This window comes from Rana temporaria, chromosome 5 (genome assembly GCF_905171775.1).
Source record: "Rana temporaria chromosome 5, aRanTem1.1, whole genome shotgun sequence".
NCBI lineage: Eukaryota > Metazoa > Chordata > Amphibia > Anura > Ranidae > Rana > Rana temporaria.
Genome location: NC_053493.1, coordinates 36,545,864 through 36,617,952, shown reverse-complemented (window position 1 = coordinate 36,617,952; position 72,089 = coordinate 36,545,864). Strand labels below are relative to the sequence as shown.

At 45.4% G+C, this 72,089-nt stretch overlaps 1 protein-coding gene across 1 annotated transcript; it reads left to right on the top strand.

Annotated features, from left to right (window-relative positions):
• The first annotated feature begins 41,826 nt into the window (after positions 1–41,826).
• On the top strand, positions 41,827–68,495 carry LOC120939939 (metalloreductase STEAP4-like). Its single transcript, XM_040352402.1, has 5 exons — positions 41,827–42,011; positions 51,352–51,813; positions 56,462–56,989; positions 61,395–61,559; positions 68,101–68,495. The coding sequence occupies exons 2-5, from the start codon at positions 51,355–51,357 to the stop codon at positions 68,329–68,331; spliced, it is 1,383 nt and encodes a 460-aa protein (XP_040208336.1). The 5' UTR covers positions 41,827–42,011; positions 51,352–51,354; the 3' UTR covers positions 68,332–68,495.
• Positions 68,496–72,089: the final 3,594 nt, after the last annotated feature.

Here is a 72,089-nt window from a genome sequence, read left to right as displayed (position 1 = left end):
TTTTTACAAAATGCAGAGGATTAAAGTGGATGTAAACCCAGATTTTTTTTTTTTTTTATGTCACAATGTAGAGTATAATATTTCCTATCATCTGTGCCCAGTCTTGCCACACAGAGTTAAAGCGGGAGTTCACCCATAAAACATTTTTTACCCTTAGATTGATGCTCATTTTGTCTAGGGGAATCGGCTAGTTGTTTTAAAATCGAAGCAGTACTTACCGTTGTAGAGAGCGATCTTCTCCGCCGCTTCCGGGTATGGGCTGCGGGACTGGGCGTTCCTATTTTGATTGACAGTCTTCCGACAGGCTTCCGACGGTCGCATCCATCGCATCACGAGTAGCCGAAAGAAGCCGAACATCGGTGCTGCTCTATACTGCGCCTGCGCACCGACGTTCGGCTACTTTCGGAAAATCGTGACGCGATGGATGCGACCGTCGGAAGCCTGTCAGAAGACTGTCAATCAAAATAGGAACGCCCAGTCCCGCAGCTCATACCCGGAAGCGGCGGAGAAGATCGCTCTCTACAACGGTAAGTACAGCTTCGATTTTAAAACAACTAGCCGATTTCCCTAGACAAAATGAGCATCAATCTAAGGTTAAAAAAATGTATTTCCGGGTGAACCTCCACTTTAATCCAGCTCTGAGCAATCCTATTTTATTGTTCAGTGAAAATTAACAGAATTCCAGATAAAACCCTGTCTAAATACAAAGTCCTTTCCTCTCTCCTTGCTTTGAGTGACAGGTTATTAACATATCTAGCTTGGACATGTTTATCATATGTTATGCTATGTTTATCATATGTTATGTTTATCATAATATGGAGGTGATCCACAGGTCATTGTATATTACCAGGATGTGTTATGTGGGGGAGGGGTGGATTTCTCACTTTTTATACTGTGGATCACCTCATATTATGATAAACATTACATAACATATGATAAACATAACATAAAAATGACTTTTTATTTAGACAGGTTTTTATCTGGAAGTCTGTTAATTTTCACTGAACAATAAAAGAGGATTGCTCAGAGCTGGATTAACTCTGTGTGGCAAAAAAGGGCAAATCCAGTTCACAATAGCACAATAGCACAATCCACAATGATCCAAGCTGGCAGGTGACACGAATATAAATACTGTAGATGACCGATAGTTGGTTCTAGAGCAGGGGTCTCCAAACTTTTCAAACAAAGGGCCAGTTTATTGTCCTTCAGACTTTAGGAGGGCCGGATTGTGGCCAGCGGGGGCAGAAAATGTCCCGGCCCCAGCACCAGTGAGAATAAATATGGCCTCAGGGTTGGTGGTCAGTAGGAGGAGGAGTAGGGCCCCTATCAGTAGGAGGAATAGTATCCCATCATTGATATCAGTAGAAAAAATAGTGCCACTTGTAGGTGTCAGTGGGAGGAATAGTGCCTCATATCAGTTGGAGGAATAGTGTCCCAAGGGCCGGATAAAGGATAGCAAAGGGCCACATCTGGCCCTCGGGCCGCAGTTTGGAGACCCCGGTTCTAGAGGTATCCAGAACTGGAACTTGTGATTTCTTGGACCTAATTTAGAGACAGTAGAGGAGTCATGGAGGTAGACGGGGTCAGCACCAAGTAGGCGACAAGGCACAGGATCAAAAGCTGATTTAGAGTTGAGGATGAAGCCAAGATTAGGAACTAGTAGGTAGTGGTACAGAGCAGGACACAGGTGAGAACACAGAGCACAAGCTGAAGATCAGTCAGCACTGATTCTGAGCATTCCCTAAATAGACCACCTTGTGCCAATACTGACTGTGGGCATCCACACACACTCTGTAAAGCATGCAAATGGGCACACGTATTTCTGCACGCAGGCACGTGCCTTGCCAAGTTGACTAAAACTATGCGCCTACGCAAACACATATTTCCGAGCCAGCAGGCTAACAGGAATTCCCTGATAGACAGCTTCATGGGGGTTTGGGCCAAGCTGGGCTTGTCCCCAACCTTAGATCATCACTAGTCAGGATAAGCCCAGACAGAACACATATGCAGTCCAAACAGCTCACAGGGAGATCCAGGCATTGTGCTCTACTCCGGGGGGGGACATTTTTATTTATTTTTTAATAAAGGAATTGTCAAAAACGGTGTGTGTGTTTTTATTTCTTTATGACACTTTTTTTGGTGAATGAGTAGAGGTACAATGTACCCCAAACTTCCTCACTTGGGAGGGCTGGGATCTAGGGGCCCCCTTCTGATTCTGATAAGCCCCCCGCCCACAGATCCCCACAACCACAGTCCAGAGTTGTGGGGAAGAGATCCTTGTCCCCATCAACATGGGGACAAGATGCTTTGGGGTGGGGGGGCAGAGCCTCCAACACCAAAGCACCCCTCCAAGTTGAGGGCATGTGGTCTGGTAAGGTTCAGGACAGGGCGGGGGGTGGTGGGCTTGGCTGTATGCTCAGATAAGGGCCTGGTATGGATTCTGGAGGGCACACAGTTTTTTTAGAAAATGTTGGCATGGGGTTCCCCTTAAAATCTATACCAGACCTGTAGGGCCTGTTATGCATTGGGGGGGGGGGGGCTCACGCTGATTTGTTTCATAATTTTTTATTTGCGGCATTTTTTTTTACATTCAACTGTCAGCAGGGAGCCCGCTGACAGCTGATGAGTCATATGTTGTTAAGGACGTGGCAGCCTGCTTCCCAGCCCTCTTCTGAGCAACCAGCTATTGGGGGGGGGGGGGGAACCCCATGCTGTTTCTGAAAAAAACTGCATGCTATACCACCAGAAAAATTCTGGTAAAAATATTGCATGTTTTTTTTACTCTCTGTTCCATTGGTGAATCGGACTTAAGAGCTTACTGCAGGGTATTTTGATGATATTTGCTGTGATTTTTTTCATTTCGCCGTAAACACTGCATAATCATTAATTTTTTTTTGGTGATTTTACTTTTATAACTGAATGCGATAATTTATGCAAATGAGTCATGTGACCGTGTTATCGCATGCGATATTAGTAAATTGACACCCTTCCATGCATTTTTTCTTGGTACACAACACAAGGTAACACGCTAAAAATGCATGGAAACATGCTGCACCCCCAGTAGTGTGAACCGAGCCTTACACTGTAGGTCAGCAACCCCCCTGTGGACCATTAGAGTAGCTTGGATAATTGATAGAGTAATGGATAGAGCAGAGTCAAGCTTGACATTTATAGCACTATAGCTGTCTAATTCTCTGGATTAGGGATGAGCGGAGTGATTCTGCCATATAGATTTTGCAGAAAACTTTCCAACATTGCCTTTGTGTAATTGACTTCCAAATTAGCGTAACATTTTCCCATGTGGACTGCTCAGGCTAAATTTGCTTAACCACTTAAGACCCGGACCTTTAGGCAGCTAAAAGACCCGGCCAGGTTTTGCGATTCGGCACTGCGCCGCTTTAACAGACAATTGCGTGGTCGTGCGACGTGGCTCCCAAACAAAATTGGCGTCTTTTTTTCCCACAAATAGAGCTTTCTTTTGGTGGTATTTGATCACCTCTGTGCTTTTTATTTTTTGCGCTATAAACAAAAATAGAGTGACAATTTTGAAGAAAATGCAATATTTTTTACTTTTTGCTATAATAAATATCCCCCAAAAATATATATAAAAAAAAAATTTTTCCTCAGTTTAGGCCGATACGTATTTTTCTACCTATTTTTGCAATAAGCGTTTATCGGTTGGTTTGCGCAAAATTTATAGCGTTTACAAAATAGGGGATAGTTTTATTGCATTTTTATCAATTTTTTTTTTTTTTTTACTACTAATGGCGGCGATCAGTGATTTTTTTCTCGTGACTGCGACATTATTACGGACACTTCGGACAATTTTGACACATTTTTGTGACCATTGTCATTTTCACAGCAAAAAATGCATTTAAAATGCATTGTGAAATGACAATTGCAGTTTGGGAGTTAACCACAAGGGGGCACTGAAGGGGTTATGTATGACCTAATATGTGTTTCTAACTTTAGGGGGGTGTGGCTGTAGGTGTGACGTCATCGATTGTGTATCCCTATAAAAGGGATCACACGATCGATGACGCCGCCACAGTGAAGAACGGGGAAGCTGTGTTTACATACAGCTATCCCCGTTCTTCAGCTCCGGGGAGCGATCGCGTGCCTCCAGCGGCGATCGGGTCCCACGGTCCCGGTCACGGAGCTGCGGACCGGGTTGCGCGCCCGCGACCCACGGCTGGGCACTAGCACAGGACGTACCTGTACGTGGATGTGCCCAGCCGTGCCATTCTGCCGACGTAAATGTGCAGGAGGTGGTCCTTAAGCGGTTAAAATAATTTGTTTCTATTTTCGAAGTGGACATAGAGATCAATGTATTTGATGATAAAGAAAGTCAGCTTTAATGCTAACACTATTCCTTTGCCAAAAAATGGCCCCTCATTGGCTAGGGACATGAGATTAGCCATGAGAACCAGAAGAATCTTAAGGCCTCTAATGCTGACCCTAATTCTTATTTTTTAGTGAGGCTGACGTGGCTTTGCTGATGAAGGGCTGGGGTGAGGATTCCTCTATTCCTGAAAATCTAATGTCATCTTTCCAGCTAATGAGGAGCCATTTTTTGGCAAGGATTGGAGTTGGAATTAGCATTAGGATCCATCTCTTCTTTAACCACTTGACCCCCCCCCCCCCTTCATGACCAGGCGACTTTTTGCAATACGGTGCTGCGTTTTTCCCAGAATTAGAACTTTCTTTGTGTGGTATCTGATCACCACTGCATTTTTGTTTTGTTTTTTTGTTTTGCACTATAAACAAAAAAAGACAGAATTTTGAAAAAAAACAAAACAATTTTTTACTTTCTGCTATAAAACATCCAAAAAAGATTTTAAAAATCAATTTTTTTTATAAATGAAGGCCAATATGTAATCTGCTACATGTTTTTGGTAAAAAAAAAATCCCAAAAAGCAAGGGGCAGATTCTCGTAGAATGGCGCAAAAATGGGCGGGCGTAACGTATCTCATTTACGTTACGCCGCTGCAAGTTTTTCAGGCAAGTGCTTTATTCACAAATAGTGTTGAGCAGAATACGCCATATTCGATTTCGCAATATATCTCGAATATATAGTCGAATATTCGAGATATATTCGCTAAATTCGAATATTCGTGATATTTTATCGAAATGAAATGATTGCGAATTTTCGCTATTGCGAATGCGAAAATAATTGCGAATTTTCGATAACTGCGGGAGGAGCGCTCTGATTGGCTCAGAATATTCGTGATATTTTATCGAAATTTCGCAAAATGCGAATGCGATATTGATGGCGAAATTTCGACAACAGCGCTAGGAGCACTCTGATTGGCTCAGAATATTCGTGATATTTTACAATACAAAATAATTGCGAATATTCGGCAAATGCGGAAGGAGCACTCTGATTGGCTCAGAATATTCGTGATATTTTACAATACAAAATAATTGCGAATATTCGGCAAATGCGGAAGGAGCACTCTGATTGGCTCAGAATATTCGTGATATTTTACAATAGAAAATAAAAAGTGTTTTGCATTGGTGGTGATTCTTTACTCTATCCATCTGTCACAGCCATTTGTCAATCAAACACCTTGAAGATTGAACACGTTCATGCTGTATGCTTTGGACTTTTTTTCACTTCACATATCAAAGACATTTTTATGAAAGATTATTTTTCTATTATTGGGACTATATTTCTTTATATATTTGTTTCACTGTGTATTTCACAAGTTATTTGCGCTTGCTTATTTTATAATTTGCCCACATGTCTTGTCACTAGACATATTTTTTATTCTTGTAGAGCGACTCCATTTTCTGTCTTGTATTAATTTATGTTGTATAACATTTTTGAGTTGCTGCTGTATTCTCCCCTTTTTTTAAGGTATGCGCAATTTTTTCCTTCTTACAAAAAATAATAATATCAAACATACAAATATTCATAACAGAAACATACACAAAGCCCTTTTGCATCAGAGACAATCAGAGTTCTCCTACCACAGTTATCGAAAATTCGCAATCATTTTCGCATTCGCATTAGCGAAAATTCGCAATTTTTATTTTTTATATTTGGCAACATAAAAGGATCGCCTCAGCTTAGCTACTCGGCCCAGGGTCTCTAATCATACCAGCAATGCTTTTAGACGTCGATAGGATGTGATATGTATTAAAAATAAAATAGAAAAAATGTGAATATTCGGAATTGCGAATATTCACCGCGAAATTTGAAATATATCGCGAATACTCGAATATGCCATATTCGAGCCGAATATTCGCAATACGAATATTCGTGAGCAACACTATTCACAAAGCACTTGCCTGTAAAGTTGCGGCGGCGTAGCGTAAAACACCCGGCGGAATTCAAATTCGTGTTTCATTTAAATGAAGCGCGTCCCCGCGCCGAACGAACTGCGCATGCGCCGTCCCTAAAATATCCCAGCGTGCATTGCGCTAAATGACGTCGCAAGGACATCATTGGTTTTGACGTGGACGTAAATTACGTCCAGCACCATTCACGGACGACTTACGCAAACTACGTAATTTTATACATTTTTGACGTGGGAACGACGGCCATACTTAACATTGGCTGCGCCTCATATAGCAGGGGCAACTATACGCCGGGAAAAGCCTAACATAAACGTCGTAACTTTACTGTGTCGGCGCGCGTACGTTCGGGAATTCGCGTATCTAGCTAATTTGCATACTCGACGCGGAAAACGACGGAAGCGCCACCTAGCGGGGAAATTTTTTTTTTCAGTTACGATCCGACGGTGTAAGAGCCTTACGCCTGTCGGATCGAATGGATATCTATGCGTAACTGATTCTAAGAATCAGTCGCATAGATACGACGGCCCAGATTAGGACTTACGGCGGCGTACATGGCGCTGCGCCGTCGTAAGCCCTTTGAGAATCTGGGCCCATATATTGATTGGTTTACGCGAATGTTATAGCATCTACAAACCATGGGATAGATTTATGGAACTTGTATTTATTTATTTTTATTACTATTTATTTATTACTAGTAACGGTGGTGATCAGCGACTTATAGCGGGTAATCTGACACTAATTGACACTTTTCACACTTTGTGGGAACCAGTGACGCTAATACAGTGATCAGTGCTAAAAAAAATGCACTGTCACTGTACTAATGACACTGACTGGGAAGGGGGCGATCAAAGGGTTAATTGTGTGCCTAACCAGTGTTTGTGTTTACTATGTGTGCTGCTAGGAATAAAAACATTGTTTTTTTCCTATTTTTGCAGAAGTCTACAGGTATGCAAGTCACACTGAAATCAGTTAAAAGTAGTGCAGGAACCTTTTTCACTGTGACATGAATGGCAGCAATATGAGTGGTTCCATTGCCAGCAACGGGGAGTGACTTGTCATGTTATTTGGAACTGTCAAATCACATGACAAGTCGCACCAGTGTGAACTGAGGCTTAAAGCTAAGCTCCAGGTAAATGGCTAAATGCACATTTGAGATAAGGGAGCTGTCCTACTTGTCAAAGGATTTATAATCATTTTTGTTCATCCAGCCATTCGATTTTTGTTCTGCATGTGTGTTTTTGGTGCATTTCCAGTGGATTTTTTTTTTATGGTTTTCAGTGCTTCCCCCCCCCCCCCCTCTTTTTACTTCACCCTAAATAGGGACATGTGCGGTTCTGGTGTGTTTTTGTGTATTTAGATGCGTTCCAGACAGTGCAGAAAAATTTTCTGAAGGCACTGGTGGGGGTATCGCCACCTACAGGCAATAGTGGGAAAATGCTATCAGGCACAGCCACTGTCAGAACAGAGGCCAATTTAAAATAAATCATACAGTCTGAGCCATATTATCGGCTCAGACACCCACTACATTTAGCATAGCGCCCAGCTATTTCCATTTGTTTCTGATGTAGAAAACAAAACGCACAGGACTGGCCATTACACAGCTCAGCTTAGGCTGGCAGGGGAGGAGACATGGTTTTTCTTTGGTGCTGTTAAAGCGGATGTCCGCTGGAAAAAAAAATATTAAAATCCAGCAGCTACAATTACTGCAGCTGCTGACTTTTAATATTAGGACACTTACCTGTCCTGGAATCCAGCGCCGTCCGCAGCAGAGGACGAGCGATCGCCCGTCACTCTGCTGCCCCCGCCATCCTCGGTGAGGGAACTAGGAAGTGAAGCGCTCTGGCTTCACTGCCCGGTTCCCTACGGCGCATGCGCGAGTCGCGCTACGCCTGCCGATTGGTTCCCGCTGTGTACTGGGAGCCGAGTGTTCACAGAACACAATGGGGGAGGGGCGGGAGGTGACGTCATGCCCGCAGTCTGCCCGAGACTGTGTGGCCCGAAGTGGGTGCAAATACCTGACTGATAGGTGACCAACGTCCAGTAGGGTGACCACGTGTCCCGGATTGCCCGGGACAGTCCCGCATTTTGCAGGTCTGTCCCGGGCACCTTCATTCCAGGACAATACAGTGTCCCGGAATGAAACTGACACAGCCACCCCCCAGGCCAATCTGATGCCCCCAAAAAAGGCCGACACATCACTGCTTTACTCACTGACAGTTGTCCTGGCCGGGAATGCCTGGAGCACAATCCCCACCCCCTGCTTGTGATTGGAGAAATCATAAATCCCACCTTTTGTGTCTAATCACTGTGCTGTGATTCGTTACAGCACTAGCTGATTTTTGGGGAGGGGGGGGCTGTCCCTGAATGGTAGTTTAAAAATGTGGTCACCCTAACGTCCAGCCTTTCAGTGTCCGGTTACCTCGATCCCCGGTGGATTGTCGAGACCCTATTGGATCGCCAGCCTCTCTTGGTTCTCCTCAGATGGACTCCCCACCGAACAGCTTCCTCAAGGGAACAATGCTTGGGATCTTCTTAATGATAGGGACCCAGTCGATCACTGGGGCCCAGCCATAGCTCAAACGTGGTCTCAGAACCAGGAATACCGCGTGGCACGTGCAACCCCGGCCCGGAAGGCCATTTTGCCGGGGGCGCCGTGATGCAGTCACCCTGTAGGTGGGTGCCGCACTCGAAGGAAGACCCAGACCAATGGCGTCTGTCTCATAAATACCCTTCCCCAGCATGCACAGCAAGGAAAAACCCTCCTGATTGGCTGCTGGGGAAAAGCACCCAAACCTCGACTCCACTGCTGCCACCCATCGTCCTGGGGTGGGAATAGCACCCCAGAAGCAATGGAATGAGCCCACAGCACAGCCAAGCTGAGACAGAGACCCAATTTGAACAGATTAACTGGATCAGAGCCAACTAACTCTCTGATCCCCCTCTAAATTTAAGCTTGCACCGACCAGTACCTTGAAGTAACCAGGCGCTACAGATGTATTATTGATTAGAGATCTCAATTATATTTTATATCTGCCCGAAGTTCAGCTCTAAACTGCCCAGGTTTGTGCTTCATTAAAACAAAAAAAAAATGATAATAACCTAAGTGTATAATTAATGTAAAATATAGAAGGATAATGTATTCTGGACATTCTGGACATGACTCATATAGATAAAGTATCAGAACATGTGATGCATCCATTTTTTATTCATTGCTCAGGTTGCAATGGTGGACCTCCACTTTGATTAAACATTTACAAGTGTGCATGTTTTATTTATCAATTGATTGCCAAACGGATTTCCTACTTTCCCAAACTGTGGATAATATTCAATGTAACAAAGTGATATAGAAGCCATGCGGCACCTAAGAGAAGGGACACAATTATCTTCTAAAACGATGAAGAGTTACGTGGATGATTGTAATTTCTGCGCAATGCTGTCATGTTGTGTCAAAGTAAAAGACGGCTCTCCTAAAAGCAATCAGGACAAATAAGAGCTCCACATACAGGAGAGTAATAATAACACAGAATATAATTGCAAAAATGTCATCATCCATACAGAGTTCATTTTATCGGTACACAATGCTAATGAAATGAGACGTTATGTCACAGTTTTAATTAATTGGATATCCATGAGTTTTTTAAATATATATATATATATATATATATATATATATATATATATATATATATATATATATATATATATATATATATATATATACATATACGTATATATGTTTATTTTTTACTTATTTTTTTTTACCTTTTGATCTGAGTATAAATCTACACTCACCGGCCACTTTATTAGGTACACCTGTTCAATTGCTTGATGACACAAATGTCTGGTGAAGTGGTGAAGACGACTTGCCGAAGTTCAAACTGAGCATCAGAATGGGGAAGAAAGAGCATTTAAGTTAGGGTGACCAGACATCCCCGGTTTCAGGGGACAGTCCCTGGATTGAGGATACTGTCCCCGGACCAAGTCTGTCCCCGGGTTTTGTCCCCGGATTGGATTTGAACGGGGGCTGGGGCAATTTCAAAGACATTTAGTGCAGAATAAAAAAAAAATCTGAATTACACACCTCCACTCCGCTGCTCCTCCTAGCTTAGGGGGGGTGTATTTTTTTCCATTATCTGTGCCCCTTTCTGATGATCACGTGCTGGTCGGAGCGGAGGGAATATTTCTTCAGTTTTGGGTGCATGCCCATTCAGCTCTGCTCGCATGTTCTTCTGCCTTGGCTCAAGTCACAGCCAGCCGCCTGCCTGCCTATCTCCTTGCCTTCCCTGGCGGAGTGATCTTCATCCGCACCCCACCCAGTAGTAGCCGGGGCCCGGAGAGTGAGACTTGAGAGGCTGTGAGGTGGGCGGCAATGGGCAGAGAGTCGCTGATTGCCGCCTATACTAGTAAAAAAAAAATGTCCTTGGATTTCATTTTAAAAATCTGGTCACCTTAATTTAAGTGACTTTCAGCCTAGATTCACACTGATGCGATAAGGGAACCAGCACGATTACAGCGCTGGTTCCCGCATCGCTCCTCACCTGCAGGTAGTTCACACTGCCTTCTGTTAATGACACCCCCAGATCGGTTCACAGATCGCAGTGCGAACTGTGAACTCGGGCAGGAATTGGATCACATAGGTGAGCATACCCATGCAATCTGATTCTAGTGTGGGGAAAAACAAGTCCCTGCACTATTTTCTGGGTGAATCTAAGGACCTGTACACACGATCGGACAAAACCGATAAAACGGACTGAAGGTCAGTTTCATCGGTCCAAACCGACCGTGTGTGGGCCCCATCGGTCCGTTATACTTCAGTCGAAAAATGTCGAACTTGCTTTAAAATTGAACCGATGGACGCCTAACCGATCGGTCAAAACCGACGGTTAGTACGCAAAAGCATCGGTTCAAAACCAGTGCATGCTCAGAATCAAGTCGACGCATGCTTGGAAGCATTGAACTTAATTTTTCTCAGCACGTCGTTGTGTTTTACGTCACCGCATTGAACTTGATCGTTTTTTTAACTGATGGTGTGTAGGCACATCAGACCATCAGTCAGCTTCATCGGTTAACCGTTCTAATCGGATGGACCGACCGTGTGTACGCGGCCTAATGCGAGTTCAGCCATACAGCTGTATGCAAATCACATGCGATCTCTGTGAACCTGGGCTGAACGTGGCATGGTTGTTGGTGCCAGACGGGCTGTTCTGAGTATTTCAAAAACTGCTGAGCTACTGGGATTTCCGCACACAACCATCTCTTGGTCATTGCGATTTTTATTTTATTTTTTACCAAAAATATGTAGAAGAATACATATTGGCCTTAACTGATAAAGACATTTTTTTTATTTTTTTTATTTGTTATAGCAAAAAGTAAAAATATTTTTTTTTTTTTTAAATTGTCACTATTTTTTTGGTTATAGCTCAAAAAATAAAAACTGCAGAGGAGATCAAATACCACCAAAAGAAAGCTCTATTTGTGGTAAAAATAAGGGACGTCAATTTTATTTGTGTACAGCATCACACAACGTAATTGTCAGTTAAAGCGACGCAGTGCGTATCGCAAAAAATGGCCTGGTCATAAGGGGGTAAATCCTTCCTGTCCTTAAAGTGGTTTTAAACCCTTACAACACACTTTTTGCTACAGGTAAGCCTATAATAAGGCAATCTAATCGGCACATGCGCACTAAAGCAATGGCACATAGGTGCTGTTGCTTTCAGTGAGTGTGCTGTTACCGGCGGCTCCCACTTTAAGTGGTTAAATCTCCCTCCCAGCAGCTCTGCCTGCAATGACCAATGCCTCTTTCTTTCCCACCACTAGATGTCCTCAGTCCTCTAGGTTGAATAACATTGAAAAACTAAGGACCTCTTGTAAGTGGAAGGCAGCATGCACCTGCCCCACTACGGTGGTCTGCACTCACACACAATAGTGCCACAGAGCAATGATGGCATCATCACGCCTGGAGGGGCACACTTGGAATTGGCCTTTAGGGACATATGACAATTTTATTTGCCACGGTATTGTAACAAATACCCAGTTCATATGTATTGTTATTAACTGACAAATGGACAAAAGGTGTTAAAATAAAATTTCCTATCTTTGAAACACTGTATTGTCTTTTTTTAAAGCCCAACTCCTTACACACAAAAAAACCTTGCAGTGGGGGGTCTGTGCTTGATTAGCTTCTCTGGTGAACAGGGGAGTTGGGGGTCCCTGAATTCTCCATTAAGCTGCCGAAAGCTATCACATAGGAGGCTTGTTAGTCCACGTTTGATAGCAAGAAAGCAATAATTCCTCATGCATCATTCACAATTAAAGGAGACATACAGCCAAAGCTTGTTTAGCTATACTTTTCCCATGGATCATGCCATTTGTTCTGTACTTCTGTGAACTGTTTTCAGCAGACAGTAGGCTGACAGCAAAGAGGTGGGCAAGATTGCGTCAAAAAAGTCGGAATCTGCCCACAACCCTGGACAGCCACCTGGCACAGCCTCTCAGCAAGCACCTGATTGCCTGAGCCAGCCCCTCTGAACCAACTGAGGAACACCGACCATAAAAGCCACAATGACATGCCAGCTGCGGTGTGTGGTGTGATGTGCCGCTGACCAGTGGCGGCTGGTGCTCAATTTTTTTGGGGGGGGGCGCAAACAAACTGAAAAAAAAAAACATCAATTGCAGCCACTGTGCCAATCAAACGCAGCTACTGTGCCATGAAACAGATCCACTATGCCCATCAAACGCATCCACTGTGCCCATCAAACGCATCCACTGTGCCCATCAAACGCATCCCCTGTGCCCATCAAACGCAGCTACTGTGCCCATAATTTGCCGCTACTGTGCCAATCAACTGCTGCCAGTGTGCCCATCAAATGCTGCCAGTGTGCTCATCAGCTGCTGTTACTGTGCCTATCATCTGCCACTACTGTGCCCATCAACTGCCGCCAGTGTGCCCATCAACTGCCTCCAGTGTGCCCATCAACTGCTGCCAGTGTGCCCATCAATTGCCGCTACTGTGCCCATCAAAAATAAAATCATCAATATAGTCAAATATGTATTCTGGTACCTACTTTTGGTAAAAAAAAAAATATATATATATATATATATATACCAATACAAGTCCCTGCACTATTTTCTGGGTGAATCTAAGGCCCTGTACACACGATCGGACAAAACCGATGAAAACGGACTGAAGTTCAGTTTCATCGGTCCAAACCGACCGTGTGTGGGCCCCATCGGTCCATTATCCTTCGGTCGAAAAATTTAGAACTTGCTTTAAAATTGAACCGATGGACGCCTAACCGATCGGTCAAAACCGAAGGTTAGTACGCAAAAGCATCGGTTCAAAACCCGCTCAGAATCAAGTCGAGGCATGCTTGGCAGCATTGAACTTCATTTTTCTCAGCACGTCGTTGTGTTTTACGTCACCGCGTTGGACAGGGAAGGGGCTAACACCAGGGGCGATCACGGAGTTAAGTGTGCTCCTAGGGAGTGCTTTCGGTCGGTTTGGACCGATGAAACTGAACCTCGGTCCATTCTCATCGGTTTTGTCCGACCGTGTGTACGGGGCCTCGGGTGTCCATCTGCATGCCTCACTTTGCCTCCCTGTGTCCATGTGCATGCCTCACTGTGTCCATGTGCATGCCTCACTGTGCCCATGTGCATGCCTCACTGTGCCCATGCCTCACTGTGCCCATGCCTAGACTGACATTTAACATGGGAGTCTATGGAAGGGGTGCCCGGGTTTGAAAAATCGGTGATCCCCAGCCATAGGTCCCCCTGACAACAAACTTTGCATACTTGTAGAGGAGAAATGGGGCTAATTTCCGGGTCCAGAGGACCTACGACCTGCCGGTACCGGGTCCCCAAATTCACTGGAGAAATTACCGTTTAACATGGGAGTCTATTGAAAGGGGTGCCCGGCTTTGAAAAATCAGTGCTCCCTGGCCGGCCGATACCGGGTCCCCAAAGTCCTGGAGATTAGGCGCAAAAAGGTGACTCGAGTATAAGCCGAGGGGGGCATTTTCAGCACAAAAAAATGTGCTGAAAAACTCGGCTTATACTCGAGTATATACTAGACATGTGCACAGAAAAAATGTTCGTTTTTTTTTGTTCCGTTTCGTATCGTTCTGTAGGTTCGTTCCCGTTCGTTTTTCGTAAGACGCCTGTTTTCCTGTTCGTTCCCGTTCGTTTTTCGTACGACGTGATTTTTTCGTATTCCGATCGTTTTGTATTTTGGTTACCGTTTTATTTTCGTACATGCGGGATGGTTCGTTATTCTGTTTAATTCATGTTCGTTACTTGATAGACAATAATTTTCGTGAATTTTTCGTCATTTTGTACTTTAGTAAATATTTTGCGGGATTCGCGGCACTTTCAACACGCGGCTCATCCATATTAACTATTGTTAAGCCCCATACACTTGGTCAGACTTTTTTAACAACAAACATAAAAACGATCGTTTTACCGAACGTTCGTTCGTTTTTAAACTCCATCAGAAAAAACATTTTTGGGTTCCAGGTTCAAAAGTCTGGCCAACTGATCTCCCTTCAGACGAAAATCCACAGAAAAGTTTATTTGGCTTTACTGTACTACTGTACTCAGCACAAAAGAGAAGCTGCTTCACTAACTACACTCACTGCCCATTCAAAAAAAACGAAAATGACATCTATAACAAAAGATTTGCATTCTGTATTTTGAAACCAAATTACGAACAGAAAAAAGGAATTCAGAATACAGAATACAAATCTTTTGTTATAGATGTCATATGAACATACAAACAGAAAAAGGATTCAAACAAAATACAGAATGGAAATCTTTTGTTAGATGTCATATGAACATACGACTGAAGATCAAAATACGAACAGAACAAGGATTCAAACAAAATACAGAATGCAAGTCTTTTGTTATAGATGTCATTTTCGTTCTTTTGCCGTTTTCGTTTTGTCGTATTTTCGTCGGATCGTTTGTTCGTATTTGCGGTTGTTCGTTATGCGGCTCATTCGTAATCCCGTCGTTTTCGTATTTTGGTGCTTTAATTTTTTCGTATGTACACATTATTCTGCGGGTACGAAAATGAACATTTTCGTACGAAAATAACATTCGTACGAACGGGAATGCACATATCTAGTATATACGGTACCTGGATTTTAGCTTTAATATTATCAAGTGAATAACCTTTTAAAATTCTAAAGTGCTGTGATTTTCCACATCCACCAAACATTTTTACATTTAATTTCCTTGCAACCACAGGACAAGTAATCATTTTATAGGTAGGATTTCCCAGAATTCTCACTTTCGAGCTCCCAAAAGTGGATCACTGGTTTTCCCAGAAGTCTGCACAGAGCCCGCGGTTAAATAATAGACAGTCCCAGCAATATCCTACACAAGGGGCTCCCGCTTTGGGAATAAGAAAATAATTGCAAAGACTACAGCACATCTACAAGGATGCTGGGGGGCAGAATGTCGTATTATGACATGGGGACTGGAACCATAATTGTGTCATAGGGTCTCTCACTTTCAGATAGTGTCTGCGCTGGATTGGCTTATCGTCCTATCTACAAAACTACAACATGTTATCGGTTAAAGGGTTAGGATTGCCAGTGAAGATTGCTAAATCCCTTGTAATGTATATATTAGACCTAGAGGGGATATTTTTATCATCAGAACTGGAGTTTCACATTTATCTTAAACTTGAATATCTCTAAAAAGGGCAGACGCATCGCCTGTGATGCATTAAATGAAAAAAAGCAGGATATTTGCAAATGAGCAGATTCATGCATCTAAATTATATTAGAAAGTGTCTTAAGGGAGTTGTGGAAAACAAACTTAAAAGTGTGAAGACTGGAACATCATGTAATGAAGTTATGATTTAAAAAAAAATAAAAAATAAACATTAAGTGGGTTTCTTTAACCACTTAAGCCCCGGACCTTTAGGCAGCTAAATGCCCAGGCCAGGTTTTGCGATTCGGCACTGCGTCTTTTTAACAGACAATTGCGCGGTCGTGCGACGTGGCTCCCAAACAAAATTGGCGTCCTTTTTCCCCCACAAATAGAGCTTTCTTTTGGTGGTATTTGATCACCTCTGCGGTTTTTATTTTTTGCGCTATAAACAAAAATAGAGCGCCAATTTTGAAAAAAATTCAATATTTTTTACTTTTTGCTGTAATAAATATCCCCCAAAAACATATATACATTGTTTTTTTTCCTCAGTTTAGGCCGATACGTATTCTTCTACCTATTTTTGGTAAAAAAAATCGCAATAAGCGCTTATCGATTGGTTTGCGCAAAATTTATAGTGTTTACAAAATAGGGCATATTTTTATTGCATTTTTATTAATTATTTTTTTTTTACTACTAATGGCGGCGATCAGCGATTTTTTTCGTGACTGCGACATTATGGCGGACACTTCGGACAATTTTGACACATTTTTGGGACCATTGTCATTTTCACAGAAAAAAATGCATTTAAATTGCATTCTTTATTGTGAAAATGACAGTTGCAGTTTGGGAGTTAACCACAGGGGGCGCTGTAGGAGTTAGGGTTCACCTAGTGTGTGTTTACAACAGTATGGGGGTGTGGCTGTAGGTCTGATGTCATCGATTGTGTCTCCCCTATAAAGGGGATGACACGATTGATGCGCCGCCACAGTGAAGCACGGGGAAGCCGTGTTTACATACGGCTCTCCCCGTTCTTCAGCTCCGGGGAGCGATCGCGACGTAGCGGCTATAAACTAATAGCCGCGCCGTCGTCCCGGATCGCTCCCCGAGGTAAGGCGCCCGCCGCACGCAGCGGGGGGGGTCCCGATCGGACCCCCGACCCGCGGAAAGGCAAGGACGTATATATACGCCCTTCTGCCTGTCCGTGCCATTTTGCGGACGTAAATAGTCGTGCGGCGGGCGTTAAGTGGTTAAAGGCTAAACTCCAGGCAGAAATAAAAGATCGCCATTTCATTGACTTAAATATTTCCTAAAAAAATGATTTCTTTATTTTCTAAATGCTGTTGAAGCTTGGGCAGGTATTAAGATAACACCAATGGCTGCAGTTTATATATACAGTATCTCACAAAAGTGAGTACACCCCTCACATTTTTGTAAATATGTTATTCTATCTTTTCATGTGACAACACTGAAGAAATGACACTTTGCTACATTGTAAAGTAGTGAGTGTACAGCTTGTATAACAGTGTAAATTTGCTGTCCCCTCAAAATAACTCAACACACAGCCATTAATGTCTAAACCGCTGGCAACAAAAGTGAGTACACCCCTAAGTGAAAATATCCAAATTTGGGAAAAAATTCCCATTTTCCCTCCCAGGTGTCATGTGACTCGTTAGTGTTGCAAGTTCTCAGGTATAAATGGGGAGCAGGTGTATTAAATTTGGTGTTATTCGCTCTCACTCTCTCATACTGGTCACTGGAAGTTCATGGCACCTCATGGCACAGAACACTCGTGGGATCCGAACAAAAGAATAGTTGTTCTACATAAAGATGGCCTTGGCCAGGGCTCAAAATGTAAAGTCCTGAGCTACTAGCCAGGCCTCCAGGGTTACTCGCCACCAGTTGCCTGCCTAACCCCTACCCTGCCCCGCCTCTAATCCCGCCCCTAAACCCGCCCTCATAAATTCTCTCATGAAATGACACTACTTTTATGTTTTGTTTTGAATAACTTAATTCTGTTTTATGCAGAATTAAGTTATAAAAATACTAACAACTTTATCCGTGCCCACCAATGCCGCCTTCCCATGTCCAGCAATGCAGCCTGTGTGTGTCCACCATGCAGCCTGTGTCCCCCATAGTGCAGTCTGTGTCCCCCATAAATACAGCCTGTGTCCCCCATAAATACAGCCTGTGTCCCCCATAGTGCAGCCTGTGTCCCCCATAGTGCAGCCTGTGTCCCCCATAGTGCAGCCTGTGTCCCCCATAGTGCAGCCTGTGTCCCCCATAAATGCAGCCCGTGTCCCCCATAAATGCAGCCCGTGTCCCCCATAAATACAGCCTGTGTCCCCCATAAATACAGCCTGTGTCCCCCATAGTGCAGCCTGTGTCCCCCATAAATGCAGCCTGTGTCCCCCATAAATGCAGCCTGTGTCCCCCATAAATGCAGCCTGTGTCCCCCATAAATGCAGCCTGTGTCCCCCATAGTGCAGCCTGTGTCCCCAATAAATGCAGCCTGTGTCCCCCATAAATACAGCCTGTGTTCCCCATAAGTGCAGCCTATTTCCCCCATAAATGCAGCCTGTGTCCCCCATAGTGCAGCCTGTGTCCCCATAGTGCAGCCTGTGTCCCCCATAGTGCAGCCTTTGTCCCCCATAAATGCAGCCTGTGTCCCCCATAAATACAGCCTGTGTCCCCCATAAATACAGCCTGTGTCCCCCATAAATTCAGCCTGTGTCCCCCATAAATACAGCCTGTGTCCCCCATAGTGCAGCCTGTGTCCCCCATAAATGCAGCCTGTGTCCCCCATAAATGCAGCCTGTGTCCCCCATAAATGCAGCCTGTGTCCCCCATAAGTGCAGCCTGTGTCCCCAATAAATGCAGCCTGTGTCCCCCATAAATACAGCCTGTGTTCCCCATAGTGCAGCCTATTTCCCCCATAAATGCAGCCTGTGTCCCCCATAGTGCAGCCTTTGTCCCCCATAGTGCAGCCTTTGTCCCCCATAAATGCAGCCTGTGTCCCCTATAAATACAGCCTGTGTCCCATAATGCAGCCTACCTGTGGATGGGAAGAGAAGAGAGCCATCGCTGGATGATCACAGCAGGGAACATCACAGCTTTCATTTCAATAGCTATGTGTTCCCCTGCGGCGGGCCATAACATAAGCCCCTGCTCTTGTCCGGGGATCTTTGAAACATGTCACCTGTCCTAGGATTGGACGGTGATCTGTCAATCAAAGTCCCGGAAAAAGAGGAGGGGCTTATGTGACGGCACAGTTGCCCGCCTAACCCCTACCCTGCCCCGCCTCTAATCCGTCCCTAAACCCGCCCTCATAAATTATCTCATGAAATGACACTACTTTTATGTTTTGTTTTGAATAACTTAATTCTGTTTAATGCAGAATTAAGTTATAAAAATACTAACAACTTTATTCGTGCCCACCAATGTCGCCTGCCCGTGTCCAGCAATGCAGCCTGTCTATAGGTCTACAGGTATAGGTCTATTTCCCAAAGACAACCTCTGGATATGATGCTGAGCATGTGCACTCAACCTCTTTGGTAGACCATGGTGAGGCCTGTTCTGAGTGGAACCTGTCCTGTTAAACCTCTGTATGGTCTTGGCCACCGTGCTGCAGCTCAGTTTCAGGGTCTTGGCAATCTTCTTATAGCCTAGGCCATCTTTATGTAGAGCAACAATTCTTTTTTTCAGATCCTCAGGAGTTCTTTGCCATGAGGTGCCACGTTGAACCAGTGACTAGTATGAGAGAGTGAGAGCGATAACACCAAATTGAACACACCTGCTCCCCATTCACACTTGAGACCTTACGAGTCGCAAGACCCCGGGGAGGAAAATGGCTAATTGGGCCCAATTTGGACATTTTCACTTAGGAGTGTACTCACTTTTGTTGCCAGCAGTTTAGACATTAATGGCTGTGTGTTGAGTTATTTTGAGGGGACAGCAAATGTACACTGTTATACAAGCTGTACACTCACTACTTTACATTGTAGCAAAGTGTCATTTCTTCAGTGTTGTCACATGAAAAGAAAGAATAAAATATTTACAAATTGTGAGGAGTGTACTCTTGTGAGATACAGTATGTGTTTTAATACCAATGACTTGTAATACATGGAGTAATTTGAAGTTGGCTAGTACACCCATGGGTGTGGGTGCTCTCCATAAGAAGCTTAAAGTGGGATTCCACACGGAATTTTTTTTTTAAAGTAAGTAGCTACAAACACTGTAGCTGCTGACTTTTAATAAGGACACTTACGTGTCCTAGGTGCCCGTGATGTTGGCCCCCCGAGGCTGATCCCTCGATCCTGGCAGCTCCCGGTGCCACCATCCTCACTAAGGGCAACAGGCAGTGGAGCTTTGCGGCTTCACTGCCTGTTTCCTACTGCGCAGGCGCGAGTCTCGCAGCGCTTTGTGAATTGGCGGCTACTTTCTGGGATACACACAGTTCACAGAAGGCAGCGCGCCCAATTCCCCAAAAGACAATGCAAGGAGGTCGAGGAAGAAGACCTGCCATGGTATGGGAAGATGCAGATTAGGAAGAGCTGCATAGCAACCGACATTTCTGGTAAGTAAGGAATTTTTCTTTTTTTTGCAGGATTTTTTTTTTTTTTTTTTTTTAGGGTGGACCTCCACTTTAAATCAATACTGAACAGTCACATGAAAAGATATAATAAAATATTTACAAACATGTGAGGGGTTTACTCACTTTGGTGAAATACTGTGTGTGTGTGTATATATATATTGTAATATAAAATATTGATCCTTTTTTTCAACTTGATTTTGTTTTTGAATTTTTTTATGACATGCTGGGCCAGATTCACGAACAATTACGGCGGCGTAACGTATCCCCTTTATGTTACTCCGCCACAAGTTTTCGTCGTAAGTGCTTGATTCTCAAAGCACTTGTGTGTAAACTTGCGGCGCCGTAGCGTAAAGCCGTCCGGCGCAAGCGCGCCTAATTCAAATGGGGCGTGTACCATTTAAATAATGCGTGCTCCCGCGCCGAACGTTCTGCGCATGCGAAATTTCCTGCCGTCTTACTCAAAAAAAAAAAAAATTAATTCGACGTGGGAACGACAGCCATACTTTAACATGGCTGGTCTAAATCTAAGCCATGAAATAGCAGGCTTAAGTTTGCGACGGGAAAAACCGACTAGCGACGACGTAAGAGAATGCGACGAACGCGCGTACCTTCGTGAATCGCTGTAAACGCTGTATACCCGACGCGGAAAACGACGCAAACTCCACCCAGTGGTCGCCGAAGTATTGCATCCTAAGATCCGAAGGCGTACGAAGCCGTACGCCTGTCGGAACTTAGCCAAAAGCCATCGTATCTTTGTTTGTGAATTTCAAATAAAGATACGACGCGGCAAATTTGAAAGTACGCCGGAGTATCAGCAGATACTCCGGCGTACTTTTTCTGTGAATCTGGCCCAAAGTTTTTATATCTTTCAGTTGAATGTTATAAGTTGCACTAGTAACCACAGCTGGATAAATCAAAAATTGTGTCTGTCTTCATTCCAGGCTGCAAAGCAACAAAATGTGATTATTTTAAAGAGGGGTGGTTATTTTCTTTACCCACTGTAGGTGCCTAGCTCCTACGATGCCCATGCTGCTGCTGCTTGGGGCCCAATGTGTACAGTGATTGGAGGTGGAGAGGTGATCAAGCTGTTTTAATATCTCTAATAGAGAGAAGTGGGGTCACCAAGCTATGCAGTGTGAATGATAAGACCGGCTAAACACAGCTACTAATCCATTGGCAGGTAAGGCTGTTCACATATAAGCATTTCACTTCAACTGTGTACTTAGCATTTTGCCTTCAGCTCAGCTTTAAAAATAGCGTATTTTTACCAATTATTCTTCGGGACTATAGTAAGGTTTCTGAAAGCGCCTGGAGTTCTTCTTTAGACACATCCACCGATATATTCCCGGTGTAAGATTCCTCGAGGCTTGACAGAAATTTTTAATTTGATGCAAAACCCCTGTCTGCAGAGAAGGTATTTTTGTTCTATCAAACTAATTCTTCATGACAGCAATCAGCAAGAACATTCAGATTTAAAGGAAATGCTCCCAAGGGAACCAGCCAATCCTCCTTCTCTTGATTTAGTAATGTAGCCAGTGTTTAATACACAGCACGGCAGATGCAAACTGCCCTATTTCCTACTGGCGGCAGAGCGTAATCCACAAACTGTAAGATTGCAAGGGGTTTTTTTTTCTCCGTGGATTAAAACGCAGTAGCGTACATCTACAAGGATGGCATTTGTTGAATCCTTTCCCTGTAAAAACATGGAAAAAGTTTAATTCTATGACTTCTCTACAACGGAGAAAATATTACGAGATTAAATTGGGTTAAGTAAGCTTTTGTTTCCTGGCATCTACCATGAAATTCAAATATTGCAGCAGGTGATAGATTTCTCATAACAAATATATACTATATATATGTATTATAAGTACATATACAGTATGGGCCAGATTCAGGTAGAATTCCGGCGGCGTAACGTATTTCATTTACGTTACACCGCCGCAAGTTTTACGGGCAAGTGCTTGATTCACAAAGCACTTGTCTGTAAACTTGCGGCAGCGTAGCGTAAATCCGTCCGGTGCAAGCCCGCCTAATTCAAATTTAAATTAGGCGCGTTCCCGCACCGAACGTACTGCGCATGCTCCGTTTTGAAATTTCCCGCCGTGCTTTGCGCGAAATGACGTCGCACCGACGTCATTTTTTGAACGGCGAGGTGCGTTACGTTCTTTCCTATTCACGGACGACTTACGCAAAAAAAAAAATTTAACCACTTACCCCCCGGAACATATTGCTGCCTAAAGACCAGAGTACTTTTTGCGATTCGGGACTGCGTCGCTTTAACAGACAATTGCGCGGTCGTGCGACGTGGCTCCCAAACAAAATTGGCGTCCTTTTTTTCCCACAAATAGAGCTTTCTTTTGGTGGTATTTGATCACCTCTGCGTTTTTTATTTTTTGCGCTATAAACAAAAATAGAGCGACAATTTTGAAAAAAATGAATATTTTTTACTTTTTGCTGTAATAAATATCCCCCAAAAATATATAAAAAAACATTTTTTTTCCTCAGTTTAGGCCGATACGTATTCTTCTACATATTTTTCGTAAAAAAAATCGCAATAAGCGTTTATTGATTGGTTTGCGCAAAAGTTATAGCGTTTACAAAATAGGGGGTATTTTTATGGCATTTTTATTAATATTTTTTTTACTAGTAATGGCGGCGATCAGCGATTTTTTTTTCGGTATTGCGACATTATGGCGGACACTTCGGACATTTTTGACACATTTTTGGGACCATTGGCATTTTTATAGCGATCAGTGCTATAAAAATGCATTAGATTACTATAAAAATGCCACTGGCAGTGAAGGGGTTAACACTAGGGGGCGGGGAAGGGGTTAAGTATGCCTGGGTGTGTTCTTACTGTGGGGGGGGGTGGCCTCACTAGGGGAAACACTGATTTTCTGTTCATACATTGTATGAACAGAAAATCAGCATTTCCCCTGCTGACAGGAACGAGAGCTGTGTGTTTACACACACAGCTCCCGTTCCCCGCTCTGTACCGAGCGATCGCGTGTGCCCGGCGGCGATCGCGCCCGCCGGGCACACGCACAGGAGTCGGGGGCGAGCGGGGAGCGCGCGCGCGCGCCTCCGGCGGCGCGCACGCGCCCCCTAGTGGCGGCTATACGATAGGACGTATAGCTACGGGCTCTCGCCCAGGAGAGCCGACCTGCCGCCGTATAATGACGGTGCGCGGTCGGCTACTAGTTAAAATTCGACGTGGGAACGACGGCCATACTTTAACATGGCAAGTCTAAATTTAAGCCAAGAAATAGCAGCTGTAACTTTACGCCGGGAAAAGCCGACTAGCGATGACATAAGAGAATGCGACGACCGCCCGTAACTTCGTGGATCGCCGTAAACAGCTAATTAGCATACCCGACGCGGAAAACGACGCAAACTCCACCCAGCGGGCGCCGAAGTATTACACCTACGATCCGAAGGCGTACAAAGCCGTACGCCTGTCGGATCGAAGCCAGAAGCCATCGTATCTTGGTTTGAGGATTCAAACTAAAGATACGACGCGGCAAATTTGAAAGTACGCCGGAGTATCAGCAGATACTCCAGCGTACTTCTTCTGAGAATCTGGTCCTATATATTCATGTACACTACAGCTCGAGTTTTAATTCTGGAATATAAATAATACATTTGGATTTGCTCTTGGCCTGTGTTAATATTTTCTGTGGAATAATGGGGGGTATATTAAAGCTGGATACACACTATACAACTTTTTGTTTGGTTTCCTTTAGATTTACTTTCAACTATGTAGTACAAGGGCCTGCGTGATTGCATACAAATTGAAAGTGTTTATGTTTGACCTCATATTATATGGTTTTAGTAAATCTAAAGAAAAAAATACAAAGAAAATTGTATAGTGTATCCAGCTTTACTGTGACTAGGGATCGGCCAGGTGTCCGTACACGGACACTGGTGTCCATGAGCAGTCCTTGCAGGGTCCGCGGCTGCTGGTCATCTTGACATGGCACTACTCACAGTTTTTAACATTGTCGTCTATGAAAAATCTTGGTTCGTTTGACATGGCACTGCTCCTGGTTTTTAACATTGTCTTCTATGGGAAACCTTGGTCAGTTTGACATGGCACTGCTCCTGGTTTTTAACATTGTCGTCTATGGGAAACCTTGGTCAGTTTGACATGGCACTGCTCCTGGTTTTTAACATTGTCGTCTATGGGAAATCTTGGTCAGTTTGACATGGCACTGCTCCCGGTTTTTAACATTGTCGTCTATGGAAAATCTTAGTCAGCTTGACATAGCACTGCTCACAGTTTTTAACATTAACGTCTATGGGAAATCTTGGTCAGCTTGACATGGCACTGCTCCTGGTTATTAACATTGTCGTCTATGGGAAACCTTGGTCAATTTGACATGGCACTGCTCCTGGTTTTTAACATTGTTGTCTATGGGAAATCTTGGTCAGTTTGACATGTCACTGCTCCCGGTTTTTAACATTGGTGTCTAATGAAAATCGTGGTCAGCTTGACATGGCACTACTCCCAGTTTTTAAGATTGGTATCTAAGGAAAATCTTGGTCGGCTTGCCATAGCACTGCTCCTGGTTTTTAACATTTGTGTCTATGGGAAATCTTGGTCAGCTTGACATGGCACTGCTCACAGTTTTTAACATTGACATATATAGGAAATCTTGGTCAGCTTGACATGGCACTGCTCACAGTTTTTAACATTGACGTCTATGGGAAATCTTGGTCAGCTTGACATGGCACTGCTCCCGAATCATACTTGACAGGGAGACCAAACTTGGGGAGCACCTAGAGGTGACACAGGACTACAACATATCCAATTTTGGGGTCAGCCAGCTTGCCTAGGTAATCTACCACGTCGTAATCCTTGGTCCTTTTAACGTGCTCTCCAAGTTTGGTGTCCCTGTCACTTATGGTTCGGGAGCAGTGCCATGTCAAGCTGACCAAGATTTCCCATAGACGTCAAGGTTGAATCTTAAAAACCGGGAGCAGTGCCATGTCAACCTGACCACAATTTCCCATAGAGCTAGTGTATATACATGCATTGAGAAGTGTAAAAATGTATTGCTTCACTTTAAGTACATTTTCGTTTTGCATACATGCTCTGGTCACATTGCGTACTTAAAAGTGGGGTATGCCTGTATATAGTCTTTGTAGGGGTAGAGCCTGGAGTGTGGTGCAGGAAAACCTGGGGAATATACAAGTGAAAAGGTAATAAGTAAGTAAGAAGACTAAAGGGGGATCTATTCTTTGGGGACCTGCTGCCCTGGCCTGCTCTAAAGGGGGATCTATGGGGGACCATGGCCTGCTCTAAAGGAGGTCATGTTGGCTAAATATATATATATATATATATATATATATATATATATATATATATGCGTTTGACATATTTACCCGCCTTATCCCTGCTCTCCATCCCAAAACAATGGGATAAAGGGGGTGCAAGGGAGCACATGGGGGACCCGGGCAACAGAAGGAAGAGGAACAGGGAAAGGAGGGGTGGCATATATTAGTACCAATCCCCTATATTTTCCTCCTGTGGCAGCTGAATGTTGACAAAATGCAGAGGAGGAGAAGCCTACTTTCAGCTGCTGCAGGAGGAAAATACAGATCTGTTCCACTAAATTCCACCCCGCCGCCTCTCCTGTCCAGGTTCCGAGGACCAGCAAGGAAGGATTACAGTTTACCTGTTACCTGCCCACCATTGACAGGTTGCCAACCCCAAGATTAGGGTGTGCCCAGGCACACCTGGCACACCCCTTGCGCACGCCTATGTATTTATTATTCTTTGTAGGGAGAGCCTGGAGTACCTGGTGGGGCAGAAAAACCTGGTAGCATGGGGAATATTGGTGAAAAGGTAAAACTAAAGGGAGTTTTTAGCCTGCAAGTAGACAGAGTGTTTTATGATGATTTTAATTTGAAATGTACCTTGGTATCCTTCACTAAAGTCTGTACTTTGGAAAATGTCAGCCACAGCCTTGGTCCCTGCCTATCCCAGATTGTGACATGATGGAAAGTATAGTGAGCAGGGGCGGAAGCCACGGAACTATCACCATAGCGACCCACGTGGGCCTGGTGAGGATGAGGAATGTAAGTTTACTGTTAAACATCCCGGGCCACGCGAGTCCGGCCGTGTCCCAAAACACGCAGCCGCATTCAGCAGGAGACAGGAGCAGAGAGCAGAATGCCCGGAAGAAGAGTGGGCGGGGCAGAACGCTTGAGCGCGCCTTTGAAGGGACATTGTTTTTGGGACATGAGGAGGCTCTGGAGTCTGGACAGGAGGTAGGAAGGGAGTGGGAGACTGTCATCTGTTTTGCACTGTTTCGCTATATTTGTGAAGAAAATGTTTGCTATATTTTTACATTAGGATCATTTCGGCACAAAGAGAGGAGGAGCAATGCCAGGTTCAAGGGTGCAGATGTTCTTAAGACCTTAAGAATAAACTTGATCAAACTACCATTAGGGCCACTTTTCATCATTGCTGTCTTATTTCTCCCCTATTTGTCTTGTATTTACACATTAGTTTAATCAGAACAGAAATTGGTTAGAAGGCATGGAGGTCAGCAATGTGTGTCCTTCAGGGGCTGCATACAGTATACTGCATATTTAATTAATATAAGATGTTACCTGGGCACTGTGCCACATGGGTGTGGTAATCTGTTGTTCAATGGCATTAGTTATTTTTTTTTGTGGGGGGGGGGGGGCTGTTTGCAGTGGTGGGGGGGGGGGGGCATACAACATTTTGCTATGGGGCCCTGTGATTTCTAGTTACGCCCCTAATAGTAAGTGAAGCTTTCTAGATGTGTGTGTTTTAGCTGATACAATGAAGCAGTCAAAGGATACAAGTATTGGGGGAGGACAATAGTGCGGCTAGTTTGTTTTAAAGTCTATTAGCTGTCTTCTTTGTTTAATGTGATGGCTAATCAATTGCTTACACAAGCAATGTGAAGTCTATTTAGACCTCCTTTTCTGTCTTCATAAGGGCTATCCCCATAAGGGCCAATGTCGATGGGCCCTCCAGGACTGCTAGTCAGCTGCACTTAATGAATTCTGAATGATCTCAAAAGCATCTCAAACAGATCTCTAGGATTCTCTAGACAGACAAAGCCATAAGATGGTTACTATAATGCCACGTACACACGATCGGCTCGTCTGATGAAAACGGTCTGACCGCTTTCATCAGACGAACCGATCGTGTGTGAGCCCTATCGGTTTTTTATCCATCGGTGAAAAAACTAGGAACTTGTTTTAAAATTATCTGATGGTTAAAAAAAAACATAGAAAAAAACGATCGTCTGTGGGCACATCCATCTGTTAAAAATCCACGCATGCTCAGAATCAAGTTGACGCATGCTCGGAAGCATTGAACTTAATTTTTCTCAGCACGTCGTTGTGTTTTACGTCACCGCGTTCTGACGCAATCGTTTTTTTAGCTGATGGTGTGTAGGCAAGACTGATGAAAGTCAGCTTCATCGGATATCTGATAAAAAAATCCATCAGACCGTTTTAATTGGATGAACCGATCGTGTGTACAGGGCATAAGGCCATGTGCAGTTTGAAACATGCATACTTACACAGGCAGCAAGGATCGAGATCGAGCCAGCAGTTGTGCCACCATAGGAAGCAAATTCCTATGGTGGCACACAGAGACGAGTAGGATCCAGGAGTGCCAGTGGGAAACCCTAGAAGAGAGCAGGTAGGTATAACATGTTTATTGTTTACCCTTTACAAAAGGTTTAACTAATCTTACGTGAAATAAAATCCTGATTGGTTGATATATTTTATACACTCTGCATATTATTATTATTATTATTATTATTATTATTATTATCTTTTAATAAGATGCTATAGATGACATGCGTTCTTTCTATTTCAGTTGATGAAGATTTGTTCCTCTGTATGAACTCCATGTTGCTCCATCTATTTGTTCTCCGGGTCAATACTTCCCAAACTTCATTGTAATGTCCTGGCTTCAAGATTTCCCCTGTCCATCATGGAACCTGGCAGCACACATAAAGCCTGTTCAGTATTGATTTAAGCTTCTTATGGAGAGCATCTACGCCCATGGGTGTACTAGCCAACTTCAAATGATTCCATTTATTACAAGTCATTGGTTTTAAAACACATACTGTAGCTGTTCTAGATTCAGTTAGCAACCACAACACGAGACCTAAAGCACATTTAAAGAGACTCCGTCACTTTGTCTATTCAGGGTGTAGCACCCTGATGTTTATGCAGGGTTGCTATCAAATTTGGTTTACAGGTATAGTTGCCTTGGCATATTGATAGGAGATCAATTTTCCCCTAATTCTGGAATTGCTGCACTTCTCTCTTCTGTCACTAGGTGGCATTGTAGCTGGTGACATTGGATAAGACAAGGAAATAGCAAGGACAGATTTGGAATGAATGGGGTGTCTCAGCCAATGGTCAGGGATTTTCTTGGGTCCCTTGGCCTGCTGGGAGAGCCTATTTATTTGGGTGGAGTCAGGTGAGTTCTCTGCCACCTGGACGGCTGTCTGGGTGGGCGTGTATTGTATTGCCCCGGGTTGCTAGACCAGAAACCTAAGGCCTATCCTAGGGACATCTCGCTGCTAGGCTGTCTGAGGGCCTATCCAGAAGCAGAAAAAGCAGTGTAGGGTTGGGACTGTGGACTTGTAGTGCAACCAGAAGAAACGGTCCTGCCAGCCGTGGAACCAGTTGTGGTCAGAGGTAGAGGGGAAACTGTCGCCACTAATGCCACATGCACACGATTGGAATTTACGATCGAAAAAGTCTGAATGACTTTTTCCATCGGAAATTTTGACCTTGTGTATGCCCCATCGGAGTAATTCCATCGGAAATTCCGATGAATTCCATGGGAGTTTACATAGAGAACATGTTCTCTTTTACTCCGATGGAATTCCGTCGGAATTCCGATGTAAATTTGGTCGGACAAAGGTCCGATCGTGTGTACGGGGTATTAGGGACCATCCACCTTGCCATCAGAGACCACTGTGAGTAAGCTTAGGCCAATACCAGAGCAGACTTCTCGCCAGCCGGGGACAAAGAAGAAGTGGGAAAACTTCAGCAAGTGCCAAGTCAGAGACCCAGAGGAACAGCAAAGGTGACGCTTGCGGAGCATCAGTGAGTGCCAAGCCAGGGACCTAACGTGTCAGCGAGGGGGAAAGATTGACTAGTATCTGTGAGTGCCAAGCCAGGGACCTAACGTGTCAGCGAGGGGGAAATATTGACTAGTATCTGTGAGTGCCAAGCCAGGGACCTAACGTGTCAGCGAGGGGGAAAGATTGAGAAGTATCTGTGAGCGCCAAACCAGGGACCCAGCAGGGACGAAGATACTGAGTGCTAACAGCGGAAGAGCTCAGGAGATCCAGTGGCTAGTGGATCTGAAGTCTAGTGAGAGAGACTGGGAGCACGTTGAGTGAAGACCCACAGTGAGTGAGTGTGGGGAAAGCTGAGAACTGTTTGTGTTGAAAATAGTTGAATACAATTGCCGTTAGTAACAGCTACAAGATTGTTGCCATAGGAAACAGCGGTCCTACCTATACAGAAGTGGTGTCCGGCTGGAGGCCTTCACCTCTATAGCTGTCTACCTATAGAAGTCTTGGAGTCTGCTAATTATCTTTGCATCTGCCTAAGGGTGTCCTGGCCCTAACCCCCTATCCCCAGTTCTGTTGAAGAGACAATAAATCTTTTTGCATTTAAAAAGTGTCTGGTACCCACCTGTTTATCTTGCATTACACCCACCATGCCTTGTAACCCCTCTCTATACTGAAGGATGTCAGCTGTCCCTAACTCTGGAGGTCACTATTAGGCCGAAAGGGGCCCGGGACTTTGCTACAAGGGCATAGTTACAAAGGGCCAGATTCACGTAGAATTGCGGCCGTGTAACGTAACCAGTTTACGTTACACCGCCGCAAGTTTTCAGTGTTAGTGTCCGATCCACAAAGCACTTACCTGTAAACTTGCGGCGGTGTATCGTAAACACGTCCGGCACAAGCCCGCCCAATTCAAATGGGGCGTGTACCATTTAAATTAGGCGCGCTCCCGCGCCGGACGTTCTGCGCATGCTCCGTTCGCAATTTTCCCGACGTGCTCTGCGCGAAATTACGGCGGCGCGACGTGCTTGTGAATCGCGACGTCCGTAACGTACTTACGCCGAAAAAAAAAAATTCAAAATCGACGCGGGAACGACGGCCATACTTTAACATGGCTTGTGTAAAGTTAAGCAATGAAAAAGATTGCTTAACTTTGCGACGGGAAACTAAGACTTGCGTAACGAACGCGAAAACCGCTGTGGATCGTCGTAACTGCTAATTTGCATACCCGACGCTGGAAAACGACGCAAACTCTACCCAGCAGCGGCCGAGGTACTGCATCCTAAGATCCGATGGTGTAAGACAATTACACCTGTCGGATCTAAGAGCTATCGATGCGTAACTGATTCTATGAATCAGTCGCATAGATACTCTGAGAGATACGACGGCGTTTCAGAGAAACGCCGTCGTATCTCTTCTGTGAATCTGGCCCATAGTTTCTTACTAGCTCATCCTCTGAACCAGCTATACTTACCCTCCCTACACTCCCTCTGCCACTTTTATCTCTGGGAGTCAAACCCTCTGTAAGCTCCATGTCAAAGCTCATACATGACTTTAGTACAACAGATGTCCTACTTCACTTACTTACCACCTTAACCAAACCCTTAGTATCCCCCCAACCTCTGCCCATTAAATTGAAACCACACCATTGCTTGTTGGGGAAAAATAGGCCGTAGCAGCCTGATTTATTAACATGATATATTTTAACACAAACTAAGCAAGAACATCTGCTAACTTAAAACTACCTGAAGTTGGTCCCCGCAGGCAAAGCCTCTATCCTTCCATAAAATATCTATATATATATAAACATATATATATATGCCCTTTTTGCTGCACTGCGGTCTTCGGATTCCTCTGCAGGCCTCAAGCCGAACAGGCTCAAAGGCGTCTCACGACCGTAGTGCTCCATACTCCATTCTTCCAGCTAACCTCCGTTAACTGGCATCACCCTCATCATCGCCTGTCACCGACAGGTCATTAATTTCCTTCTCAAAGTCTATTCCTTACCCGCAGGGACCAACCAACGCTGCCACGACAACCCATTTTTTGAACCTGTAACAAAATATCAAGAAAAACAAACACACACCACAAATCATACATACTACAACCCCCATGATGTTCTACCACTACAATAAGGGGTGGGTGGGCGGGAAACTTTCTTCCGCGCTGTGTGTTGTCGGGAGGGCGGGGACCAAACCTTAAATAAACTCCCTTCCCCCGCCCCCCGGGACCTGACAGCCAATCGTTAATTTGCTGTCCCCTGTGACGTCAGTCATGCCAGCCCTCCACCGAGTCCACTGCGTTCCCCTGCTCTGGGCTTTTCTTGACTTTAGTACAACAGATGTCCTACTTCACTTACTTACCACCTTAACCAAACCCTTAGTATCCCCCCAACCTCTGCCCATTAAATTGAAACCACACCATTGCTTGTTGGGGAAAAATAGGCCGTAGCAGCCTGATTTATTAACATGATATATTTTAACACAAACTAAGCAAGAACATCTGCTAACTTAAAACTACCTGAAGTTGGTCCCCGCAGGCAAAGCCTCTATCCTTCCATAAAATATCTATATATATATAAACATATATATATATGCCCTTTTTGCTGCACTGCGGTCTTCGGATTCCTCTGCAGGCCTCAAGCCGAACAGGCTCAAAGGCGTCTCACGACCGTAGTGCTCCATACTCCATTCTTCCAGCTAACCTCCGTTAACTGGCATCACCCTCATCATCGCCTGTCACCGACAGGTCATTAATTTCCTTCTCAAAGTCTATTCCTTACCCGCAGGGACCAACCAACGCCACCAGCACCCAAAGGTAAAACCTTACCCTTGGGTGCCCCTCCACACCCTAATGGCCCTCTGAATCCCATCCTGTAACCCCAATACCCACATGTCAATCCCAACTGGGCTAAGGTGGACACCATCTCCTCGCAGATACCTCCAGGTCTCTTCCTCTAATTCCATATGGCGTACCACCAACCCCCCGTTCCTCACTACAAACTTGGCCACGTCCCTATTAATTTTTCTCCGGGCCCTGTTGATTCCCGCTACCGACCTAGCCATACGCCATGCAGTCCGAGCCACAATGTCGGACCACACGACGATCATATCCGGAAAGGCCATCCGAAGTCTCAATATATCAAACTTGATATCCCGAGTGATGTCCATCATTGCTCTGACCCCTAGGTCGTTGCCCCCCACGTGCAAGAGTAAGACGTCGGGGGGCCTGTCCAGCCGCGCAAAGCGATGCACTTCCGGAACCACCCTACCCCAGAGCATTCCCGGAATCCCTAACCAGTGCACGCTTGCCTCTTCCCTCGGGAAACCCAACTGCCGACCGCTATGTCTAAGCTCAGCCCGTTTTGCCCCCCAAAAGACATAAGAATGTCCCATTATCCAAACTAGTGCCGGGGTCCCACCTGAAAGAAAAAAGACAATTGCACCAGGTAATCCACCGCAGAACCCAGCAACACTCAAACAGATCACACCACACCCCAGACCCCCTCCCCACCGTCACTTGACGTTACCGTCCTAAACATCCAATAGGTGGGGACGGACATAACTCTGAAATCTCCTAGATTCCCATCTGCCTATGCGCTGTATGGCTTCCGTACCCAATCCCCAACGGGCCGCCTCTGAGGCCGCCCCTATCCTAAAGGAGTGTGACGAAAAACCCTTGCCATCCAAGCCCATGGCTAACAAACACTTCCTAAAAACAGCCCCGAACTGATATTTTGACAACGGCAACCCGTCCCTATGTACCAGAAACGACCCCGTCGCCTCAGGCCGTTCTGCCCCGAAGGCCCGCACCGCCTGCACCGGACATAAAGGAGAACCCGTAATTGTAAATACTTGTATGGACTTGCCCCGTCCCCCCTGGTCCGTCTTTGACTTCGGCAGCCAAATAGATACCCTGTCCTGCCCACAAGCCACATCTTGCGAGCGCAAGCCCCCTTGACATTTGGTCGACGGGCTGACCAACTCACTGATCCTGAAAGCCCCGAAGAAAGCCAACGTGAAGGCCGCCCTGAACAGCAAAAACTCATACTCCGAAGAACAAATAACCGGTAATTTGTTCAGCATCCCTTCCAGTAGAGCAAACGACACGGGGCGCCTGGAGTCCCTTGTCGTTCCTGCCTTTCTATAACCTCTCAGCGCCTGCCGCACCCAGAAATCCTTCGTGAAGTCCTGGCACCCCCGTAATTTAAAAAGGAACGCAAGACCTGCCATCTTTTTGTTCAGCGTGGCCACAGACGTGCCGTCCTCCATGTTCCTAGCCACGAAGTACAACACCAGCCATCGTGTCTCCGACCCGAACGGGTCCACAGCCACCATTCTTGCCAAAGCCTCCCATTCCAACCACACCTTGCTATACGCCCCCCAAGTTGCCTCACTCACCGACCTCCTGAGCCATTTTGATATCACTCCAATGCAACCCTCCACAGCCAATCCGGACAAGGCTCTCCGTGTCGGTCCGCCTCCGGTGCCAACTCTCGGAACCTGTCCCACTGAAATCGAGACAGCGCGTCAGCAATAACATTCTCAACCCCAGGCAAATGAACTGCATGAACAAAAATATTCAACTGTAGGCACCGCAGAACCAGATGCTGCAACACCCGAACCACCGGCGGTGATGAAGCCGATACCCTGTTGATGACCTGAACCACTCCCAGGTTGTCCCCATGGAACCTGACCTTCCGATCCCTGAACTCCGAGCCCCACAACTCAACCGCCAGTACCACCGGAAACAATTCCAATAGCACCAAATTCTTAGTGAAACCCGCGTCCACCCAGTCTTGCGGCCAAGGACCCGCACACCACTTGCCTTGAAAGAATGCTCCAAAGCCTGTGGAGCCCGCAGCATCCGTGTACAGCTCCAAGTCAAAGTTACTGACCGGTCCCGCCATCCACAATGCCCGGCCGTTGAATGACTCCAAAAAGGAGTGCCACACCCTCAGATCATCCCTAAGAACCCTGCCGAGCGTGACAAAGTGGTTAGGGGAACTCACGCCCGCGGTCGCCGCCGACAGCCGTCGGCTAAACACCCGCCCCATGGGCAAAATACGGCACGCGAAATTAAGCTTACCGAGCAACGACTGTAGCGCTCTCAGCTTCACTTTCCTGACCCCCAGCATACCCCTGATTTCTGCCTTCATCGCCTCAAGTTTGTCCTCCGGCAAGCGGCATTCCATTGCCATGGAATCCAATGTTATGCCCAGGAAAGTCATCTCCGTGCTTGGGCCCTCCGTCTTCTCGGGAGACAAGGGGACCCCGAATCGCTCCGCCATGTGTTCCAGCGTTGCCAGCAGAATCGCCGTGGTCCGTGACGCCGCCGGTCCAACGCACAGGAAGTCATCCAGGTAGTGGATGATAGAACTCACCCCGGCCACGTCCCTAACCACCCATTCCAAGAATGAGCTGAACATCTCGAACAGTGCACACGAAATGGAGCACCCCATGGGCAAGCACTTGTCCACATAAAACTGCCCCCCCCAATGACACCCCAACAGCCGAAAGCTGTCCGGGTGCACTGGCAATAAGCGGAAAGCTGCTTCAATGTCCGATTTTGCCATCAAGGACCCCCGCCCATAATGTCGCACCCAATGGACAGCCGCATCAAATGACGTGTAGCTCACTGTGCAAGCCTCCTGGTCTATAGCGTCATTAACCGACCCCCCTTTTGGGAAGGAGAGGTGGTGTATCAGCCTAAACTTGTTTTGTTCCTTTTTGGGCACCACCCCTAGCGGAGAAACTACCAGATCCCCCCAGGGTGCCGCCGAAAAAGGACCTCCCATGCGCCCCAGAGCTACCTCCTTCCGCAGCTTCTCCGAAACCACTTCCGGATGTAGGAGCGCAGACCGCAAGTTGCGCGGGACCGGAGGTACCACCCCCAGCGCACACGGTATTTGAAAACCCTCTGAGAAACCCTTTTCCAGTGCCCGAGCCGCCCCCCTGTCCGGATACCTACCGAGGAACGGCCGCATCCTTTCCACCATCACCGGTGTCGTCCCTCTTGTTCGCAAAATCTCCGGAACGTCCCTTCCCCTGCTTGAAGCACTTGGACAACGGGTGGGAGCCTCCGCAACCAGAGCACTCGTGTTTGTATCTGCAGGTGCCTCCGAATTTGCACGTGCCGGAGCTAAACTGCCAACACACCCCTTTTGCCCGACCGGCCGGTTGTCCAAGGGACGATGGACCCCCGGCCCCCCCTTGAAAGGACTGCCCCGGAACCCTCGCCGCCGTCATCAAACACAGCCAAAGGTTCATATCCTTTTGATTCCAGCGCAGGTCCTGCCGCACCGCCATCCGCTGTCGGAATTGTTCATCATATCGCAGCCAAGCGGATCCTCCGTAGATCCTGTGTGCCTCCCCTATCGCATTCTGATATATGAAGAGCCCTGAGCAGCATTCCGGCTTTTTCTCCCCTACCACACACGCTAGGATACTGAACGCCTGCAGCCAATTCGTAAACGTCCGTGGAATCAAGCGGTACCTGCGCCGTTCCTCCTCCTCCTTTTTGGATTCATCTGGCTTCCCCCTGTCCAGGTTGAACTTCTCTAATGGGAGTAACGCGAAAATCTCCACATACTCACCCTTCCATATCTTCTCCCGGACCTCTGCCTTCAAATGTGTCCCCAGCGACGCCTCATAGCATAAGTACACCTCACATTTTGCCGCGTCAGCGAGGCGGATTATTTCCTGTCGCGCAACCTCACTTGCCACCGCCCCTTTTTCCACTGCTGCTGCCGCCGGAGCCGCGGCTGCTCCCGAACCCCCGCTCACCGCGGGGGCGGATGCCACCACCGGCCCAGCCGTCACCACCGCCGGCAGAGTGTTAACAGTAGCGACCACCCCCCCCCCCCACCGGAACCGCAGGGGGGACCCAAGCCGCAACCGGGCCCGCCGTCGCCCCATCTGAGCCCTCAAATCTGCCCACCAGCTCTTTTATGCCCGCTAAAAAACCCGCAAAACCACCCCCCCCAGGGACACCCCCCCCCGCCCGGTGTCACAGACTGAGAGCCACCTGCCCGTGTATCCGCCCCCCCCAAGCTGACACCCCCCCCCCCACTGCCCCCAGCAGACATCACACCCCTCCCCACAGTACGAGGCAAAGATAAAATTGACTTACCGGGCTGCCTAGGTGATGACCCACCAGCCGATCGTCCCGTCTCCACCGCTGCTGCTATCGTCCTGGATGGTTGTTCATCCTCCGAATCCGTCAGCTCCCCTTCCGACCGTAACGTGGATGGATCCTCTTCTTCCGCTGATTGCACCCCAGGGGAAGGATCCCTGGCTGCCGTGGGCCTGGCGTCCGCCTGGTCACTCCTCCGCGCGCCCGACCCGTTCACCGACTTCTGCGCCGCTTTCCGTGGGCCTGGGGGGGTCTCCCCATCCCTGCTGCCCCCAACTAGGTCGCCGGTGGTCCCCTCCCCTTCAATCCGCATCGCAGCAAGGCTGTGGGCCGAGGAAATGGGAAGCCCAGCAGTCGGGCCTCTAGATCTCCCACGCTGAGGCACCGCACCCCCCGCGGTGGCGCGGGGGGCGGGGCCCGCCGAATCACCATCTGTACGCCGCGCGGGCCCAGGTGCTGCTCCAGGGCTGGCCGAACGGCCAGCTGCCGCGCCACGGCCTCGAGTGGGATTCCTCCCGTTCCCCCCCTTTGTGGGCAGAGCTGCGCGCTTGGCGGGGGGGGCCCGGAGGGGCCCGCGAACGGGGGCTCCCTTGTCTTCTTTGGGCCCTGGGGGATGTGTCTGGGGAAAAGCGCTCCGGCGGGCGAGATCGCCTGGCACGTCCTCCGTCCCTCCCCCCCGCGTCCTCAATAGCTGCCGACCTACCGAAAATAGGCCGCAGCTGGTCCCGAAGCCACTCAGGGCCGTGCGCCGCCGCCTCCGCCTGCAGCTGATCCAGCATGAGCTGCACCTCAGACATCCTCACTAAACTTTCTTCCGCGCTGTGTGTTGTCGGGAGGGCGGGGACCAAACCTTAAATAAACTCCCTTCCCCCGCCCCCCGGGACCTGACAGCCAATCGTTAATTTGCTGTCCCCTGTGACGTCAGTCATGCCAGCCCTCCACCGAGTCCACTGCGTTCCCCTGCTCTGGGCTTTTCTGGACATTGTTTGAGTCTGCCATTGGCTGGTCAGGCTAGAGCACTGCATGCTGGGAGGAGGTAGCAAGATTCCCAATAACCAGAAATACAATGTGGAAATAAGTTGAGCTGATTTAGTCACTGATGGGGGGATGCGGGAGGAGCTCAGCTGGGGAATCACTTCTGCGAGGGAGAGCAGGGAGAGCTCAGCGTTTCAGTCAATGCTGGGAGGATAGAGTAGAGAGCCTAGGTGTAAGTTAGGAGAGCTCAGCTAGTGAGTCCCTGCTGGAAGGAGTAAGCAGAGGGAGCTGAACTGCTCTGACACTGCTGGCTGGGGGGAGCAGGAGAAGTTTACCTGAGATAAGGACTTAAATAACTTCAGTCCTGCTGTTGTGAAATTTAAGGATTAATTGCTCCCCAGTGCCTGAAGGTACAGAGGTCATTTAATGCTTGTTTTAAAGCTCATCTGCTTGTTAAAAAAATATAAATACGTGCTTGGCTATAGGTTCACCTTAACATATTACATCAGCCTTTCTCAACCTTTAGGAACTCTTGACATAACTTTCTGGGTTTTGGGAACTCCTGCTAAAAATGACTTTATCTACAACTCATGATACCTTAGTGTTATATTCATTGGGGAGAATGCTCCATACATTTGGAAACAATGGAAAGAATGACCCCATTACAGAAAATTAAATAAGATCAATAGTGTCCGTGGGAACTTATCTGAGAGGCAGAAATTGCACATTGCTCAAGGAACCCCTAGCATCCTCTGGAGGAACCCTGGTTGAGAAATTCTTTACTACTTTAATACAATGGGGTAGATTCAGATAGATTAGCGGATCTTTAGATCCGTGTAATCTATCTGATTTACGATCCGCCGGCGCAAGTTTGAGAGGCTAGTGCTGTATTCAGAAAGCACTTACCTCCAAACTTGCGCCGGCGGATCGTAAATCCCCCGGCGGAATTCAAATTCTGCGGCTAGGGGGAGTGAAGTATTTAAATCAGGCGCGTCCCCGTGCCGATTTAACTGCTTATGCGCCGTCTGCGAATTTTCCCGGTGTGCATTGCTCCCAATGACGCCGCTAGGACGTCATTGGTTTCGTCGTGAACGTAAATTACGTCCATCCGTATTCGCGACCGACTTACGCAAACGACGTAAAAATTCAAAACTCTGCGCGGGAACGACGGCCATACTTAACATAGGATACGCCGCATATAGCAGGGGTAACTATCCGCCGGAAAAAGCCGAACGCAAACGACGTAAAAAAAAACGACGGGCGTTCGTTTCTGAATCGGCGGATCTCCTCATTTGCATATTCGTCGCATATACAAATGGAAGCGCCACATAGCGGCCGGCGGGAGATTGCAGCCTAAGATCCGACGGTGCAAGTCACTTACACCTGTCGGATCTAAGGGAGATCTATGTGGAACCTGATTCTATGAATTAGGCGCATAGATCCGACTGTAGGATCTCAGAGATACGACGGCGGATCAGGAGATCCGCCGTCGTATCTCTATCTGAATCTCCCCCACTGAGATCAGATTTATTTATTTTTTTACTTTTTCATATTGGCGGAGTGAATTTTGAGGACAACATTTGCAAACTGCCAACAGTTTGGATTTTCATCAGCCATTCAACTCCTATAAAGAACAAGTGATGTCACGGAACATGTAAACCCAACTGGTTTATATCTCACAGAACAAGAGGAGATATTGAACCTGCTAAACTACCCTCTCATTATATAAACAACATTGTATCATATTTATTAAAAGCAAACAAAAAAAATTATCTTCATTGAGCTTTTTTACAGGCGCGCCTACCAACAAAAACTTGTATGAAAATGTATAAACAAAAATCTGCAAGGCACATCGCTACTCAGAGTGGCTGATCAGTATGTATTAATCCTAATTTCATACAGCAGAACACACAACAAATTTGTTTATTTGAAGACATTACCCTGAAAATGTCATCCGCTATTAGTACTGCATGTTCTTTGTCTCGGAAAATCATAGTTAAAAAAAAAAAGTGAATTCCGAAATTAGGCAATATGTCGGGAACACATGTTTTTCCTAAGGCCTCTTACAAAAAAGCTACTGTAAAATGAGACTGGACGGGCAGCAGAGGCTAAAAGTTGGCACAGGAATGGGGCCGCGTGTTTAACCAATAAGAGAGACCAGGCAGAGTCCAAGTTAAACTAACATTTCTAGTGGAAGGAAAAACTAAACAAATACCGGACTGAACAAATACTGATGAGATGAGGATTATGAAATGTTTTGCAAGAGCTCTCTTCTGCTCGGGGTCATCAGCTGTTCTCTTTAATGATACTGGGCCAAATTAACCAATGTCAAGCTTGTTTCTGAAGGTCAACGCCAACAAAACCAATGTTCCAAGTGGAGATACATACTGTAGCAATGAAATAAATTTCTCGGAATTTCCAATATCAAAACATCCCTCCCCTCCCTCTCTGCCTAAGTGGATGTGCTCTTCACCCTAAGGCTCCATTCACACCTAGGCGCATATACGCCTGAAGCGCGACGCCGCAGCAGCCCCTAATACGCTGGAGGGGTGATTTTACATTGTCGGCTATGGAGATGGTTCACATCTCCAAGCCGAACGCCAAAACGCCTGAAGCTCAAAACAAGTCCCGGACCCTTTTTTTCGGGCGGCTTCGGCGTTCGGGCATAGCCGACAATGCTAAAATCAGCCCTCCAGCAAAAAACAAGGCTTAAAAACGACGCGTTTTGTCGCCGCAAATCGCGGGACAAAACGCCTATTTCATGTCGCCGCAATACGAGGCATATCGCCTACGCAAAGGTGTGTATGCAGCCTAAGGAGGTTAAATACATGTAGCCGGATTCAGGTAGAGGGGCGTATATTTGAGCGGGCGTAGTGCAGCTCATATGCGCTACGCCGACGTAACATAGAGAGGCAAGACCAGTATTCACAAAGCACTCGCTCCCTAAGTTACGGCGACATAGCGTTAATGGGCCGGTGTAAGCCCGCCTAATTCACAGTAGGCAGGTAGAGGGCGTGTTGTATTAAAATTAATCGTGACCCCATGTAAATGAAGCGCCAAACGAACGGCGCATGCGCGCGCATGCTCAGAATCACGTCGAATTTACTCCCTAAGATACGCCGGCTCAATTCATAAGACGTGACCGTAACCTACGCCCAGCCCCATTCACGTACGACTTACGTAAACGACATAAAATCCGACGGAAGTTCCGACGTCCATACCCTAACATGACTTAGACCAACTATTTGGTGGTTTATCTTTACGCCGGACGTACGCTTTACGTAAACGGTGTAGCTTACTGCGACGGGCGCAAGTACGTTCGTGAATCGGCGTATCTAGGTCATTTGCATATTCAACGCGTAAATCAATGGAGGCGCCCCTAGCGGCCAGCGTAAATATGCACCCAAGATACGACGGCGTCATTGACGTTTTCCGTCGTGAGCTGGAGCATGCGCACTGGGCTATTTTTATGCCCGGCGCATGCGCAGTTCGATCGTCGCGGGGGCGCGCTTAATTTAAATACAAGCCGCCCCCTTTGAATTACGCGGCCTTACGCCGGGCCATTTACACTACGCCGCCGCAAATTACGGAGCAAGTGCTTGGAGAATACGGCACTTGCTCCAGTAATTTGTGGCGGCGTAGTGTAAATGGCTTAAGCTACGCCGCTGCAGATTCTACAAGAATCTGGCCCTATGTGTTTTGCCCGTCGAGTTTCTCGGCCGTGTGTACGCGGCCTCAGTTGTAAAAAAAATCCAAGATTTTTACAAACTGTCAGTAAAATTACTGGCAGTTGGCAACCCTGAGTTAGAGCCCCATAACCTGCACATTTAAAAACAAATGACAGTTATAAATTTTGACTCAAGTCACCTTTTTCTGTTTGAATTCCTTTAAAAGTCTCAGAAAGCTAAAAAATAAAAATGGTCATCTGCCAGGTGAGTTCACTCAGTTGATCGGACATGACTGCGTTATGCGGTGAACGTCTTGTTATGTAATCTTTCTACTAATGTGATGAATTTGAATCCAAGAAAAATATTTTTGTCTTACGAAAGCTTGGGGTTTTCCCGAAGTAATCCTTCTCCAGCTCCGAGGATGAAGGGAGTGGTTTGAAGTTGGCAGAACCTTACTCAGTAATAAACGCAGATCTCCACACCCCCGGCCGAGGATGCAGAAAATATTGTGGACAGAACTGACCGTCTTCTGTAAAGCTTCGGATTAAGAGACTTGTCCTCGCTCGTCTCTCAGACTGGGGAAAAAGACACGGCGGGGTAAGTGCTCCTATACCTTATGAGGAAATGACATCCTATACAATGGGGGTTATTTACTAAAGGCAAATCCACTTTGCACTACAAGTGCAAACTACGGGCCAGATTCAGAGAGACTTACGACGGCGTAGCAGTAGATACGCCGTCGTAAGTCCGAATGTGCGCCGTCGTATCTTTGCGCACATTCTTAACCACTTAAGCCCCGGACCAATATGCTGCTAAATGCCCAGAGGTGTTTTTACAATTCGGCACTGCCTCGCTTTAACAGACAATTGCGTGGTCGTATGACGTGGCTCTCAATATTTTTTACTTTTTGTTATAAGAAAAATTGAATAAACTAAATTTTAGTCAAACATTTAGGCCAAAATTTATTCAGCCACATGTCTTTAGTAAAAAAAAAAAATCGCAATAAAAAAAAAAATTAGCTACCTAGCGGCAAAAGTGACACTAAAAGCGACGCATGCGAGGGACGGCGGGCGCTCGGACATGTACGGTAGGTCTGTACTGACGACCGTACATGTCCGAGCGGGCAGGATTCCAGCGGACGGTTTTAAAACACGTCCAGGAATATTTGTCTGCTGGGAAAAGGCCCGGCGGGCAAATGTTTGCTGGAATTCGGGCCGCTCGCGCCTACACACGACCGAACATGTATGCTGAAACTGGCCCGCGGACCAGTTTCAGCATACATGTTTGGTCGTGTGTACGGGGCCTAACTGTCACACTGACACTAAATGCAGTGATCAGTACATATATGATCACTGCATTCAGTGACACTGTGACAGGGGGGTGGGGGGGGGTGATCTGAAGGGGTTAATGTGCCTATGTGTGTGGTGTCAGTGTAGTGTTGGTGCCACTTACTGTGATGTCTTCTCTCCTCTCGGCGGTTTGAAAATACCGCCGAGAGGAGAGCTGCATCATTTCCTCTGCCAGTGTTTACATTTTACAGGCAGAGGAAGTGACACGGCGGGACACGACGGGATTGGCCAAGAGCGATCACGAGGGGGCGGACAGAAACGAACAGCCGCCCCCTCAAGACTGATCGCTCCCCGAGGTAAGCCGCCCGCCGACCCGCTAGAAGGCAGGGACGTATATATACGCCCATCTGCCTGTATGTGCCATTCTGTGGACGTAAATAGGCGTGCGGCGGGCGTTAAGTGGTTAAACTAAGATACGCCTCACGGTTGCCAAGATACGACCGACGTCAGGCCTCGTACACACAGCCGTTTTGCTTGTCGAGTTCCTTGTGAAGCCGCCGAGGATCTCGACGAGCCAAATTTTCCCATTCCCGTCGGGGAAAAAGAAGACATGCTTTCTTTTTGGCCCGACGAGATCCTCGTCGGTTTCCTCGTCGAAAAGTGTACACGACCGGCAAAAAAAAAAAAAACAGCAAGCTTCTTGCTGGTATTTACCAAAAAACTCGGCCTTGTGTATGAGGCCTAAGTCCCCTACGCCGTCGTATCTTGGGTGCATATTTACGCTGGCCGATAGGGGCGTTTACATTGATTTACACGTTGAATATGTAAATTAGCAAGATACGGCGATTCATGAACGTACGTACGCTTGTCGCAGTATGCTACGCCGTTTACGTAAGACATACGCCGGCGTAAAGATATAACACCTCTCTAGGTGGCGCAGCCCATGCAAGGTATGGACGTCGGAACAGCCGTCGTATTTTACATCGTTTGCGTAAGTCGTACGTGAATGGGGCTGGGCGTAGGTTACGTTCACGTCAAAAGCATTGAGCCGACGTAGTTTCGTAGGGAGTATTTGCGACGTGATTCTGAGAATGCGCGCGCATGTGCCATACGAACAGCCCTCATTTACATGGGGTCACGGTTAATTTAAATGTAGCCCGCCCACTACATGCCTACTTTGAATGAGGCAGGGTTACGCCGGCCCATTTGCGCTATGCCGACGTAACTTACGGAGCAAGTGCTTTGTGAATACTGGCCTTGCCTCACTATGTTACGTCGGTGTAGTGTAAATGGGATGCGCTACGCCGGCCAAAAGATACGCCCCTCTACGTGAATCTAGGCCCATAAGTGCAAAGTGCACTTGAAATTGCACTTGGAAGTGCAGTCGCTGTAGATCCGAGGGAGACATGCAAGGAAAATAAAAAACAGTATTTTAGCTTGCACATGATTGGATAATAAAATCAGCAGAGCTTCCCCTCATTTCAGATCTACCCCTCAGATTTACAGCGACTGCACTTCCAAGTGCAATTTCAAGTGCACTTTGCACTTGTAGTTTGCACTTGCAGTGCAGAGTGGATTTGCCTTTCACAAATAACCCCCCAATGTATATTGAGCATAAAACAATAATATAGAAAAGAGGAACTGTTGTCTGCAGCTAGCTGGATTCCATTTCTGATTGGTTGTTGGCCCATACACATCATCAGACTTTTTGACAACAATTGTCCGGCGGACGTGTTTTATCGGAGAATCCGACCATGTGTGCGCTCCATCGGGCAATTGTTTTCGGTTTTTCATCGGACAAATGTTCACTGTGAATGCTCTCAAACTTTTCGGCAACAAATGTCCGATGGAGGATAATCCGATCATGTGTACACAAGTCCATCGGACTAAAGTCCAAAGTACAAACACGCATGCTCAGAACCAATGCTAAAGATCAGACAACAATAGCAAAAGTGTCGGTAAAGAGCTGAAAACCCATGTGATTTGGTGAAAGTTGGCTGAAAATGTCCTGCCGTGTGTATGCAGAACAAGTTCACGGCCAACGCCCATTCGGACCAAAATCCATGGAAAAGTTAGATGGAAGTCCGATCGTGTGTGTACGAGGCTTTAGACTGTCGTGGTCTGAGGTATCCCCCTTTCTTGGGGGGGGGGGGGTGTACCCATATCTCCCAACATTTTAAGATGGGAATGAGGAACACTTACTAGCAATAGTAGCAAACTTATGCAGGCAGAGGACACGCCCCCTTCCACATCCCTTAACCACTTAAGCCCCGGACCAATATGCAGCTAAATGCCCAGAGGTGTTTTTACAATTTGGCACTGTGCTGCTTTAACTGGTAATTGCGCGGTCGTGCAATGTTGTACCGAAACGAAATTTGCGTCCTTTTCTTCCCACAAATAGAGCTTTCTTTTGGTGGTATTTGATCACCTCTGCAGTGTTTATTTTTTGTGCTATAAACAAAAATAGAGCGACAATTTTGAAAAAAAAACAATATTTTTGACTTTTTTCTATAATAAATATCCCCCAAAAATCTACAAAAAAAAAAAAAAATTCCTCAGTTTAGGCCGATACGTATTCTTCTACATATTTTTGGTAAAAAAAATTGCAATAAGCGTTTATCTGTTGGTTTGCGCAAAATTTATAACGCTTACAAAATAGGGGATAGTTTTATTGCATTTTTATTAATTATTTTTTTTTTACTACTAATGGCGGCAAACAGCGATTTTTTTCGTGACTGCGACATTATGGCGGACACTTCGGACAATTTTGACTTTCGGACCGATCTGACCCCCGACCCACGTCTAGGCAGCGACGTGCAGGCATAAAACGTGAATTTTATAAACAACTATATGGATCAGACCAAAATGAGGGACAAATGAGGAGGAAAGAGGGACATTGCTCCAAATCAGGGACAGTCTCTAGAAATCAGGGACATTCTCTAGAAATCAGGGACAGTCTCTGGAAATCAGGGACAGTCTCTGGAAATCAGGGACAGTCTCTAGAAATCAGGGACAGTCTCTGGAAATCAGGGACATTCTCTAGAAATCAGGGACAGTCTCTAGAAATCAGGGACAGTCTCTAGAAATCAGGGACAGTCTCTAAAAATCAGGGACAGTCTCTGGAAATCAGGGACAGTCTCTAGAAATCAGGGACAGTCTCTAGAAATCAGGGACAGTTGGGAGCTTTGGTGTACCTCTGGTCAGGAACTCAGGAGCTGGGAGGTAGTCTCTCTCTACACGCTCATTGAGAGGTGTCCTCAGTGCTGATCCTGACCTCCCTGGGACCCTAAGCAAAATGACATGTCACATTCAAGTTGAGTAGCGGGGGGCTGCCGAAAATGACATGTCACATTAAAGTTGAGAAGCGGGCAGGAGGCGCGCTGCCGACAGTGACATGACATGTCACATTAAAGATTAATGTTGAGAAGCGGGGTAGGTGTTCTGCTGTCGGAAATTGCATCTTTCATTAAAGTGAGAAGTGGGGGTGCTGCCTTCTTACCTCTTCTCCCATGCAGCCAGCGAGTTGAGAAGCGGTGTGAGGGGCCGAAAATGAGTTCTCACCAGGCGGGGCCTCTAGTTATTTGGGGGGCCCTCTGCATCTTTGCGGGGCCCTAAGTGGCTTGCATAGTGAGCCTATAGGGCGGATCGGCCCTGGATGTCCTAGAACAGGTTTAGGAAGAGGATAGTTGGGAGGACTGCCGGAGAAAGTCATTCAGGAGGGATCCATGCCGGGGTCGGTGAGTGAAATGCACAGTGGAAAGCTCTGGAAGGTGTTAGTTCATTTTTTCTGGAAAGATGAACTAACCCTTTAAATGGAGACTGCAGTTCCGCTTTCATGGATTGGTAAACTGCAAAATTTCTGCTTTTAGGTTTAGATCCACATTAACTTGTCACTCCACTGGAATTGATAGAACACAGTGGTATCTTATTTTGCAACCATAATGCTTTTTTTCCTACCATTTAGTTTCCAGCTTGCTTAGTGTACTTAGCTGTGTATCCCCCGCTGTGCCCAGACCCTGGGCTCTCTCTGCTGGTAATTTAAACTGAAGATTTTATGCGGCTCAGTTTGAGTCCACTGAAGTGGGTTGGGGAGAGGCGGAGTTTCCAAAGACAGCGCTACATTTCCCAGCTACTTTTTAGGGAACATAATGCTGTTTGGCTTTAAAGGTAATTTGCTCTTAAAAACAAATATGCGTTACGCATACACTTTAGGCAAACGCAAACTTTCTGATTCGGAAAACACAGCCTACCTGGTCATTTTATACCTTGGCGTTCATTGTGTGTAGCGGGCAGCTGTGCTGGATAAATTATAGTGTTAACTTCAGGATTTTGTTAAAAAACTAATAATAAAAAGCAACAAAAACAAGCTGATGTGTTCTGTGGTTCTGACGTCACCTTCTCCTGAGTCGGCCTCACCCACACACATTGGACACAGAAGAGAGAAAGAGGTGGCACAGATTACAAAAAAGCATGCAACTCAGAAGTCTAGAGTAACGCCAGCTTAACGCTTGCCTACTGGGCACCAGTGGCGGCCCGTCTATAGGGAGCGCCCGGGTGCCGCTCCCCCCCCTCCTGTAGTCATAAATAAAAAAATAAAAAAACGGGACCTTTAAGTCTTTTAAAAATTTGTTTTGCAGCGCCGCGCAAATAACATACACTCATGCATTGCATGAGTGTATGTTATTGTGGCCAGCCTATTCAGATAACCGGACATTGGGCGCCGATTATCTGAATAAGGACAGCTGGTTGGCTGTGCGGAAGTGCCTATCAGAGCCAGCGGCTCTGATAGGCTTTCCCAGTACAGCCCTTCAGCTCCCGGATGTCTTATCCTTGGAACGTAGTGGGCTACGTCCCTTGGATAAGACTGACGGCCGTCTCAGCCAATCAGGTTCACTGATTCTGGTTATCAGTAACCTGATTGGCTGAAGGGTCATCGAGGGTTGCAGAAGACATCGAGGGACCGTGGAAGGAGGATGGCGAACCCCAGAAAGGCAAGTGCCGGGCGGGGGGGGGGGGGGGGGGGGGCAATCTGACTGGCAGCATTTTACAGGGCACAGTGGGGACAATTGATGTGGGGACAATTGATGTGGGCGCAGTGGGGATAATTGATGTGGGGACAATTGATGTGGGGTCAATTGATGTGGGGTCAATTGATGTGGGAACAGTGGCGACAATTCTTGTGGGCACAGTGGGGACAATTGATGTGGGCACAGTGGGGACAATTGATGTGGGCACAGTGGGGACAATTGATGTGGGCATAGTGGCGACAATTGATGTGGGCACAGTGGCGACAATTGATGTGGGCACAGTGGGGACAATTGGTGTGGGCACAGTGGGGACAATTGGTGTGGGCACAGTGGGGACAATTGGTGTGGGCACAGTGGGGACAATTGATGTGGGCACAGTGGGGACAATTGATGTGGGCACAGTCGGGACAATTGATGTGGGCATAGTGGCGACAATTGATGTGGGCACAGTGGCGACAATTGGTGTGGGCACAGTGGCGACAATTGATGTGGGCACAGTGGGGACAATTGATGTGGGCACAGTGGGGACAATTAATGTGGGAACAGTGGGGACAATTGATGTGGGCACAGTGGTAACAATTGATGGCATGGCACAGTGACTGCGTTTGATGGCACAGTGGCTGCGTTTGGCATGGCACAGTGGTGACAATTGATGGCACAGTGGCGATAATTGATGGCATGGCACAGTGGCTGCCTTTGATTGGCACAGTGGCAGTGAGGCTGCAATTGTCTTTTTTTTATTTTTATTTGTTTGCGCCCCCCTAAAAATTTTGAGTTTGCTGGGCACTGACACTGCTGGGCACCTTTACCCCCTTCCTGCTAGGGTGACCACGTGTCCCGGATTGCCCAGGACAGTCCTGCATTTTTCAGGTCTGTCCCAGGCACCTTCATTCCAGGACAATACAGTGTCCCGGAATGAAACTGACACAGCCACCCCCCCCCCCCCCCCGGGCCAATCTGATGCCCCCAAAGAAGGCTGCCACATCACTGCTTTACTCACTGGCAGTACTTGTCCTGGCCGGGAATGCCTGGCGGTCGGAGCACAATCCCCGCCCCCTGCTTGTGATTGGAGAAATCATAAATCCCACCTCTCTAACCAATCACTGTGCTGTGATTCGTTACAGCACAGGCTGATTTTTGGGAAGGGGGGTGTCCCTGAATGGTAGTTTGAAAATGTGGTCACCCTACTTCCTGGCCAGACCAATTTTCAGCGTTCAGCGCTGTCGCACTTTGAGGCCGGGTTCACATATGTCCGAATTGGATGCTGATTTCACCACATCTTGTAAAACAACCCATTCAAGGGGTTGTAAAGAGAGTTTTTTTTTTTTTTTAAATAACAAACATTATACTAAACGTTATACTTACCGCCACAGTGCAGCTCGTTTTGCACAGAGTGCCCCTGAACCTGGGGTCCCTCAGCGGCTGTCTCGGCTCCTCCCTGCAAGAACTTAACACCTTCATGCGAGCGAGCTCATATGGTGTTGAGTCCTTGCGGGCGCGCTCCCGTGATACAGCCAGCGGCTATTGCCGCTCACTGTATCACTTGGCCCCGCCTCCGGCGTGCCGCTTCATTGGAAGTGATTGACAGCAGCGCAAGCCTATGGCTGCGCTGCTTTCAATCCATCCAGTGTAGCCAATCAATGGCCAGGCTCAGAAACGAGGAGGATGATGGGGGCGAGCGCAAGACTTTCAAGGGCTCAGGTAAGTAAAACGGCGGGATTGTCGGATGTATTTTCACCTTAATGCATGTGATGCATTAGGTGAAAATAATTTTACCTTTACAACCCCTTTAAAATAGAAAAATGAAAGGCAAAACATTTGTGTATACGTATAAAAAAAAAAGAAAAGAAAAAACATTATCAGAGACGAATGTAAACTGTAACAAAAAAACTTTTATATCCTTTATTTCAACCGGTACAAACACACACACTTATTTTCGGTTCCAATCATGCATACCGATGTTTTTTAGCACTCGAGAAAGTAACCAGAATTTGCATTCTTTGCATTCCATCCTCAGGTTGTAGAGGGAAGCTGAAACTATTTCTAAACTGATGGCAATGGTGAGGCTGCATACATGCAGGGCTGGTGCAAAGATTTTTGACACCCTAGGCCAGTGATGGCGAACCTTGGCACCCCAGATGTTTTGGAACTACATTTCCCATGATGCTCAGCTACTCTGAAGAGTGCATGAGCATCATGGGAAATGTAGTTTCAAAACATCTGGGGTGCCAAGGTTCGCCATCACTGCCCCAGGCGAAACCTCATTTTGCCATCCCCTTGGCTCCACCCCTGACTCCACATCCCTCTCCACCCCATTTTCCCTACCTAAGCAAACCCCACCTTTTTAATGTAGCACCCATCAAATGCAGCCTCACCAGCACCCATCAAATGCAGCCTCACCAGCACCCATCAGTGCAGCCTCACCAGCACCCATCAGTGCAGCCTCACCAGCACCCATCTCGGCAGCCTCACTAGCGCCCATTAATGCAGCCTACCAGCGCCCATCAATGCAGCCTCACCAGCGCCCATCAATGCAGCCTACCAGCGCCCATTAATGAATGTTTGCTTGCTTCCATTTATTTGGGAGTCAGGACTCTGACACGGCTGCCTGCTGATGCTGAGACTTAGGGCCAGATCCACATACAAATAGATCGGCGCAGCGTATCAGAGATACACTACGCCGCCATATCTTACCTGGCTTTAAATCGAATCCTGGAAGAATTTGCGCCGTAAGTTACGGTGGCGTAGTGTATCTCTGGCGGCGTAATTCAAATCGGCGATTAATGGGCGTGATTCATTTAAATGAAGCGCGTCCCCGCGCCGAATGAACTGCGCATGCTCCATTTCTAAATTTCCCGCCGTGCATTGCACTAAATGACGTCGCAACGACGTAATTTTTTTAACTTAGACGTCCATCCCGATTCACGGACGACTTACGCAAAAAAAAAAAAATTCAAATTTCGACGCGGGAACGGCGACCATACTTAACATGGCAAGTCTAACTATACGCCGCAAAATAGCAGCTTTAACTATACACCGGAAAAAGCCGACTAGAGACGACGTAAGAGAATGCGACGGCCGCGCGTATGTTCGTGGATCGTCGGAAATAGCTAATTTGCATACCCGACGCGGAAAACATCGTGAACGCCACCCAGCGGACGCCGAAGTATTGCATCTTAGATCTGAAAGGCGTACGAAGACGTATACCTGTCGGATCTAACCCAGATTCCGTCGTATCTTGGTTTGAGGATTCAAACCAAAGATACGACACGGGTAATTTGAAAGTACGCCGGCGTATCAGTAGATACTCCAGTGTACTCTGTCTGTGGATCTGCCCCTGTGTTTCTTACTGCAGAGAGAAGACAGTAGGAACACCAGTGGCTGGGCACGCTAGGCGGCTGCCTAGTTTGCCTAGTGGTAGCACTAGGATAAGAATTGTCAAAATGATAAACCCTTTGGCATAATTAGTTGTTTCCCTAAAATTCTATTTTAACAAGTGGATCTGATGTGTGCCTGCTGACAATTGTCAGTTCTTGTTTGATTGGTAATTGGAATACAACTGCAAAATGTCCTGTTATATCCACATATTGCTACAAAGCAACCTGTGCCTTTGTTTTTCAGGAGATGGATGAATCCTTGAACAACATTCCTCTTCAGGAGCATTCCGATCCAACAAAACGTGGAACCGTCTGTATATTTGGCACTGGAGATTTTGGACGATCTCTGGGGTACAAGTTACTCCAGTGTGGTTATGTGGTTGTCTTTGGAAGCAGAACCCCAAATTTCAATTCCAACCTCATTCCAAGAGGAGCCGAGGTTCTCAGCCATGGCGAGGCCGCGATGAAGTCCTCCGTCATTATCATAGCCGTTCACAGAGAGCACTATGACTTTCTGAAGCCATTTTCTGACATCTTGAAGGGAAAAATCTTAGTAGACGTCAGTAACAACTTAAAAATCAACCAGTACCCAGAATCCAATGCTGAGCACCTGGCCAGTCTGTTACCAGGAGCTAAAGTGGTCAAAGCCTTTAATACGGTGTCTGCCTGGGCTCTGCAATCAGGAACCTTGGATGCCAGCAGACAGGTAAGAGATACACAATCCATTGTGCTAAATCAATAATCTTTGTTTTATACAAATAGGGCCACGTCACTAATAGCTATTTTATCACAACAGACAATTGGCAAAAGGACGAAGCAATCAGGCGCCATTCACTCTTCAACATAATTCAATGTTGGGTGTTTTAGAAGCAATGTGCTGTACAGGACTTTCTTTGGGGCAAGACTGCGTGTTTTTGGTCCCATAGACATTTATTATGGGAGCGCCTAATAAACGTATTTTCAGATGCCCCGATTGAAGTCTATGGCCGCGTAAACACGATCAGTCCATCCAATTAGAACGGTCCGAAGGTTAACTGACCGATGGGGCGCACACACGATTGGTTTGGACCGATGAAAAGGTCCTTCAGTCCGTTTGTTTACGCGTTGAATATGTAAATGAGCTAGATACGCCGATCTCGCTCACCGTTCATGCGCATCGGGTTGCCTGCCGTGCAGGGGGCGCACTCACGCGCCCTCTGGTGGCTCTCCTGGGCGAAGCCGTATATATATATATATATATATATATATATATATAGATATATAGATATATACAGGATTTCGCCCAGGAGAGCCATTCTGCTGCAGTATATCTGCGTGAGCCAGTCAGGAACCAGTTAATGTATTCTTGGCATTAAGATAAAAAAATGTTCTGTGTGCAGCAGCCCCCCCCCCCCTTATACTTACCTGAGCCCCATCTCGATACAGCAACGTTGCACAAGAGTCTCGGCTGTCCAGGATTCTCCCTCCTCATTGGCTGAGACAGCAGCGGAATGCCATTACTGATCAATGCCATTACCAGTATAGCGCCTATAGCTACATAAATTCCAGTATACAGTTTATACCATAGTTTGTAGATGCTATGGGCCATATTCTTAAACAAGTTACGTAGGCGTATCAGCAGATACGCCTACGTAAGTCCGTTTCCTATGTTTAAGTGTATTCTCAAACTGAGATACACTTAAACATGCCTAAGATACGACGGCTTGCGCTGTTGTATCTTAGGCTGCAATATTTACGCTGACCGCTAGGTGGCGGTCAGCGTAGAATATGCAAATGACTAGTCACGCCGATTCTCTAACGTACGCTTGCCCGCCGTAGTGTTTTAACAACGTTTCCGTAAGCGATACGCGGCGTAAAGATAAAGATGCCCCCTAGGTGGCGTACTCAATGTTAAGTATGGCCGTCGATCCCGCGTTGAAATTTAAAATTTTAACGTCGTTTGCGTAAGTCGTCCGTGAATGGCGCTGGACGCCATTTACGTTACAGTCAAAACAAATGACGTCCGTGAGACGTCATTTAGCGCAATGCACGTCGGGTAATTTACCCGACGGAGCATGCGCATTACAATCGGCGCGGGAGCGCGCCTAATTTAAATGATCCACGCCCCCTGCCAGGATCATTTGAATTAGGATGGCTTGCGCGGGTGGACTTTACGCGACGCCGCCGCAAGTTTACAGGTAAGTGGTTTGTGAATCAGGCACTTGCCACTTAAACTTGCGGCGGAGTAACGTAAAGTACATACGTTCCGCCGCCTTAGATGTATAAGAATATGGCCCAAAAAGTTTAACACAAACCAATTAATATATACTTATCGTGGTTTATTTTTTAGACATGTAGCAGAAAACATTTTGGCTTTTTTTTATTTCGATTTATTTTTTATTATTGCATATGTTATATAACAGAGAATATTCTTCTGTTTTATATATATATATATATATATATATATATATATATATATATATATATATATATAACAGAAGAAAATATAAATCCCTTCCTGACTATAGCCTCGTGCACACGATCCAACTTTTTGGCCATAACCGTCTGACGGATGTGTTGTGTCGGATAATCCGACCATGTGTATGCTCCATCATGCCGCGTACACATGATCGGTTAAACCGATGAGAATGGTCTGATGGACCGTTTTCATCGGTCAAAACCGATCGTGTGTGGGCACCATCGGTTATTTATCCATCGGTTAAAAAAAAGCCAACTTGTTTTAAATTTAACCGATGGATTCCTAACCAATAGAAAAAAAACGATCGTTAGTAGGCACGACCATCGGTTAAAAATCCACACATGCTCAGAATCAAGTCGACGCATGCTTGGAAGCATTAAACGTAATTTTTTTTAACACGTCGTTGTGTTTTACGTCACCGCGTTCTGACACAATCGTTTTTTTAACCGATGGTGTGTAGGCGCGACGGACCATCAGTCAGCTTCATCGGTTAACCTATGAAAACGGTCCATCGGTCCGTTCTCATCGGATGGACTGATCGTGTGTACGCGGCATCAGACAATTGTTGGCTGAATTAATGACAACAAGAGTTGTCTGCTCATGCTCACCAATTGTTGGGCAATAAATCTGTTACGTCGGTTTATCCGATCGTGTGTACACAATTACGTCCAACTAAAATCCGAAGTACAAACACGCATGTTCCGAACCAATGCTAAACATCAACAATAGCAGAATTTGCCCAAAGGGTGGCGGTAAAGAGTAGTGTTGGGCGGAATACGCCATATTCGATTTCGCGATATATCACGAATATATAGCCGAATATTCGTGAAATATTCGCTAAAATCGAATATTCGTGATATTTTATCAAAAAAAAATTTGGCGAAATTTCGCTAATGCGAATGCGAAACTGATTGCGAAATTTCGCTAATGCGAATGCGAAATTGATTGCGAAATTTTGAAACATTCAATTTCACCTGCCCTTTGGAAAAAGTGTGGTTTTACGTAATGGACCCTGCAACTAACAAGGTATTAATAAAATAAATACATTATTATATAGATTTGAGGGTTTACTTTGACCAATTTGTATATTGATTAGTTTAATAAATATTGAATAACCATAAATTTGGAAAATACAAGTAAACCGTTTACGTTGACATCTCTTAAATGTCTTTATGTTAAACAGTTATTATTCTCATTAAAGAGGTGAAATGCAAATGATGATGACACGGGACAAAAGATGGAAAATTCTTTGAAGATGTGATACACTGGAAAAACGCACAGAAACACTCCACTCTCTCCTATGACAACTGTGGTAGGAGAACTCTGATTGGCTCTGATGCAAAAGAAGGGCGGAGAAAGTATTCGCGAATATTCGGAAATCGAATATTCGCGATTGCGAATATTCGGCAACATAAAAGGATCGCCTCAGCTTAGCTACTCGGCCCAGGGTCTCTAATCATACCAGCAATGCTTTTAGACGTCGATGGAGATCACTAGGATGTGATCTGTTTTAAAAATAAAATTGAAAAAATACGAATATTCGGAATAGCGAATATTGGCCGCGAAATTCGAGTTATTCGCGAATATGCCATATTCGTAACGAATATTCGCAATGCGAATATTCGTGAGCAACACTAGTAAAGAGCTGAAAAACCACGTGGTTTTGTGAATGTTGGCTGAAAATTTTGGGCCACCTGTATGCAGAACAAGTTCACGGCCAACGCCCTTCGGACAAAAATCCACAGAAAAGTTGTATGGAAGTCCGATCGTGTGTACGAGGCTTTATGGGTCAATAAAATGCAAAAAAAAAATAGTTATAATCTAAGGTCATTTCCCAATATCATTGCAGCGGGTGTTGAGCACTGCTTTTTTTTTCTTTTCAGGGAGCCATTGGTATATTGCAGCCAATTGCAATAAAAAATACCACATATGTGTAGAGGATAGTTGTTTTTAGGCGCATTGGTGGTAAGGATTCAGGGCTTGTCCTTAGAAAAGCCCTGGAGCTGAAATGAGTAAAGTAAAAAATATGTTTGCAGTTGCGTAGAATAGGATGCCAAGGTACAATAAGAAAAAGAACAATAATTATAATAAAATTACAGAAAATAATCATGGTAGGTTCAATGGGCCAGATTCAGGTAGAATTGCGGCGGCGTAACGTATCGTAGATACGTTACACCGCCGCAAGTTTTAATCGCAAGTGCCTGATTCACAGAGCACTTGCAATGAATACCTACGCCGGCGGCCTCCGGCGTAAGCCCGCGTAATTTAAATGGGCGTGTGCCATTTAAATTAGGCGCGCTCCCGCGCCGGACCTACTGCGCATGCTCCGTTTCAAAATTCCCGCCGTGCTTTGCGCGAAGTGACGTCATTTTTTCGAACGGCGACGCGCGTAGCGTAATTCCGTATTCCCGGACGGCTTACGTAAACGATGTTAATTTTTAAATTTCGACGCGGGAACGACGGCCATACTTTATACAGCACATACGTGTGCTGTGTAAAGTTAAGGCACCCAAAACGACGACTAACTTTGCGACGGGAAACTAGACTAGCGGCGACATAGCGAACGCGAAAATCCGTTGTGGATCGCCGTAACTCCTAATTTGCATACCCGACGCTGATTTACGACGCGAACTCCCCCCAGCGGCGGCCGCGGTACTGCATCCTAAGATCCGACAGTGTAAAACAATTACACCTGTCGGATCTTAGGGATATCTATGCGTAACTGATTCTATGAATCAGTCGCATAGATACTCTGAGAGATACGACGGAGTATCTGAGATACTCCGTCGTATCTCGACTGTGAATCTGGCCCTATATGTATTAACTGCAATACTGTAATGACTGTTTTACTTTCATGATAATGCAACACTCAACCCCATTTTTATACCTTGAACAGGTTTTCCTTTGTGGAGATGATGCAAAAGCAAAGGAAGTGGTTATGGATGTTGTTCGATCTCTTGGACTGACGCCATTGGACCAAGGATCTCTGCTGGCAGCCAAAGAGATCGAGAATTACCCACTGCAGTTATTCCCAATGTGGAGACTCCCCTTTTATATTTGTGCTGGATTCACCATACTGGTCTTCCTTTATTGTCTCATCTTTGAAGTGTTCCATCCCCTGGCCACAAAAAAGGAGGACACTTCCTATCTCATCATGATTTCCATTGCCAACCGAGTGTTCCCTATCGTCTCTCTCATACTGCTGGCCTTAGTCTATCTCCCAGGAATCTTTGCAGCCATCATCCAGTTATACCGAGGCACCAAATACAGCAGGTTTCCAGACTGGTTGGACAAATGGCTGCTCTGCCGGAAACAGCTTGGGCTGGTAGCATTGGCCTATGCCTTTCTACATGCCATCTACACACTGGTGATGCCCATACGTTACTATGTAAGGTGGTGGGTGGAATATTACTTAAAGGAACAGGTAATTATTTTAACCTCAGAGATATTAAATTCAACTGAATTAATATAAAGTGAAAAAACCTGGAAAAGGAAGTGCATCTGAAGCCAAAACCTCTTTCCTTAACCACTTAAGACCCGGACCTTTAGGCATCTAAAGGTCCCAGCCAGTTTTTGAGATTTGGCACTGCGTCGCTTTAACTGACAATTGCGCGGTCGTGCGACGTGGCTCCCAAACAAAATTGGCGCCTTTTTTTCCCACAAATACATTTTTCTTTTGGTGGTATTTGATCACCTCTGCGGTTTTTATTTTTTGCGCTATAAACAAAAATAGAGCGACAATTTTGAAAAAAAAATCAATATTTTTTACTTTTTTCTATAATAAATATCCCCCAAAAATATATAAAACATATTTTTTTCCTCAGTTTAGGCCAATACATATTTTTCTACCTATTTTTGGTAAAACAAATCGCAATAAGCGTTTATCGATTGGTTTGCGAAAAATTTGTAGCGTTTACAAAAAAGGGGATAGTTTTATTGCATTTTAATATAAAAAAAATTTCTTACTACTAATGGCAGCGATCAGAGATTTTTTTCATGACTGTGACATTATAGCGGACACTTCGGACAATTTTGACACATTTTTGGGACCATTGTCATTTTCACAGCAAAAAATGCATTTAAATTGCATTCTTTATTGTGAAAATGACTATTGCAGTTTGGGAGTTAACCACAAGGGGGCGCTGATGGGGTTATGTGTCACCTAGTGTGTGTTTACAACTGTAGGGGGTTTTCATCAGACTAACCGATCGTGTGTGCGCCCCATCGTTTTTTTATCCATCGGTTAAAAAACTAGGAAATTTAAAATTATCTGATGGTTAAAAATCCAGGCATGCTCAGAATCAAGTCGACGCATGCTCGGAAGCAGTGAACTTCATTTTTCTCAGCACGTCGTTGTGTTTTTTTACGTCACCGCGTTCTGACACGATCGTTTTTTTAACTGATGGTGTGTAAGCAGGACTGATGAAAGTCAGCTTCATCGGATATCTGATGAAAAAATCCATCAGACCGTTTTCATCGGATGAACCGATCGTGTGTACAGGGCATTAGATTGTGGCAGGTATGGTAAGAGTCCATTAAGTCGTAAATGAACACAGCAGGTGGAAAGTGCAGAGAAGGGCAACCAAACTGATAAGAGGCATGGAGGAGCTCAGCTATCAGGAAAGATTAGAGGAACTGAACGTACTCTCTTTTGAGAAGAGGAGGTTAAAGCGGAGTTCCGCCGTTTTTTTTTTTTTTTTTAAAGTCAGCAGCTATAAATACTGCAGCTGTTGACTTTTAAAATAAGGACATGTACCTGTCCAGGGTGCCCGCGATGTCGGAACCTGAAGCCTAGCTATCGGTAAGCTCTCGGGTGCTGCGGCTGCCATCTTCGGTAAGGGAATCAGGAAGTGAAGCCTTGAGGCTTTACTTGCTGGCTCCCTACTGCGCATGCGTGACTTGTGCTGCGTGATCCCACTGGTCCCTGCTGTCTTCTGTGACATGTGTGTCTCCCAGAAGACATCGGGGGGGGCGAAGGAAGTGGCATAGAGACTAGAGTGACCGCATTTCCAAACTACAATTCAGGGACACCCCCCTTCCCAAAAATCAGCGTGTGCTGTAACGAATCACAGCACAGTGATTGGACACAAGAGGCGGGGGGTGGCTGTGTCAGTTTCATTCCAGGACCCTGTATTTTCCTGGAATGAAGATGCCCGGGACAGACCTGCAAAATACGGGACTGTCCCGGGAAATCCGGGACATGTGGTCACCCTAGTAGATACCCGTGGGTGGCTTGGGTGTCTATGTCCGGAAGTGGGAGCAAAATACCTGTATCATGAAGGAATCATGAAGGAATTTTTCCCCTGCTAGAGGTATTTTAAAAAAAAATTGTCTTCCTTTGGATCACCTGTGGTATAGCATTGTATATATGGAGATTTTCGATATGTGTCTGTTCTCTGGATTGAACTGGATAGACTTTTGTATTTTTTCAACCAGACTAACTATATAACATGGCCATATTAGTTGAATTATGTCACAAGCATCCCCTTCGCTTTGTTATGTGTGGCTGTGGGGCGGGGAATGTTTTGATCACAGCTGATTGGGCACTGATTTGGCGGCAGTGATGACCGTTAGGGCCAGGAATAAAGGCAATGGGACATGCAAAATATTACAGTTGTCACCAGAGCACAGATAGAGGAGAAATCTTCCAACGAGGACACCTGTCCCAGCGTAACGTATCCTAGATACGTTACACCGCCGCAATTTTTCATCGCAACTGCCTGATTCACCAAGCACTTGCGATGAAAACCTACGCCGGCGGCCTCCGGCGCAAGGCGGGCCAATTTAAATGGGTGTGTGCCATTTAAATTAGGCACGCTCCTGCGCCGGACCTACTGCGCATGCTCCGTTTCTTAACTCCCGTCGTGCTTTGCGCGCCGTGACGTAATTTTTTTGAACGGCGACGCGCGTAGCGTAATTCCGTATTCCCAGATGGCTTACGCAAACGACGTTATTTTTTAAATTTCGACGCGGGAACGACGGCCATACTTTACACAGCAATACGATTGCTGTGTAAAGTTAAGGCACCAAAAAAACCGACTAACTTTGCGACGGGAAACTAGACTAGCGGCGACGTAGCGAATGCGAAAAACCGTCGGGGATCGCCGTAACTCCTAATTTGCATACCCGATGCTGGTTTACGACGCAAACTCCCCCCAGCGGCGGCCGCGGTATTGCATCTTAAGATCCGACAGTGTAAAACAATTACACCTGTCGGATCTTAGGGATATCTATGCGTAACTGATTCTATGAATCAGTCGCATAGATAGAAACAGGGATACGACGGCGTATCAGGAGATACGCCGTCGTATCTCATTTGTGAATCTGGCCCGAAGTTCACGTCCATCTAAAGGCAGGCATCCCAATACCAGGGGCAGCGCCCATACATAGAGGGCACACAAGCGCCACGCCCTCTATCCATGCATCCGGCCCCCGGATCTACACATCACGGTGCCAGACTATGGATTGCAATGGGGGGGGGGGGGGGGGGGGTTAAGACAGATTATAAAAAAATTATGTAAGCTCTAGTAGGGAATTTCTCTTTTGCTCCCTTTTGAGAGGCTCTAATAGGCTTTTTCAGAGGCTTTATTGGCTTCAAAAATAGGGGTGCTCCGGGCTCAGATCACTTTGCCCCGATCCCACTCAATTGGGTGACGATAGCAAAATAATTTATGTTTCTCTCTGCCAATAAGGTGGCAGGTCGTGAGACCTGTTTCCCGACTGGCCAAATTGCCGGCCGGTCCTATTGGATGGCCAGTGCTTAGGATGGAGGAACAAAGAGGAGACATATAGCGGAGTAAGCCGTTGGAGAAGCAGACACTGAAGCCACTGCCTGCACCCCGGGAGAGGAGGAGAGGACACAACAGCCTGCCAGCCCTAGATTGGGAAGGTGCCTGACTGACAGCCTCTCGGAAGGGGGCTGCTTGTTTGCCACCCCCCCCCCCCAAATAAAAACCCACTAGCCGCCACTGCTCAATACTTTTCGTAATATGTGTGTATATAATAGGACAAGAAGATAGATAGGACTACAGAACACCTTCCCTCTCCTTTTTTTTCTTGAACATAGACAGAAGGTGTTCTGAAGCCCACAGAGAAAGCTGGGAACAATGTAACTTATGCAGCACCGTTTACTGTATACTCCTCGTAAATGAATTGCCCGTTATTGGATTACTCCCCATATTCCAATTAGGAAGCAATGGGTGGAACAGGTGAATAATATATATGCTCATACATGAAAAACTAACATACCAACACAGAAAAAAAAGAAAATAAACAGTAGCTCCCTAGATTTAAGGCAGGATCAACATATGCTTTTGCACCAAACATATATAATAAAATGCTTTCAATGGCATATTAAACAGACCAAAAGGGAGCAAAAGTGAAGTTCCCTACTTGAGTTTACATGCATTATAACGCAACAAATTCTTTTTTTATTTATTTTTTATTAGTCTCATACATTTATCCAGGTAAAAACATTTTTTTAAAAGAAGCTTTCATTTAAATTAGATTTGGGTCTGCTGTGGATATCAGGAAGTAGTGTTATTACTACGCCTAATTTAAAAAAACCTTTTAAAATGAATTAGAATTTATGAAAATAAACTCAGCTAGTCTTAGCTTGCAAGAAATAAATAAAGGCCAAATATACATAGGAAGTTCCAAAGAGGCTTAAAATGATTTATCTTATTGGGTAAATACCGGGGACACAGGCAACCGCAATGCTGCATTAGTGGGAACTAAATTAAATCTAAATATAATCAAATGTAAACACAGTTTATTGTTATTAATAGAGATAAGTGGGAAAAAAAGTTACTTTTGTGTTTGGTTTGCAGATAAAATCCAATACTACGTATCCCTTCCTGAACTACTATGCCTGGGCCTCTGACTCCTATGTGGCACTGGGCATACTGGGATTCTTCTTCTATGTGCTACTGGGCATCACGTCTCTACCATCAGTCAGCAATGCCGTTAACTGGCGGGAATTCCGCTTTGTACAGGTGAGTGTAAATTATATACCATACTTTCCACCAGGTCAGACTTTTTTATTATGCATTTATACACTGTATACTACAGTATATATATATATATATATATATATATATATATATATATATATATATATATACAGTGGAACCTTGGATTACGAGCATATACCGTTCCAGGAGAATTATTGTAATCCAAATTACACGCATATCAAAGCGAGTTTCCCCATAGAAGTCAATGGAAACAAAAATAATTAGTTCCGCATTGACTTCAATGGCATGCAATACCGCATGTGGCCAGAGGTGGGGGGCGTCGGAGAGCCTCGGAAATGATCGGGGACATGTAAAATACAATTACACAGACTACTAAACCATGGAAGGGACACACTCATCAATTCTCACCAAGTCTACAGACCGTGGGCCGGATTCAGATACATTGCAGTATCTGTCGGCACGGCGTAACGTATCTCATATACGGTACGCGGCCGTAAATTAGGGCGCAAGTTCCGTATGCAGAAAGAACTTGCACCCTTTGCACCGTACACACGGTCGGACAAAACCGATGAGAATGGTCTGACGGACCGTTTTCATCGGTTCACCGCTGAAGTGGCCGTACGGCCTGATATGTGTACACACCATCAGTTCGAAATCCGATCGGGTCAGAACGCGGTGACGTGAAACACACGACGTGCTGAAAAAAACGAAGTTCAATGCTTCCAAGCATGCGTCGACTTGATTCTGAGCATGCACGGGTTTTGAACCGATGCTTTTCTGTACTAACCATCGGTTTGGTCCGATCGGGCAGCAATCCATCGGTTCAGTTTTGAAGCATGTTTTAAAATTTTGTACCGAAGGAAAACAGACCGATGGGCCATACACACGGTCGGTTTGGTCCGATAAAAATGAACTTCGGTTCATTCTCATCGGACCAAACCGACCGTGTGTACGGGGCCTTAGTTCCTGCCCAGGCCAATTTTCAGCTTTCAGTGCTTTCGCACTTGCATTGACAATTGCGTAGTCGTGTAACACTGTACCCAATAAGACCCCACATCTCTCCTTCAGACCTGAAAGCATGAGATCGTGAAAAAAAATTCACAGATCTCATGTTTACCGTTGCTTAGCAGCCGCAATCGCGGCTTTGTTTACTTACGGGGACCCGGGCGTGACGTCATCACATCGCGCCCGGGTCCTCCGACGGTCATAGAGATGACTGGTGACCATCTGGTCACCAGTCATCTCTATGCTTCCTGCGAGCGCTGGACGATTCGTTCTCCGGGCCCCCGATGGCACGGGAGAGCCCGGAGAAGCACCGGATGGCGGCGGGAGGGGGGGGATGTCCCCTCCCGTCGCCTGTAAGAACGATCTAGCGGCGGAACCGCCGCTATGATCGTTCTTACGTTGTGCAGAATCGCCGGCACAAGAGAAGGATATCTGAATGATGCCTCTAGCTGCAGGCATCATTCAGATATCCCCCCCACAAAGCCCAGGACGTCATATGACGTCCACTCTGAACGGCAGAGGTTCTTTGTGGACGTCATTTTACTATGGGCCGGTAGGGAAGTGGTTAAAAAAAGGCTGGAACTCCCCTTTAAGACTTAGGACCTATATTTAAATTAACACTGCTCATACTCTAACCATATAAGTCATTATAATATCATGGGTATTGGTGGAAAAACAGCTGTGCATGCTCCTGCTTGATTGAGTCTACACCACTAATGGATGACTAAATGATGCAAACCATGGACAATTATACTGTATAATTTTGGTCTCGCAGAGCACTCATCATTATGACATAATTGTCTTTATGTGGATTAGAAAGTAGGACTTGGTCTAATTAATGGTAATTATGTCATGATCATGTGACACATTGCTTTTTTATATAATAAAATTACACCCATTGACCAATTCTCGCTCTGACCACATGTTAGCTAAGGTGAACAGTTTACCTGCAGAAGGATCCCATTCATGATGAAGGTAAACTGTTGGGATGTGCCCCACCCCAAAGCACCTTGCCCCATGGTAAAAAAAAAAAACTTAAAACGCTAAATGCATGAAAACTGAATGAAAAAATGAATAAAAAACGCTGATTAAAAACGCAAAATGTACTGAAAAACGTGCCTGAAAAAAGAATCAAGCGTAGCTGCATAGATGTGAACCTAGACTCATATTAGCCAATTGAAGACTGGGCATTTTCTGGCACTTTGTTTACATGTGAAAACCAGAGGACCCAGAGAAAAAAAATTGTGGCTTTTGCAATTTTTTATGTCACATAGTATTTGCGCAGTGGTTTTTCAAACCACTGTTTTTTAGGGGAAAAAATACATTTTAAAATTTGAATGTACAAAAGCACAATACATAACCCGATTTTTTTGTAAAATATAAAAAAATGATGTCACGCCGAGTAAATAGATACCAAACATGTCACATTTTGCGCACGCCCAAAGCAGATAAACAACATATATTTTACTATCAATAGGCAACAATTTAAAAGCCTTTTCAGGTTACCACATTAGATGCACAGAGGAGGTCTAGTGCCCATGATCCAAAGTTCACGGCGATACCTCACATGTGTAAAAAAAAAATATCACTTTTATTCCTTTAACAATGAATGTAAACATCCTTGTGACAGCAATAGACACGTGACAGGTACTCTTTATGGAGTACTCTTGGAGTACTCTTTATTCCTTATTTGAACTTGAAAGCAAGATCGTTGCTTTTGAATAATATACATTTTCCAAAAAATTGCGCCGTAAAGATGCCGGCAAACCAGAAGTGATGTCATGTCAACGCTTCCAGGTTGCCATAGCAGCAACCAGATCAAAGTTGATCCTACCGGCTATACCGCCTCCGGCTCGGGTCTCCCAGTGGGACAGAAGAGCCTGAGGGAGCCGCAGAAGGTGTCGCCCCGGCATAACCACTTAAAGTGATGAACCGCACTGCTGTCAACATCCTCAAGCCAGCCCAAGCACCAGTCTGAGGCAGAGCCCCCCCCCCCCCCCGCCACAGACCAGAGGTTCCCCTCCAAGGCCACCGACAGTCTCCTATAAGCACTCGATCTTCGACCCGACTTCCCTGCTGGTACAACCCATTCATATTTAAGGGTTGGCTCAGCCACCCTGCGTGTCCCACTGCCTGGGGATTAGCCAAGCTCCCCTAAGCATGCAGATCAACCTCCTGGCCTCCGCCCTCTAGCTTCTAGAAATGTCTCCAAACTTCTAGAACCAGGGGGAAGCACCAGAGACCTGCCTCTGTGAGTCATCCAGCCTGGCCTGCAGTAAACCCTAACCCAATTTAGACTCCCAAATTAACTATGGGGCAGATCCACAAAGATCTGCCCCGGCGCAGCGTATCTGAGATACGCTACCCTGCCGTAACTTACTTTTTTGGTTTGAATCCTGAAAGAATTTGCGCCGTAAGTTACGGCGGCATAGTGTATCTCTCACGGCGTAACGGCGCCTAATTCAAATCGGCGAGTAGGGGGGCGTGTTTCATTTAAATGAAGCGCGTCCCCACACCGAACGAACTGCGCATGCGCCGTCCCTAAATTTCCCGCCGTGCATTGCGCTAAATGACGTCGCAAGGATGTCATTGTTTTGACGTGGACGTAAATTACGTCCATCCTGATTCACGGACGACTCACGCAAACGAAAAAAAATATTTAAAATTATACGCGGGAACGGCGGCCATACTTAACATTGCGTACGCCACCAATAGCATGTTTAACTATACGCCGGAAAAAGCCGAATAGAGACGACGTAAAAGAATGCGACGGCCGCTCGTACGTTCGTGGATCGTCGGAAATAGCTAATTTGCATACTCAACGCGGATTACGACGGGAACGCCACCTTAGATCCGAAGGCGTACGAAGACGTACGCCTGTTGGATCTAACCCAGATGCCGTTGTATCTTGTTTTGAGGATTCAAAACAAAGATACGACGCGGGAAATTTGAAAGTACACCGGCGTATCAGTAGATACGTTGGCGTACTCGCTTTGTGGATCTGCCCCTAAAAGTCAGAACATAGATTTGCCTACACTGGCACTAGTAGCATACTAGAAAGTGCTACACATATGTTCCCATCAGCAACCTTATTTGCTGGAACATTTCTGAAAGTCAAAACCCACCTGTGGTATCAGCCTTTTGCAGTCCCTTTACAGCAGGGCTAGAGCACAATAAGAGTAGCAGTACAAGGAGCCATGTGCTGACAATGATCTTGCTGATATGAGGAGAGAGTAGGGTGACTATCCAGTTACAGACTGGGAGTGGGTCCAGGACAACCTGAGATTAGAAGAAGTGAATTAAATGATGCTGGCCATTAAACTGAGGACGTAAAAGCAGAGTTCCACCCAGAAATTGAACTTTCCGCTTATCCGGTTCCTCCCCCACTCCGGTGTCACATTTGGCACCTTTCAGGAGGGATAGGGGAACAGATATCTGCCTAATACAGGTATTTGCTCCCACTTCCGGCAAAATATCGCCACGATCTACGCCATGTGCAGAAAACTGAAACTGAGACCAAAAAATGTAGATATCCTTAGCATGAGATTTATTAAGGCTGGGTTCACAACTAATACCGATGCGCTCTAGACATATGCAGACTGGAATATTTCGTTTCTTTTTTTCGTTTTCGTTTGGAAAATAAATGTATTTAGTTATTCCCGAAAATCGTTTTGATTTATTTCGTTTTTCGTTGGGGAATAGCTTTCGTCCGAAAATCCAATAATACTTGGTTTCTGTCGAATGGTCAAAAGAATATTCGCCGGAACGTCGAATCTTTGTTGGTATCTGTCTAATGGGCAAAAAATATTCGAAGGAACGTCGAATCTTTACGTCGAATCGTACATTTCCATTCGAATATTCCGCCTACAAGAATTCTAATGTTGTATGACTAGTAATAATGTCGAATCTATTCTCTATAATGTCGAATCTATTTTCTCATAAATCGAAATCTATTCTCTGTAATGTCGAATCTATTATTTCTATAGTGTCGAATCTTTTCTCTATTATGTCGAATCTTTTCTCTATGATGTCGAATATTTTCCCTATAATGTCGAATCTCTCTATATCGAATTTTTACCGAACCGAAAACGAAAATAAAGCATTTTTTATGTCGGATCTTTCGGTTTTCGTTTCTTGCACTTTCGTTATCGATTGTTAAAACGATAACGAAAAAAAATGATTTTCGGACGAAAATGCATTCTAAGGAAAACGAATGCACATGTCTAGTTCCCAGCAGAGGTCATGTTCATCCTGATTCACTGTTTTCAGGGCCAATTTCAGCCCAAATTGTTGGCTGAATTCGGACCTGAAACCTACAAAAAGATGCACAGGGCTCCTGTGCAAATTTCCACCGGAGCCGCAGCAGAGATATGTGAACCTCTACTTCTGAGGCTGTAACAGCAGATGCAGTTCCCATGTTTAGAGTCCTCCTGGCCTGGATCAGGGTGGGCTAACTCAATATTGAACCATACGGACTAAGCCTGGGATACCATTAAAGTTTGTGGGCCGGATTCAGATACAATGGCGTATCTGTCCGGCCCGCGTAACGTATCTGCTATACTATACGTTATGCCGCTCTAACTTTGGGCGCAAGTTTTTTATTCACAAAGAACTTGCACCCTTAGTTAGAGCAGCGTAGCGTATGTGTTGCGGCGTAAGGCCGAGTAATTCAAATGGGGATGTAGGGGGCGTGTTTTATTTAAATTTTGGTTGACCCCGCGTTTTTTACGTTTTTACTTGAACGGCGCATGCGCCGTCCGTAAAATATCCCAGTGTGCATTGCTCTAAATGACGTCGCAAGGACGTCATTGGTTTCGATGTGAACGTAAATTACGTCCAGCCGTATTTGCAAACAACTTACGCAAACGATGTAAAATTTCAAAACTCGGCGCGGGAACGACAGCCATACTTAACATTAGCTACCCCTCATATAGCAGGGGTAACTATACGCCGGAAAAAGCCGAACGCAAACGACGTAAAAAAAAAGCCCCGGATGGCCGTTCGTTTCTGAATCGGCGTAAATCCTCATTTGCATATTCAACGCGTAAAAATACGGAAGCGCCACCTAGCGGCCAGCCGGGAATTGCAGCCTAAGATCCGACGGTGTAAGATACTTACACCTGTCGGATCTTAGGGATATCTATGCGTAACCTGATTCTATGAATCAGGCGCATAGATATGACCGTCGGAACTCAGAGATACGACGGCGTAACAGGAGATACGCCGTCGTATCTCTTTCTGAATCCGGCCCCATGTGCGTAAGGCAGGTGTCCCAATACTTTTGGCTATATAGTGTACATTCTGCTGGAGAGCTTGCTCTTTTGAAAAACAACAGACTTACTGTCTGGATCACCAGATTAAAATAGAAGAAAGAAAGTTTAAAAAATAAAACCAATGCAGCCATCCCTTCCAAGAATTGGTAAGCTGTAGTATAATAAATGTTTGATGTTGGGTTTAATACTGCTTTAGGAAATGACAGCTCACAATGGTCATATTTTCATCGGGTCTCTTTGCAGCTTTGCTTAATGCCTTATTTTTTTTTGTATTATCTTTGCAGTCCAAACTGGGTTACCTGACGCTGGTCCTCTGCACAGCACACACCCTGGTCTATGGTGGAGACAGATTCATCTATGGGGCCTTCTATCGGTGGTATCTCCCCCCGGCCTTTGTCATCTCTTTGATCATCCCATGTGCCGTGCTGGCCATGAAATTCATCCTTGTCATTCCTTGCATTGACCAAAGAATCACCAGAATCCGGCAGGGCTGGGAAAGCAAAGCCAAGGGTTAATGGGACCCAGATCACAAAGACAATGATGAAAATGATTCAGCCAATCCGCTGGCCAACTTCCGGGACGAAGGACAAGCTTATACCTACAAATAACGCCTTGTCTTTTTTAGGAAGAGATGACCACATACCACTCTTTGCTATTCAGTAAAGCAATGCAAAAAAAATAGAGGATGTGCAAAGCTTTAAAGCCTATAGCAGCCAATCATATACCAACTTTTAACTGATCTGACAACCGATTGGCTACTATGGGTTATGCATTTTATACAAGGTCATTGGATTATTATTTTTTTTTTACCATTTTGTTAAAGAACAAGTGCATTTTTATGTTAAAAATAAAAAATAACTGCTTAGTTGTTCCTGACCATTAGCCAGTTGATTCAATGGGGTTGATTCAGGGCCGCCATGGGGGCCCATACAGCCTTTTTGACAGGCCCTGATGGGTGAAAAGCAAGGGGCAGGGCCAGCACAAGTCTGATGGACGCACCGCTGACCAATCAGACTCATCTTGGTTCCCAGACAAACCTGGGTCATTTTGGTCCCAGCCAAACCTGGTTCCCCTACTAACCCACTGGGACCTGGGCCCAGTACGGGAGGGCTGGCTGTACTTGGGTGGACTGACTAAAGACTAGACATGTTCGTTTAGTTTCTAATTCGTTTTTTTTACGAAAATTCGGAAATTCGTTAATTCCAAATTTTCGTATTAACAAATTTTTTATTTCCGAATTTTCGGATTTACGAAAATTCGAATTTCCGAATTTTTTTATTTCCGAAATTCCGAATTTTTAATTTCCGAATTTTCGTATTTCCGATTTTTTAATTTCCGAATTTTCGTATTTCCGATATTTTAATTTCCGAATTTCGAAATCTTCGAAATTCCGGATTTTCGAAATCTTCGAAATTCCGAATTTTCAAAATTTCGATTTGTTCATTTTTTATTTTCAAATTTTTCAATTTTGGAAATTTCGAATTTTAAATTTTTTATTTTTCGAATTTTTCAATTTTCGAATTTTAAATATTCGAATTTTCGAATATTCAAATTTTTCATTTTCGATTTTCAAAATTTGGAATTTTTCATTTTCGAATTTTCAAATTTCGAATTTTTCAATTTTCGAATTCTCGATTATTTTATTTTTCGAATTTTCGAATTGTTCCATTTCAAATTTTTCAATTTCGAATTTTTCATTTTCGAAATTTCGAATTTTCGAATAGTTCATTTTCGAATTTTCAAATTTCGAATTTTTCAACTTTCGAATTTTTCATTTTCGAATTTTTCATTTTCGAATTTTTGAATTTTCGAATTTTCGAATTTTTTACTTTCGAATTTTAGAATTTTTTACTTTATAATTTTAGAATTTTTTACTTTAGAATTTTTCAATTTGGAATCTTTCAATTTTCGACATTTCGAATTTTCAAATTTTTCGAAATTTCGAATCTTTCATTTTCGAATTTTTGAATTTTTCATTTTCGGAACTTCGAATATACAAATTTTCAAATTTTTTATTTTTCGAATTTCATTTTTGAATTTTTTATTTTTCGAAATTTTGAATAAAACTGAGATTTTTGATTTCATTTGATTTTCCCGAATTTACGGAAAAAAAACGAATGAAACAAAAACAAAAAAAATTTTTTTTTTAATTTCCCGAATTCCCGAATTTTCGAAAAAATCAAAAAAATGAAAATAACATAAACGAAAAAAACGATTTTTTTGGCAGTGCACATGTCTACAAAGACAAGGGCAGTTGCGCTTTGCAATATAATTTTCCCCAGAGCTTAGTGCATTTGCTAAAGTTTCATTTTACAAGGAATATCCAATCATGTACAAGGAAAATAAACAAGAACTGTATTTTGCTTGCACATGATTGGATGATGGAAGTCACCTCATTCACTATGCTCTGGAGAAAATTCTCTTGCAAAGTGAACAGCCGATTGCCTTTAGTAAATCAACTACAATGACAGCAGCCATAGGTATGCGCAAGGGGTGTGCCAGGGGTGCCTGGGCACACCCTAATCCTGGGATTGGCAACCTGTCAATGGTGGGCAGGTGACAGGTAAACCGCAATCTTACCTTGCTGACCCTCAGAACCTGGGCAGGAGAGGTGGCAGGGGGTGGAATTTAGTGGAACCGATCTGTAGTTTCCTCCTGCAGCAGCTGAAAATAGGCTTCTCCTTCTCCTCCCTTGTCAATATTCAGCTGCTTCAGGAGGAACATATAGGGGATCGGTACTATAGGACAGGGGTCTCCAAACATTCTAAACAAAGGGCTGGTTTATTGTCCTTCAGACTCTTGGAGGGCCGGACTTTGGCCAGCGGGGGTGGAAATTTTCCTGACATCAGTGGGACTAAACATCTGGTATTAGGGGGAGGACTAGTGCCCCATTGTTGATATCATAGGGAGGAATAACGTTCCATTAGTGGTGTCAGTGGGAGAAATGGTGCTCCACTGTCGGTGTCAGATGGCAGGATAGTGTCTCGTATCAGTGGGAGGGATAGTGCCCCAAGGGCTGGATAAAGGCAAGCAAAGGGCCGCATCCGGCCCTCGGGCCACAGTTTGGAGATCACTGCTATAGGGGATGCCACCCCTCCTTTCCCTGTTACACTTTCTTCTGTTGCCCGGGTCTCCCATGTGCTCCCTTACTCCCCCTTCATTCGATTGTTTCATGATGGAGAGCGGTGAAGAGGCCGGTAAATATTTCAAATGCATATGTGTTGGAGCTTTGGGCTGTACACCCAAATGCAATAGGCTGCACACACCTATGGTAGCAGCCCTAAAATCATCAGTCCTGCACAGCACATGCCTCAGTGAAATACCTGAAAGTATGTCTGTGATGGTTCTCAGTTAAGTCCTGGTATATCTGGCAGTAGTTGGTGACATTCAGGTGAACTTGTTCTACAATGTTGAGGATGTTTTGCAGCTCGTATAAACCACTTCTTCATTTCTAATGCCTGTACAGTAGTATCCTATGATACTTATCGCCATCTGGTGGCCAAATGCAATATGTTCTGTTTTAAATCAATTGAAAATATTTAGTCAGCACAGGAAAAATTGTAAACCCTCACCTTGTAAAACAACCAATTCAGTTTAAAATAGAAATGAAAGGCAAAACATTTGTGTATAGTTATATAAAAATATTATAAATACCCTTTTTCACTTTTTTTTTTTTTTTTTAATAAATGATAACATTCCTTCTGTTCTCAGATGCATACTAAGAGCTGGGGGAGGAGAAGCAGCAGCACACTGATCTTCAAAGTGAATGGCTGTCCAGTGGGTGTGGGGAGGGGTGTCAGCACAAGTTTGATCATTGGAGGAGAGCAGGCTGAGTTCCCAGCACTGTTAGAGAACTGACCACTAGGTACTCTTCTGTCTAATGTGGTCAGTTTTTAATAGGAAACCAGAGGGACTGACAGGAACACCAGGAATTTCACAAAAAGGAAGCAATACAAAGAGAAGAGAGGATACGTTTTCATATAAGAACATGGTACATCAGGCACATATCAGGAATATGAAATGTTGGGTTTACATAACATTAATTTTTCTTTGCATCATTTACACCATTCACAACTATTATACTTTCACTGCATTGGGCTTTCTTTTATAAATACACCCCAAAAGTGTTAGGCTGGGTTCACAATAGCTCCGGTCACGGCTCACAAATTACAAATTACAGTAGGTCTGAAGTTTTGGCTAAATTCGCACCTGAATCGGACCAGAAGACGTACAGGACCCTTCTCCAATCCGGACTGAGGCCACCCCCCGGAGG

What these genes read in the sequence shown, in the direction of transcription:
- LOC120939939 (XM_040352402.1), top strand. Translation starts at nt 51,355, where the DNA reads ATGGATGAATCCTTGAACAACATTCCTCTTCAGGAGCATTCCGATCCA. An exon ending in CCTTGGATGCCAGCAGACAG is followed by an intron (nt 51,814 to 56,461) that starts GTAAGAGATACA and finishes TACCTTGAACAG; the next exon opens with GTTTTCCTTTGTGGAGATGA. An exon ending in GGGAATTCCGCTTTGTACAG is followed by an intron (nt 61,560 to 68,100) that starts GTGAGTGTAAAT and finishes TTATCTTTGCAG; the next exon opens with TCCAAACTGGGTTACCTGAC.